Below are 72,089 nucleotides of genomic sequence, written 5' to 3'. Positions count from 1 at the left end.
GTAGCTCCGTTATAGATGAATTCAATTGCGTCGGATTCGTATCAAAGTAATCTTTCCGTTTGTATCATTAGTTTTAACTTTTCAACTTATAATTTTGATCAAATCAGATTTATCTAATAGTTTCCAAAAGTGTTCACATCGTTCTAAGCCGATTCAATGTTATATTGACGTATTTGTATCTTTTGATCCGCTCGTTCAAATCTAGTAATTCTTTTTTCTACATGCTCATATTGATCTCCTATATCCAGTAGCATCATTAGTTTCGACCTTTGAACCTTACAAATTTGAGCGATTCAAATTTGTATTCGAACATTCATTTGATCTTATCTTGCAAATCGTACCACCTTTTCAACTGATTCCTTTTACCCCTAAACACTCATGTCATATATTTTTGTACGTAACCATCGTACTTCAGTTCAACTTCTCTTGACCTTTTGAATGCAAATTCAATTCATACTTCAATTCGCTATAAATTGTGTTGTAGTTGTAGTGCTCCATTTCAAGAAATTCTTTCTACAAATAAATTCTTATGTCTTATACTATTTGTCAAACAACATTCATGTTGTTCTCCCAATATTTTTGATCATCTCCCATAGTGTATGCAAGTCGAGCTTAGATAGCAATACTTCATCGTCCATTAACTCTTTTGATCTCATTCATGCACCTTCACTTTACAACACACTTAGGACCTTTTTATTAAACCTTAGTACGTTGTTATTTTGCACCAAGACATGTTTTGTTCTTATGTTCTTTTGGTTCTTCCTTTTGGCATGGATGTTTATTGAATGCTATTCGTTTACGATAGATTGCTTGGAGTGCGACGAGTAGAATTATCAGGATTTTGAGAGCGACTATCTTCATCAACCTCACCAGGCAAGTCATTTGATCATGTATCACCTATGTTTTATGCATCGTAGTTCTACCATCCTATGCCCAATTTGCATGCTGACTAGGTACTTGGAAATTATGGTTACATATTGTAGTATCATGTGGTAGGCACCCAACAACCCCGTTACTTTGTCCGAGACGACAAATTTCATATTGCTATGCTTGAGTAGACGGGATTCTGGTTGAGAGTTTATCACGAGTGATGCGAGAATAATTTAATAACCAAGACCGGTTAAGTCAAGACTTTTCAAGACCTCGTGATGCAATGCAACTCTGGGCGAAGGACGGTTGATCGGCTCCCTGGAGAAACCAGTGGATGACCCGGGATGCTGCAGACGGCCATGACATCTTGCGGAAAGCTTCACCCAGGCTCAAAAAGACGGACGGATATTTTCAAGACCCAAGGCTTACCTGCACAGCCACAAGTCATTATGGGCTCTGGCTTGGTTGGACAACGCGGCGACTCTGGACAGACGGTGCTAGCAGATGCAGAAGAACGGTAGGATTGGATGGGCACCGACAGGGATTCAGAGGGACCCGTTGAAAGACCATGTTTTGATCATCCGGTCTTCAAACACCCTGAAGTGCGAGGACATACGCGAAGGCGATCAAATCTTGTGGGGAACGTGTGCAAAACTCTGCAGAGTACTCAAACCTAATCGATTAGTCGTGTCCACAGTCATGGAGAACTTGAGCCAAAGGAACTGAAGTTATCTGAAATTCTCAACACAAATAATAATATTGATGTGGGAATTATTGACAACTCGGTACGAGAATTGGTTGGCGGAACCATCTCGTTAACAACCAACAATGTAGTAACATTTTGCTTTTAGCCCTCTCTTGATGTAGGAGAAAACTTGCTTTTCGCTAAAAACTTATAGCCCCACCTGCCATATATGCATATAGTATAGATGATTAATTTTCACCCCTCTCTTATGTGACTTGCCGGCATATTCAATATGCTGACCTACACGGCTGCAACGTCTTATGTTGCAGATATTTTTCTTCGATGATTAAGAGTACGATTCAGGGTTACGGTCTACACTCAACTTGTCGTTGGTGTTTATTGGGACTCCACTCCCTTGACTACTTTCGCTGACATATTTAAGGTATATATCAGTTTTACGCTATTTACATGTGATTGCACTTTGATATATACATTGATGTATTGTGTGTGCCAGCATACTGATCCAGGGATGGCACAGATACACAGAGGCTTGACTCGTCTTGAGTCGGGCCGCTACAGAAATGGTATCAGAGCACATGTTGACTATAGGACGCGACCCTAGAAACTGGAAATTTCTTAGGAAAGGATCTCTAAAAAAACTTTATTTTCAAGAACACATTTTACTTCTCATCTCTTCTGATTTCATCAAACGTTCTCTCTCACCTCCAATAGTTATACAATACCCTTACCCCTTCGACCTCATGAAGAATCAACGGAGTTCTACTTCAAAGTAAAGAGGATTTCACCACGTGTTTGAAGAATTGAAGCTACACCAACAGAGGACTCTGAAGACCCGAAGAACTCGAAGACCCTGAAGTGTTCGAATAATTATATGACCATTAGAAGTCCAATCCCCTTTTATGTACCCACGTTAGATATGATGATTTGTGAGCCGTCATTGGTGTGTGTTTTTCGACAACCACAAATAAAACCAATTCTCAAAAATATTGTTTGTATTGTGTGTATCTCCTTCCCTCTCTTACCCGTCTCATCCCCAAAACCTCAACCCTACCACATGGAGTATGAAGCTGGACTTGTAGTCTCTGGACCAATGACCCAGCTGGAGGCCGAAATATGGATTCAGAACATGGAGAACCACTTCGGGAACAATTTGATTTCAAGGAAATATGAAGTGGCACACGCTCTTCAGTACTTTACCCAAGGTGCTGCTATCTGGTGGAAAATGCGTCATGCCATACAAGGATTTAGTGGAGCAGAAACTTGGGACGAATTCAAGAACACTGTGTTAAGATCCCGACTTATTCAGAAGTGCTATGATAAGCCCGATGAAGAAGCCTTGTGCATGCAAGATCTATGGAGAAATAGGACACACCCAGGAAGAACAGAAGGATGGATGCCCTCATTGTGAAGAAAATCACCCAGCTGAGGAATGCCCAACTAGTCAGGTGACTTGTTTCTTGTGTGAAGGAACCACCCACTACCCAGCGGCGTGTCACATTTACCCCAAGTATGACTGAAACCCACAGACCCTGGGACTAACAAGGATCAAGTACTATCTTTTTGGAGAAGGAAACTTGTATCAGCAAACATTTTCTTAGGAGCATACGACAACCTGAGAGTGGTGAAGAAACGATAGATGTTTTGTTCAGCTTGCAGAACCAATGGTTTATCCGAACTTCATTCGTGGACAAGAGAAACTCTGCAACGCTTGTGAGGATACCCAAGTGTTAGTATACGAGATTCACTAAACCTTATACAAGGTAATGATTTCAGTGCGACATGGCTTGGCCACCATGATGACTTACTCTTATCATTATCTTGCTATTCGGAATGGTAAATCTGAGAGACTTACCCATAGAGAGAGACGACGTTCTTTGAAGCTTTTTGTTTAAGCCTTAGAATGGTATATTGGAAGCCCATGTACATGGCAGTCGTTGTCACGCGTCGGACATTTTACGGTGAGGGTGAAGCCAAGACCCTTCTCTGTGCAGGATAACCACAAATGGTAGACCACCATGAGAATCATCGATAGGTTATTTAGAATGGTCACGAGACTTGTCAGTTAAGAAGACCCAGTGACGGAAGAATCTTATATCAACAGAAGAACCCTCGATTTTGATGGAAACATTATGGAAGAACTTCACCAAAGAAGTTACCATGAAGAATGTGACGAGCGAGATGCCAAGACCCCAGAGGATTGTTAAAAAATTGAGCGACCAGTAACTCTCATTTTAAGTGTGGTAGCACCCCACTTTGCAGGAGATTGGATTTGTTAGAAGACCTCCAAAATCTAAACCTTTTCTTTCTAGCCTCTTCGAATCTCGAGGACGAGATTCATTTTAAGTAACATCCCAAAATTATAAATTTTGGAATGTTAATATAATTATTAGGTTGATTGTTTGTTTGTTTGAGTGATTGAAACTTGAGTGAAATTTATAACTTTTTAAAACTTTTGAATGAGAGGGAATTAAATGACTTTCCCATTTTCCTTTTGAATTCAAATTCATCCATTTAAAATCAGTGAGAGAAGATAACATGACTTCTTCAACTATAAAGAATTTGGATGAATGTGGCACTTGAATTTTCCTTTGGTTTTTGATTTGAATTTTTATTTTATTCTTGGCACAAGATTTCAACCACAAAATATTTCGTGACAATATACTTGCCAAGCAAGAAAGAGAGGAGGTAACATGACACCCTCCAAAAAATAAAAGTCAGAAGAAAAATAGTGCCAAAAAAAATTAAAGACAAAATTTGGATTTTATTGGATTTAAAAAAAAATATAAAGTTTTTATTTTGTGAAAAATAAAATGTTCATGTTGTAGGAAATTTTATTCTGAAATTTTGATATATAATATGTCTATATAAAATGTTCTCTTTTTTTCATTTATACGTTTTTCTTCTTTGTTTTAAAAAAATATGTTCGTTCGCAAAAAAAAAAAAACAAGGCCACGGCTGGCCGGAACGGCTCATGCGGCTGGTCGAAGTCTTTCAGCCCATGCGGCACTTCTTCTCTCTTTTTTTCTAATTTGTCTATCTTACGTATATGTTTAGTACCACATTGCCTAGCTATGGACCATTAGACCTTCTTTCCACCTATAAATATAGACCCATAGGAGCATCAAAAAAAATTGTCTATTTCGGGTTAAATCAATCTTTTGTTTTGACTAGGTTTATTAAATAAAAAAATATTTTTCTTTTCTTCGGCGGGATTTCTCGAAGTCGTCTCCTCATTGGAATTAATTCTTACTCTGCATTCTAAAGGTATTTTTCTTCGTATTTTTTTTATACTCTCATAGTTTATTATTTCTAGACTAGTATTCCTACACTAGTATACGGTAGAGTAATTAGATATATTAATTAGTCTTCGTATTTACACATTAGTACTAGAATTCTTTTAGACATAGCACTTTTCTTCCGTAAAACAGCTTGGCCCTGATTTTTCAAATAGCCATAATTTTTTACTTCGACGAGTAAGAGTACGATTCAGGGTTACGGTCTACACTCAACTTGCCGTTGGTGTTTATTGGGACTCCACTCCCTTGACTGCTTCCGCTGACATATTTAAGGTATATAATCAGTTTTACGCTATTTACATGTGATTGCACTTTGATATATACATTGATGTACTGTGTGTGCCAGCATACTGATCCAGGGATGGCACAGATACACAGAGGCTTGACTCGTCTTGAGTCGGGCCGCTACATCCCTGTACCCGTAGCTCCTCCGGAGGTGGATGGACGGCGTCACCCATCTTTCTCCGTCGGGTGGAGGCTACGGTGGTCGTGGGCCGCGACGGTTCCGGCAGGGATTCAACTCACTGACGGCTCGAGGAGCACGAGAGGAACCCAAGGAACACACTGGTGGCCTTGGATTGGACTGGGGAGGGGCGGAGGAGGCTGGCGACAGAGGGGATTTGGCGGCGGAGTAACTCGTCGGAGTTGAGGGAGACGAGCTCCCGGATCTTGCTGGGGGGCTCTAGGGCTAATCCAGAGGTGGAGGAGAGGGGTGGGAGCTAGGAGGGGTTCGGATAGCACCTTAAATAGGCCAGCGACGAGCGCTACCGAGCTTTCTCGAAGTGGCGAGGCTCGGGCTCGCCACTGGAGCAAGGACAGGAGCTGGCTGTTGCGGCGCGGTGGTGAGGTGATGGAGGAGGTCAGGGGAGAGACAGGACGGGTCCGGAGCCATTAATGGCGTGCGGACGACCAAAGTGGCTGAAGCCCACTGTGTTGCCCGTGGCGGAGCTTGGCCGGGAGCGCCGATGGCCTTCCCCGGCGAAACAGAGGGTTCGGGAAGTGCCATGCGGCTACCAGGGACCTCGTTGGCTCTTCGGACAAGGGGCGCAGCGATTGACGGCTCGGGACGGCTTGGCTGTCTCTGGAACTGCGTAGAGCACGCTCTCTGGCATGCCAGCTCCGTGGTCACCACGGTTGCGGCCACCCTGGTGCCACGCAAGCCTTGACACCTTGTCCATTGCGTCGACCAGCCTTCCATCAGTCACCATCTACTACTTGCCTGAGCATACAAGCTCTGGTGCGACTAGGAAAATCATCAACAGGTTCTGCCAGCAGACTTTGGGTTGATCTGGAGCTCAACAGGGTTGGGATAATAGCAAACTAAGATGTCTAATGGAATCATCATAGAAAAGACTCTAAACTGGCAAAATTTGGCAAGGTTTGAAGATCAAATGAATATAGTTCCTTTGTAAACCACCTTTCTTGTCCAGAACACAAATGAGCTCCTAGCACTCAATGACAAGCTTTGCTACCAGTGGCTTTTGGTGGGGAAGTGTCATTTGGTGGTGCACACATGCCCAAAATTTTGCAGCTCCATTGTGCACTCCTATCTCGCACTTCGTTCACAAAGGTCCTATTTTAGCAGAAACTTAGCAGATTGTTTTTGCTCAAAATTTCTACTAGACCATGGGATGTTTTTACATATTGGAACCATATAGGATCCCTAGTAACTACAGAAATTTATTGGGAATTTTTCAAAACAGGAATCACACGGTTGCTTCACAAAGGGATAATTTTGGTCAGATAATAAAATAATTATTCTGGCCATAATTATACATTGGACACAGAAATATTTTTGCATATTTTGAAATCATATAGCATTGAGAAGATGTTGCAAAAGTTTTGGGTCTTAAAGCTCATCCAAGCTATAGGTTGCTTCACAACCCATAGTGATGGCATAATTCCCAAAATAGAAAAAGAGAATTAATTGATGAAAGAAAATATTGCAAATAAATCTCAGAAGGGTTTAGTATGAGGCAAATGGTTTTGGGTTGTTTGAGACAAGAATTCAAAGATTTCTTAATCCAACTTGCTTTGAGAACTTGAAAATCCACCAAATTGCAAGTGCTTTTCAAAAATATTTTGAAAAGAAATGTTTTGAAAAATCAGGGTGTTACAAATTTCCTGTGTTTACGTTTCGAGCCTATTTTCTGCCGCAGATTTAGAGCAAGTATGTCGTCTCAGGAATTTGTCGGGGAGAACAATTTCCCTCGAGTCTATGAAGAAGTAGTTGCTGATCTGAAAAGATTGGAAGTCACGGAAGCCAAGGGCAAAACTAAGGAGAAGAATCACGCGTGGGATGAAGTGCAAAACAAGGAAGAAGTTGAAGAAGTGGATTTCCTTCAACCCTACCTCCACCTACTGTCTCCATCCTTGATTGAACTCTTGAGGTTTTTTGAAACAACTCGTGTTCGCAATACTTATCTCACTTGTGAAGTTGTTTTGCTGGAGAAACATATCACACAGCTCCAAGGTATAAATCGAAGATTGATGGCCCTCTTGGAATTGAAAGACAAAACAACTCCACCACCATCACCTCCAAAGGAAGACAACTAAGCATGGGTATGGGCAATCCCCTTGCCTTGTGCCAAGCTTGGGGGAGTTGCCCCGGTAACGTATCACCATCACATCTTTTGCCTTTACCTTTCTTAGTTTATTCCTTTTCAGTTTTCTCTTTCTCTAGTAGAATAAAGGTCTTAGTGTTTTAGGATTGAGTTTTGCTTTGTGGCACCCCCTATGTATTCGAGCTCGTGATCCATATAATAAAGAGTGTCTTAGTTGAGGGCCTTGCCTCATGCCATGATCAAGAGAATGATAAAAGAACAAAAGCATGAAAGATCATGTAATGATCTTATGGGAAGTGATGGCTTCACATATAAAAAGAATGTTGATTGAAACTTGCTCAGGGTAGACAGACGTAGACCTTGGTCATTGCTGCAATTAATACGAAGTGATAAAGAAGGAGAGGTTCACATATAAATATATCATCTTGGACACCATCTATGATTGTGAACACTCACTACACTATTACATGCTTAGAAGTAGATGTTGGACAAGGAAGACAACATAATGAATTGTGTTTGCTTGGTTCCGAACAATGTTATATGACCAGATATCCCTTAGCATGTGACGATTGCTTCCACCTCATATTAGCCATAACTCCCGCACTAAGTAGAGATACTACTTGTGCATCCATAAACCTTCAACCCGGTTTTGCCATGAGAGTCCACCATACCTACCTATGGATTGAATAAGATCCCTCAAGTAAGTTGTCATCGGTGCAAGCAATAAAAATTACTCCCTAATTACGTATGATCTATTAGTGTGTGGAAAATAAGCTTTGTACGAACCTCTGATGAGGAAGACATAAAAGCGACGGACTGCATAATAAAGTTCTTTATCACAGGAGGCAATATAAAGTGACGTTCCTTCACACTAAGAGGACACACATCCAAACCTCAAAAGTGCATGAAAACCTCTGCTTCCCTCTGCGAAGTGCCTATCTTGTACCTTTACTTTTTCCCCTTGAAACAGTCATGGTGATCTACACCAATTCCTTATTTCGCCATTATCTTGGCTAACATCATATGCTAGGGAAAGATCTATGTTCATATGTCAACTTGGAAGTAAGTATTCATGAACTATTATTGTTGACATTACCCGTGAGGTAAATAGTTGGGAGGTGAAACTATAAGCCCCTATCTTTCTCTGTGTCCGATTGAAACTTTGATCTCATGAGTACCACGTGAGTTGTAGCAATTGTAGAAGACAAAAGGATGATTGAGTATGTGGATTTGCTTTACAAGCTCTTATTTGACTCTTTCCGATGTTATGATAAATTGCAATTGCTTCAATGACTAAAGGCCATCGGTTGTTAATTCTCGGTAAGGCTCTTGACCCATACTTTACTCTGTGAAGGAATTATCACTTTAGCATGAGAGATTATATGTTGGTATTGTTGTTCTAACTATGATCATAATGCCTGCATGTTCGTATCTTGTTTTGTCGACACCTCTCTCTCTAAACATGTGGGCATGTTTATTGATCTCGGCTTTCACTTGAGGACAAGCAAGGTCTAAGCTTGGAGGAGTTAATACGTCCATTTTGCATCATGCTTTCATGTTTATATGTATCGCTTTATGGGTTGTTATTACACTTCACGGTACAATACTTATGCCTTTTCTCTCTTATTTTGCAAGGTTTACATGAAGAGGGAGAATGCCGACAGCTGGAATTCTGGCCTGAAAAGGGAGCAAGTTTGAGATACCTATTCTGCGCAACTCCAAAAGCCGTGAAAATCAACGAGGATTTATTTTGGAATTTATAAAAAATACTAGGCCGAAGAAGTAACAGAGGGGAGCCAGCAGGAGGCCACAAGCATGCTAGGCACGACCTCCCCCTTGGCCACGCCTAGGGGGCTTGTGGGCTCCCTGGTGGCCCTCTTCCCCCCCCTCTTTTGCTACAAGAAGGGTTTCGTTCCAGAAAAATTAGGAGGAGGCTTTTCGGAGGATTTGCCACCGCCACGAGGAGGAACTTGGTATTCGTTCGATATTTTGATGTGTTGTTTGTTGTTTTTCCTCTAGTGGTGTTATGTGAACGTCGACTACATAACACTTCACCATTATTTGGGCCTAGAGGAAGGCATTGGGAAGTAGTAAGTAGATGATGGGTGGCTAGAGTGACAGAAGCTTAAACCCTAGTTTATGCGTTGCTTCGTAAGGGGCTGATTTGGATCCACTAGTTTAATGCTATGGTTAGACTTTGTCTTAATTCTTCTTTCATAGTTGCGGATGCTTGCGAAAGGGGTTAATCATAAGTGGGATGCTTGTCCAAGTAAGCGCAGTACCCAAGCGCCGTTCCACCCACATAACAAACTATCAAAGTAGCGAACGCGAATCATATGAACATGATGAAAACTAGCTTGACAGAATTTCCCATGTGTCCTCGGGAGCGCTTTACCTCATGTAAGACTTTCTCCAGGCTTGTCCCTTGCTACAAAAGGGATTGCGCCACTTTTCTGCACCGTTGTTACTTTTGTTACTTGCTACTTGCTACGAATCATCTTGTCACACAACTACTTGTTACCGATAATTTCAGTGCTTGCAGAGATTACCTTGCTGAAAACCACTTGTCAGATCCTTCTGCTCCTCGTTGGGTTCGACACTCTTACTTATCGAAAGGACTACGATAGATCCCCTATACTTGTGGGTCATCATACAACATGCCGGTAATGGTGATGATCTATTCCTGCAGGGCTCCGCCCTAGCTCCGCAGAAAACCGATCTAGAGGAAGAACTACGGAGTAGAGGTTTAGGGTTGCACGTGGCAAAAGTTGTGTCTCAAAAACCGTAAAACCTCTATTATATATAGGAAGAGGGGAGGGGCTAGCCTTGGGGCTCAAGGGAGCCACTAGGGTGTCGGCCGAAGTGGGAGAGGAGGGACTCCAACTGCAATTCGGTTTGGGGAAGGAGGAGTCCCTTCCTTCCTTCCCACCTCCCTCTTTTTTTTCTCCTTGATTTTTCCCCTTAGCCGAAATAGAACACTTGGGCTGGCCTCACCATCCCACTAAGGGGTGGTGCGTCACCGATGGGCTATTAGGTTCACTCCCGGGTGGGTGGGCCCCTCTCGGTAAAAACCCGAAACCCATTCATCACTCCGGTACACTCCGGTAATGCCCTGAAATCTTTCCGGAGGCCAAATGAAACAATCATATATATCAATCTTCGTTTTCGTACCATTCCGGAAACCCTCGTGACATCCATGATCTCATCCGGGACTCCTAACAAACCTTCGGTCACCAACACCTACAACTCAGCTATACCGAAACGTCACTGAACCTTAAGTGTACAGACCCTGCGGGTTCGAGAACTATGCACACATGACCTGAGACACTCCCCGATCAATATCCAACACCGGGACCTGGATGTCCATATTAGATCCTACATATTCTACGAAGATCTTATCGGTTGAACCTCTGTGCCAAGGATTCATATAATCCCGTATATAATTCCCTTTGTCCTTCGGTATGTTACCTGCCCGAGATTTGATCGTCGGTATCCCTATACCTATTTCAATCTCGTTACCGGCAAGTCTCTTTACTCGCTCCATAATACAAGATTCTATGACTAACAATTAAGTCATATAGCTTGCAAGGCTTATATGTGATGTTGTATTACCAAGTGGGCCCCTAGATACCTCTCTGTCACACGGAGTGACAAATCCCAGTCTTGATCCATACTAACTCAACGGACACCTTCGGAGATTGCTACTGCAACAAAAGACCTTCCAATGGCGCCAGAAATAGGAGTGTTGCTTGATACTCCCGCGCCAGAAATACTTCTGTTGTGGCTACGCCTTAAGGGACTTCCTAGGCAAGTATGCAAAGGATTTCGCCCGTGGCCTTGGAGCCTTGCGTTGGTGTTACCTCGAAGCGAAAAGGGTGATGTAGCGTAGCGGTGGTAAGTATTTCCCTCAGTTTGAGAACCAAGGTATCGATCCAGTGGAGGAGTATCACAAGAGTCTGCACAAACACAAAAAGATTGCTCCCAACGCTATGAAGGGGTTGTCAATCCCTTATAGATTGTTTGCCAGTTGAGAACAGAAAGCAAAAAGTAACAAAGCAAAGTATAAGCGGAGGTGTAAACGATGGATGTGAATAGACCCGGGGGCCGTAGTGTTTACTAGTGGCTTCTCTCATGAAAGCAAGTAGACGGTGGATGAACAAATTACTGTCGAGCAATTGATAGAACCGCGCAAAGTCGTGACGATATCTATGGCAATGATTATATCTATAGGCATCACGTCCAAAACAAGTAGACCGATACTTTCTGCATCTACTACTATTACTCCACACATCGACCGCTATCCAGCATGCATCTAGTGTATTAAGTCCAAAAGATCAGAGTAACGCCTTAAGCAAGATGACATGATGTAGACGGACAATCTCATGTCAACGACACAGCCCATCTTGTTACCCTTGATGGCAACTACTCAATGTCTTCCTTGCTGCCCCTACTGTCACTGGGAAAGGTCACCACATGGTAGAACCCAAAACCAAGCACTTCTCCCATTGCAAGAATCATAGATCTAGTTGGCCAAACAAAACCCAAGACTCGGAGAGACTTCCAAGGATATCAAATCATGCATATAAGAAATCAGCAAAGACTCAAATAAATATCATAGATAATCTGATTACAAATCCACAATTCATCGGATCTCGACAAACGCACCGCCAAAGAAGATTACATCGGATAGATCTCCATGAAGATCATGGAGACCTTTGTATTTAAGATCCAAGAGAGAGAAGAAGCCATCTAACTACTAACTACGGACCCGTATGTCTGAAGTGAACTACTCACGAGTCATTGGAGGGGCGATGATGATGATGAAGAAGCCCTCCAACTCCAAAGTCCCCTCCGGCAGGGCGCCGGGAAGGGTCTCCAGATGAGATCTCGCCGAAACGGAAGCTTGCGGCGGCGGAAAAGTATTTTCGAGGCTCCCCTAATCTTCTTCCTTTCGGGAAAAAATCATTTCGGAGTTTTTATTCCGTTTGGACTCCGTTCCAAAATTAGATCTGAAAAGAGTCAAAAACACAGAAAAACTGGAACTGGCACTTGGCACTGAATTAATAAATTAGTCCCAAAAAAAGATATAAAGGTACATAAAACATCCAAAGATGACAAGATAACAGCGTGAAACCATCAAAAATTATAGATACATTTGAGACGTATCAAGCATCCCCAAGCTTAACTCCTGCTCGTCCTCGAGTAGGGAAGTGATAAAGAATGAATTTTTGATGCTTTCATGCTACCTAGCATAGGTGTCCTTTGTAATTCCTCTTATGTGACGTGAATGTTAAGATCCATTATATTCAAAACAATAGTTTGCTATTGACGTGGAAACAATAATAATTCAAGCAAACTAGCAAGGTAATCATGAACTTTCAAAATAACAAGGCCAAAAGAAAGTTATCCCTACAAAAGCATATAGTCTGGCTATGCTCTATCATCATTGCACAATGAATTTAAATCATGCACAACCCCGGTATTGGCCAAGTAATTGTTTCACACCTTTACTTTCTCAAACTAGGCATATCAATGAGCTGTGGAGATGCTCATCAATATATATCAATGTGAATGAGTAGGGATTGCCATACAAATGATGCACTAGAGCTACGAGTATGTGAAAGCTCTTAAAGAAAACTAGTGGGTGTGCATCCAACTTGCTTGCTCACGAAGACCTAAGGCAATTTTGAGGAAGCATATCATTGGAATATACAAGCCAAGTTATATAATGAAAATTTCCCACTAGGTATATGGTGGTGACAAAATGAGAGACTCTCAGTCATGAAGATCATGGTGCTTAATATGCACAAGGGTGGAAAAAGTGGTAGCATTGTCCCTTCTCTCTTTTTCTCTCATTTTTTTTTGGTGGGCTCTTTGGCCTCTTTTTTTTGGTGGCCTTCTTTGGCCTCTTTTATTTCCTCACATGGGACAATGCTCCATTAATAATGATCATCATGCTTTCAACTCAAAAATTATAGCAACTATGACTCTATATGGAATGCCTTCGGTAGTGTACCAAGGCAAAGATCTAGCATGGCATAGACATCAATGGAAACATCATGCTAGCTATCTTACGATCATGCAATGGCAATGTAGACATGGTGGCACATGTCATGGTGGTAGTTGCATGGCAATATATCTCGGAATGACTTTGAAAAAGCCATAGTAGGTAGGTATGGTGGCTATTTTGAGGGAGGCTAATGGTGGGTTTTGTGCACCGGCGAAAGTTGCACGGCACTAGGAAGATAGTGATGGTGGAAGGTGAAAGTGCATCTAAACCATAGACTCAACATTAGTCATGAAGAACTCATATACTTGTTGCAAAAAATTTGTTAGTAATCGAAACAAAGCATTCAATGCATACTCCTAGGGGAAGGGTTTGTAGGTATAAACCATCGCGCGATCCCAACCGCCACGCAAAGGATGACAATCAATATACTAATCATGCTCAGATTTCATCACATAGCGGTTCACCATACGTGCATGCTACGGGAATCACTAACTTCAACACAAGTATTTCTAGATCCACAACACCTTACTAGCATGACTTCAATATTACCATAACCACAACTCAAAACTAATTGAGATGAATCAAACTTCTCTAACTATTCAATGCACATGAACGTGGAAGTTTTCGTATCCCTTTGGATAACTACCCCTTTTGAGGCTACTTTCAAAGCATAGATCAACTACCAAGCCATGCACTGTTGTGCTCTAAAATATATAAGTGAAGCACATAGAGCAAAAGTATCTAGCTCAAAATATATAAGTGAAGCACATGTGAGCTGAATTGTCTACCAAAAGATATAAGTGAAGCTCGACAAAATCACGGTGAGTGCATGTCTCTCTCTCTAGGTGTGCAGCAAGGATGATTGTGACACAACAAAAATAAAAGACTCCTACGATACAAGACGCTCCAAGCAAAAACACATAACATGTGGTGAATAAGAATATAGCCCCAAGTAACGTTACCGATGGATTGAAGACGAGAGAGGGGTTGCCTTCCCGGGGCATCCCCAAGCTTAGAATTTTAAGGAATCCTTGAATCTCTTGGGGTGCCTTGGGCATCCCCAAGCTTGATCTCTTGCCACTCTTTATCTTTTTGTCCATAAGAACTTCACCCAAAACTTGAAAACTTCACAACACGAAACTTAAACAGAAACTCGTGATAACATTAGTATGAGAAAGCAAACCACCACTTCCTTTGGTACTGTATCAAACTTAAATTCTACTTGTGCTGATGTTGGGTTACTGTATTTTCAATATTTCATGGCTAATACCCCCCCGATACTATCCATAGTTTCATCAAATAAGCAACCAACACAACAAAAACAGAATCTGTTAACAACAGACCAGTCTGTAGCAATCTGTATATTTCATATACCTCTGGTACTCCGAAAATTCGAAACAATTACGAAAGTCTAAAGAATTTGCGTAGTGATCAGCAGCAAAAAGAATCAACTCAAAAGCTCTTACAGAAAAAATATGAAAATTCTTTTGGTGATCAGAAAGTTTCTGTCTTTTCCAGCATGACTAAACGATCATCCCCAAGACTAATCATAACGGTTTTGCTTGGCACAAACGCAAAAAGAAACACAAAAAACACAATCATAAAAGAATTATGAAAGTGTGGAAAACACAAAACAGAAAGAAAAAGGATAGATTCGTTGGGTTGTCTCCCAACAAGCACTTTTGTTTAACGCCCTTAGCTAGGCGAAAGGTGATGAAATCACGTATAGTCATCTTTGGTGCTCAAACCATAGGTAGTGTGATCATTTATCATCTTAAGATTTTCATATTTATTGGATGACTCACCACTAGCTTTAGGAACAAAAACAGGCTTGACAGTCTTTTTGAGAGTAAGATTTGGAGTATTTTGCACAGCGGCAAAAGCGGAACCCAAGTTGGTTATGACATCTTCTAATTTGCCAATTCTAGAAGAATCATTAACTATAAGTTCCTTCTCCTTTAAATTTTTCAAAAAAATTCCCACTTTGGATCTGTACTGAGTAATTTGATTGTGGATCTTTCTATCCAAACCCTCAATAAGTTCAACTGTGGCAATTTTGTTTTCAATAGCGTCAAGCCTTTGCATCACGTGTTCCAAGGTCACTATAGTTCCATTAACCATGAGCAGGGGTGAGCCTACCAAATTCATGATAGCTCTATAGGAGTCAACAGTATGGCTCCCCAAAAAGTTCCCGCCTACAATGGTATCAAGGATATACCTATTCCAAGGAGAAATTCCTACATAGAAACTGCGAAGGAGGACGGTAGTGGATTGCTTACGAGTAGATCTACTTTGAGCATTGCAAATCCTGTACCAAGCGTCCTTCAAATTTTCTTCCTCATTTTGCCTGAAATTGAGAACTCCATTTTCAGGGGTGTCATTTGGAGTGGTGGGTCTAGCCATTGATGGACTATCTCACACACAAACGAGGAGGAAGAGAGAGTGAAACGGGCAAAAGAAAACGGTAAAAGAGAAAGGCAAATGAAAACGGAGAATGTGAAGTGGGGGAGAGGAAAACGAGAGGCAACTGGCAACAAAAGTAAATGCAGGAGATGAGTTTGTGAGACCTGCTTGGATATATCTTGATCTCTCCTCCCCGACAACGGCGCCAGAAATACTTCTGCTACTGCAACAAAATACCTTCCAATGGCGCCAGAAATAGGAGTGTTGCTTGATACTCCCGCGCCAGAAATACTTCTGCTGCGGCTACGCCTTAAGGGACTTCCTAGGCAAGTATGCAAAGGATTTCCCCCGTGGCCTTGGAGCCTTGCGTTGGTGTTCCCTCGAAGCAGAAAGGGTGATGTAGCGTAGCGGTGGTAAGTATTTCCCTCAGTTTGAGAACCAAGGTATCGATCCAGTGGAGGAGTATCACAAGAGCCTGCACAAACACAAAAAGCTTGCTCCCAACGCTATGAAGGGGTTGTCAATCCCTTATAGATTGTTTGCCAGTTGAGAACAGAAAGCAAAAAGTAACAAAGCAAAGTAAAAGCGGAGGTGTAAACGATGGATGTGAATAGACCCGGGGGCCGTACTGTTTGCTAGTGGCTTCTCTCATGAAAGCAGGTAGACGGTGGGTGAACAAATTACTGTCGAGCAATTGATAGAACCACGCAAAGTCGTGACGATATCTGTGGCAATGATTATATCTATAGGCATCACGTCCAAAACAAGTAGACCGATACTTTCTGCATCTACTACTATTACTACACACGTCGACCGCTATCCAGCATGCATCTAGTGTATTAAGTCCAAAAGAATAGAGTAACGCCTTAAGCAAGATGACATGATGTAGACGGACAATCTCATATCAACGACAAAGCCCATCTTGTTATCCTTGATGGCAACTACTTAATGTCTGCCTTGCTGCCCCTACTGTCACTGGGAAAGGTCACCACATGGTAGAACCCAAAACCAAGCACTTCTCCCATTGCAAGAATCATAGATCTAGTTGGCCAAACAAAACCCAAGACTCGGAGAGACTTACAAGGATATCAAATCATGCATATAAGAAATCAGCAAAGACTCAAATAAATATCATAGATAATCTGATCACAAATCCACAATTCATCGGATCTCGACAAACACACCGCCAAAGAAGATTACATCGGATAGATCTCCATGAAGATCATGGAGAACTTTGTATTGAAGATCCAAGAGAGAGAAGAAGCCATCTAGCTACTAACTACGGACCCGTAGGTGTGAAGTGAACTACTCACGAGTCATTGGAGGGCATATGATGATGATGAAGAAGCCCTCCAACTCCAAAGTCCCCTCCGGCAGGGCGCCGGGAAGGGTCTCCAGATGAGATCTCGCCGAAACGGAAGCTTGCGGCGGCGGAAAAGTATTTTCGAGGCTCCCCTGATATTCTTCCGTTCGGGAAAAAATAATTTCGGGGTTTTTATTCCGTTTGGACTCCGTTCCAAAATCAGATCTGAAAACAGTCAAAAACAGAGAAAAAATAGGAACTGGCACTTGGCACTGAATTAATAAGTTAGTCCCAAAAAAAGATATAAAAGGTACATAAAACATCCAAAGATGACAAGATAACAGCGTGAAACCATCAAAAATTATAGATACGTTTGAGACGTATTAGAGATACCTGTAGAGCACCTTTATTGTCACCCAGTAATGTTGCGACGTTTGATACACACAAGGTATTCCTGCGGTGTCACTGAGTTACATGATCTCATGGTCAAAGGAATGAATACTTGACACGTAGAAAACAATAGCAACAAAATGACATGATCACGTGCTATGTTTATAGTTTTGGTCTAGTCCATCACATCATTCTCCCAATGACGTGATCCAGTCATCAAGTGACAACACTTGCATATGGTCAGAAAACCTTAACCATCATTGATCAATTGGCTAGTCAACTAGAGGCTTACTAGGGACATTGTTTTGTCTATATATCCACACATTTATTTATGTTTTCATTCAATCCAATTATAGCATGGATAATAAACGATTATCTTGAAACAAGAAATATAATAATAACTATTTTATCATTGCCTCTAGGGCATATTTCCAACACGAAGTTGGGCCAGAGGGGGCCAGGGGCCGTCCACGCGACCTGCTGGTGCGGCCTACCCCCTGGCCGCGCCAGGAGGCCGCCTAGGTGGGCCCCACCTCCTCCGGTGCCCTCCTTTGGCCTATATTTAGTCCTCCGAGAGGAAACCCTTTGACAACTTCCAGAATCGTGAATTTCTCCCTCATTCCGCCGCCGCAACGCTTCCGAGATCGAGACATCAGGAGACCTCTTCTCGGCACCCTGCCAGGGGGAGGATTGACCTCCGGGAGCTTCTCCACCGCCATGGACGCTTCCCGCCATGGAAATGCAATAATAGGTACGTATGGTGGCTGATTTTAGGAGGATGTAATAAGGGTTACGTGCAACATAGCGTATCATGTCACGGGGTTTGGATGCACTGGCGAAAGTCGCACCAATCCTCGAGGTGAGAATGGGCTATGCTCGGTACTAGAGAGGCTAGCAAGTATGAGGAAGTGAGATTTCGTATGTCCATTGTGTCACATTAGTCATAAAGAACTCATATACTTATTGCTCAGTTTATTAGTTTTATCACAAATCAAAGTACTACTCGCATGCCCTGAGGGAGAGGGTTGAGGGAGAGGGTTGAGGGAGAGGGTTGGTAGGAATTAACCATCATGCGACTCCGAGTTGAAACAACACTAGGTTTTCAATGAGGAATAGAAATGCTCCCACATCATCACCATGCCCTTTTAATTTTTCAGATGTTCAAGAAGTTTAAACATATCTTAATATCAACAGCTCTCTGAATTAATAGTTATGCACTCGCACCTTTTCATATCACCACATCAATATCATTAACCACAATTTCTCTATATGTGCTACATGATGCTTTTAATCATCACTTATTGAACACTCATTATTTTTTATCTAGCCTTACGACCCATGCAAATTACCATCACTATTTTTCCAGATCTCAAACAAATATAAGTGAAGAATGACAGCATATTATTTGTACAAAATCTACACGCCACCATGCTCAAAAAGAGATAAGTGAAGCACATAGAGTATTCTAACAAATCATGATGATGGTTTCTCTCTCTCGGATAGGTGTGTCCAGCAAACAATGATTGTGGAAACTAAAAGTAAAATTAAACAAAACAAAACGACGCTCCAAGCAAAACTCATATCATGTGATCAATAAAAATGTAGCTCCAAGTAACATACGATGGATAGAGTCGAAAGAGGGGATGCCTTCTGAGTCATCCCCAAGATTAGAAACTTGACTATTCCTAAAATATTACCTTGTGGTTCCATGGGCATCCCCAAGCTTAGGCTCTTGCCACTTCTCATTCCTTTGTCCATTGAAATGATACCCAAAACTTGGAAACTTCAATCACACAAAACTCAACAAAACTTCGTGAGATCCCTTAGTATAGGAAAAATAATAAACACTTTTAATTATTGTTATAAATTGAATATTATTTTATTTTAGCATAAGGTACTGTATTCTTACTTCTCCCTGGCTCATACCCCCGATATAATCCATAACATAATCAAAACAAGCAAATTATGAATGCAAAAAACAGAATTTGTTTAAAACAGAACAGTCTGTAGGAATATATTTAATCGTCATACTTATGTAACTCCAAAAATTCGAAAACATTAGGATAATTGGGGAATTTGTATATTGGTACTGTGTAAAAAATTCAACTTAAAAATACGTTCCAGTAAAATCAGAGAAATTCTGCACTGGGCGTCAAAGTTTCTGTTTTTGCACCGCGTCAATTCTACTCATCATGCAAATCATGCCAAAGGCTTTACTTGGCACAAACACTAACTAGAACATAAAAACACAACCATTATAGCATAAATAATCATGTTATCACACACTAACATAAAAATAAAGCAAAAAATTAAGATTACTATTGGCTTGCCTCCCAACAAGCGCTATTGTTTTATGCCCCTAGCTAGGCATAATGCATAGTTTCAAGTGTTGTCATATTTGTTTGCAAGGGAAGTAGTTTAATTTTTAATTCCATTTCCTCTAGCACAAAGAACATAAAGATTTTGTTCTATGATATCAAGCCTTCTATTTCATAGCATGACATTCCCGTGAATCTTAGAGCTAGAGTTGACCACTCCCCTAAAATTGGACTCCATACTAGTTCGAGACTCTTTAACTAAATCAGTTTGATGGTGGCACTAGTATGGACGGTTCAATGGTTCCTATTTTGACTCAGCCAAATACACTTTTAAGCTTATCATAGGTGTCAAAATAATTATTTCCAAGGAAATATTTTTCAAACATGGAGTCCAAGACACGTCTATGGGAACGAGACAAGCCAACATAAAAACTTCGAAGAAGCAAATTGATATTACTCTTAGGATTAGCTCTAGCTTGTATTGTTAGTATTCTATCCCAAGATTCCTTGAGTGACTCATCACCTACTTGCTTAAATTCCAAGAGTGGGGAATCCTCTCAAAAGTAAGGAGGGAGAGGCATATCCGGAGCGAAGCTAGCCATGACGTAAATTTCTCAAACTATGAAGAGAAATGTAAACTAGTGACAAGCTAAGCAAGCAAAGATAATTTTATTTTTTATTAGGCAAACTAAATATACTAGAAAATAAAAAGAGGAACTAGTGAATGAAATTTTGTGCAGAGTTACTTGATAGTTGGTGATGATATTCCTGGGCAACAGCGCCAGAAATCCTTCCTGATAGTAGTGAGGAGGAACGGGTAATCGCAGCACAAAGTGAGTAAGTATTTCCCTCAGCTATGAAACCAAGGTTTATCAAACCAATAGGAATATCAATCCACAACTATCTTCAACGGATGCACACTAAAGAACAAACAACTTGCACCCAACGCGGGCAAGAGGGTTGTCAATCCTCTTAGTCTCCTTATTTGCAAGCGACTGAGGTGTGTCGATAATTGTTAAGTACAAAATAAAATAAAAGCAAATAAATGGAAGCAAGGTATTGGAGATTTTATCAATATGTTGTGAATAGACCCCGGGGCCATAGATTTCCCTAGTGGCATCTCTCATGAAAATAAGCATGCGGTTGGTAAACAAATTACTGTTGGGCAATTAATAGAAGAGCGGATAGTTATGTGATTTTCATGGCAATGACCATGTAAATTGTGGCATCACATCCATAAACAAATAGGCCGACTCCTTCTTGCATCTATTACTATTACTTCACTTCAAGAGCGCTTCTATACTTGCCTCTCCATGTATTAAGTTCATGACAAACGAAGTAATGCTTGGAGTAAGATGACATGATGTAGACAAAGTGAACTCAACTAATATGAATAAACCCCATTGTTTTACCCTTAGTAGCAGCAACACAAAGATGCAACTTGTCGTGGTATTTTTGCGGCAGATGCCACGGGGTGGCTTAGATCGTGGTTTGGGGCCGACGGGCGCCGACGGCGTGTGGGAACGGGTGTAGGCGCAACACACATGACCTCGATCTTTCCAGGTTCAGGGCCCACCAATGAGGTAAAATCCCTAGTCCTACCTGTGTGACTATATGAGATCATAGTACAAATGGTGATCCTTGAATTGTTCGTGAGAAGGGAGACGGAGCTCTAGGTGACGGCCTCGCTACCTCGGTGGTGTATGGTTCTTTCCCTAGGTGGGTCGCGTGTGAATCTGAGAATCGGCTCCTCCCTCTCTGGGGCTGAGGTGAGGCCTTATTGTGTAGCCTGAGATGTACACTGGTGGGGATAAGACAGGAGGTGGGACCCGGCTGTCAGCTTCTTCGGCTAGATGTGGGTCCCGTCGGCTGTCAGGTCTTGTATGATGCGGGGCCCGCCGGTCGTGTGTCTCAGCGGCCAACGCGCCGGTTGTCAGGGAGCAAGTAGGGGTGAACGTGGCTACAATGTCGTCTCGCCAGATCAGCCTTGGTGGTGACTCGTTCCCTATAGCCTCGCTGACCCCACATCATTGCGCCCATGGCCACGCCGAGCTTGTCAGCGCATACTACTGCCACTAGCGCCCATCTCCCATGTGTCGGGTCTTGTCACTGTACGGGAGTACTGTTGGATGGGACGTGAGCCGTCCAGCTGGTGACGGGCTAGCCGGCCGGGCCGAATCCTGTCGGTTGGCCTAGTGCATTTTGCCCACGCGAGCCGACTGCTACCAGCCGGCTCGGGGTGGCCAGTTTGCCCCAAATGTCTTGGAGACAGATTATCTCCACTTGAGTATACCCAGGGGTAGTATCCCCATGAGTAGCCCCCAAAACCGTTGGGATCCGGAGGGCTCTAAACAAGGGGGGCCAGCACTCCACCCCCCCCCCCCCCCCCACACACACACGCCAGAAGTTGTTGTCGAAGTTCATACACCGGCCAGAGCCGACAAGCGGTGACGCGAGTCTCTTGGCCTGCTGTGACATCCCCGGATTAAGATACAATAACCCCTATAATTAAGCTGTAGTAACCATCGGGATTAAGCCAAACCATTTTTTCCTAAACCATGCTTGATCACATTGGAGTCATAAGTCATTTGAATTCCCTAATGATTTTTAAAATGCTTTTAAAAGTGGATTAAATAGTTTTGCAAACCTGAAAACCAAAATCATGTTTGGGTTGCAAATAATGCACTAGTATTTATAAAATTATTAACCAACATTTTTGTGAGTAGTTAAAGGCCTTAAAACAATTAAAACACAGGTCAAACAGTTAATTAAATGCCTTTTTGCTTTATGAAAAAATCTGAATTGTTCAATTGGTCCTAAAAAATTGTGGCAGTGTCAAAAATGCAATGTTAATTTTGGGCCAAGTTTTATATTTTATAAAACTAATTTGTTTGTAAAATAAAATGCAAAATAGAGTTAATAAATAAAACTAAAAACGGAAACAAAACAAAGGCCCCTCCCCGATTTCCCCGTGGGCCTTAGCCTCATCAGTTCCCCTGCGGCCCCACCTCTCCTCCCCCATCCCTAACCTTGTTACACGAGGCGGAGGGGATCATGGCGGTCATCGGCTGGCCGTGGCTGTGCCAGACCGCCATGGCGGCCATTCCCCGGTCGACTCCCTCCTTTAAAACACCGACGAGCCCCGCGGCCTAACCCTAGACGCTCTCCCCTCTCGCCCTTGTTCACTCCCCACGTTCCCCCCTCGTGTCTTTGCTCTCTACCGATGTAATGGCCGCTACGGTCATCGCCATTGCCAGCTAGCCCACGTAGCCTCCTCTCGCCATATGTCGCGATGACGAGTCCGAGAGGACCACGGTCGACCACTCCGTCTGCCACGCCCACGAGATCGATGTCGCCACCCCTACATCGACCACCGCACTCCGTCTCCCTCTCAGATCACCGTTGTAAATTCGCCCTCTCCGGCGCCTCTCTCAGCAATCTGAGAACCACTACACGGCCATTGTAAGCCCCCGGCCCTCCTGAACCCCTCCTTGCCCCTTTCCTACTCCGTATTCGTCGTCCCTGCACGAGCTCGAGCTCGGCGACGCCATGACCGACGCCTTTCTCAACATCGAGCCGCTCGGTCCTTTCCACGCTAGGCGTCGTTCTCTGGGTGGGCCGTAGCTACCACCCACCCCCCTTAGTGGCTCGCTAACAACTTGCAGCCGCCCTCCCGCGCTTGCCCCAACCTATCATTGCCCCTTTTCGCTGACGGCGTTGTTCTGGTTCACCCGGGCTCCTCCTGCTCGCTGGAATGGTCCTGCACGGGGCCCCGCGTCCTAACACGCCTCTCCGCCGCCCGTTTGGTGGCTGGCGGGCGAATCCCAAGCCCATCCTGAGCCCTGTGCCGCGTCTTACCTCGTCGGCGATGAGCCGCCGGCCACTGCCAGCATGGCCTGACCGGGGCCACTCCGAGTGTCACTCGCTAGTGTGCCAGGGCGCCCTAGTTGACCAGTTAACTTGGTCAACTTGCTGACTAGGCACAACCCGGTCACTAACAAGTGGGCCAGCCCCTAGGCCTATGACATGTGGGCCCAGTTCATTATGGCTAATCTTGCAACTAGTTTAAATAAAAATATTTAAGTTAGGTTAATGTGACACTGACATGTGGACCCAGTCTGTTATTTAACTAATTTAAATTAGTTATAAACTCTGTTAACCCCACTACCAATGACAAATGGGCCCCACTAAGTCCAGTTGCCCCCGCTTTATCACCAAGTCTCGATCATCTGATCGACGAGCCAAGACCCATCACATCACTCACACCCCCTTAGTTGTACGATGCTGCAGAGCTACTATCGAGTATCGAGGGTGACACCTTGATACATACTCCTGATGCTAGCTCTGTAGTGTAGTTAACCGGTGGTGATTTACGGAGGGTGATTCCTCCTTCACCATCTCCGATAACAGCTTTGTCGTACAACCCCTCAAGCGTGGACCATCGAGGGTGATTCCTCCCTGGTTGCCTTGACGGTTACATCGATCGGAATCCATCAAGGGTGATACCTCGGATCCCTGTGATGCTATAACCACACAGTTACTCGACCTTGATACTCAAAACATGATGAGGTGTGTTGCAGGTGGATTCCTCTGTGGTTTTGACGGGGCGTGGCTGGGCATTCTAGGCCCTTGCCACACATCCTCGAGATGGGGCGATGGGACCAAATATCGTCGATTGCTGATTGTCGCTGCAGTGTTAGTTAAAATGCTAATGGGATTTGGGTATTTGATCTGAGTTGGTCGGGAGACCTTTTCGCACTAACCTTCACGTGGGAGAAGTTATGGGTACTCGACGTCGTGGTATCAGCCGAAACTTTTCAGACATTAGCAATGGAGCGGCGCGCACCTGAGTGGTCCGCGTAAGCATTGTACTTGTATAAGATGTTCCAGGATTGACCTCGGCCACCCTTGCATCATGTGCAGGAGCACAAAGGGTGATGGGACCATGACCCCTGCACGCTTAGGATTTAGACCGGCGGGCTGGCCTCTCTGTTGAGCCTAGGTAGGGGCTGCGACGTGTTGATGTTCCGAGGCTGGGATGACCCAGGAAAGTGTGTCCGACCAGAGTTTATCAAGCGTGTTGGTTACAGGACGACTTGGAGTTGTACCCCGTTCTAATACAACTAGAACTGTTAGTTAACTAGAATGTTTTCTCCAGGATTGCTTTCTCGCAGGGAGTCGAGGAAGAATCTCTGGGTGTGACCTTAGTTAAAAGTGCTGCAACAATATGACTATATATTTGTGTTACTTGCTCTACTCACTTCTATTGCTGCAAGACCCTGAAGATGCTAGTATTCTATAGGACTAGTCCCTGCTCTCTATTCTCGCATTGCTGCAGTCAGTCCACATATAACCCCTTTCCTTTGATATCGATGCCTAACTTAGCATAGTTCTGATGTCAGTCTTGTGAGTACTTTGGATGAGTACTCACCGTTGCTTTGCTCCCCTTTTCCCCTTGATACTATTGTTGCGACCAAATGATGGAGCCTAGGAGATGGAATATCCCACCAACGATGTCTACTACCCCAATGGTGCCTACTACTACGTGGAGGCCGCTGGCGACCAGGAGTAGTTTAGGAGGTTCCCACGCAGGAGGCCTCGCCTCGTTCGATCTATGTTTTCTTATGTGCTAGCCTTCTCTAAGGCATCCCATTGTTTTATGTCTATACCAAGATATTTGTTGCTTCCACTCACTCCTGTGTTTCTCGAGCTTCTGTATTCTATCCCTCGAGGCCCCTGGCTTGTAATATGAAGCTTGTATGTTCTTATTTGTGTCTAGAGTTGTGTTGTGATATCTTCCAGTGAGTCCTTGAGCTTGGTCGTACACATTTGCGTGTATGATTAGCGTACGGTCAAATCGAGGGCGTCACACAGGTCGTGGCCCAGTCGGACGCCACGACACCTCGAGCCCCGTGGTGACGCTTCGGGCTTGACGCCGCCTGGCGCACACCACGTGTGGGCTGGTGGTGGATGGCGGCCCCGCTACTACGGGCGCGGGACGTTGCCGCACGCAAGACCTGACACGCCTCGGCCCATGCACGATATTTATTGTGACCGCGGGGCACCCATTTGGGTTCCCCGCGCGGTTTAATGCATGTGGGGATCGCGGGTTAGTGGGGGATGTGGGTGTAACTGATCCCACGCCCCCAGGTCTCCCTCGGGCTTTAAAAGGCGGAGTGGGAGGCCGGTTCGCCATTGCCTCCCCTCGCTCCCACCTCCATCTTCCCCTTGCTCTGGTGCTCGCCACCGTCGCCCTTCCTCCTCGAGCTCGCAGCGCTCGTTGCTGCCGTCGCCCCCTCATCGCGCCCGCAACACTCATCTTTGCCTTCCCTCACTCCATCGCGCGTAGCGCCTCCCTCGGGTCGATCCGCTTGGGAGCCTCATCTCCCTCTTCCTCTTCTCCATTTCATCGCCGGCAACCGACGAGATGCCCGGGCCACCCGCCGGCTCGTGTGAGGGCTCCATCAGGATGGAGGATCACATTGATTATCTCTGGCAGATAAGGAAGCTTTTGTAAGTGGAGCACATCGAGGCTCGCGCGCCCGGCGATGAGCGCGCGTCGGAGCCTCATGCCGACGAGCATGTCATCTTCGACACGCACTTCCTTGTCGGCTTAGGGCTGCTGGCGAGCCGCTTTCTGCGATAGTTCCTCGAGTTCTACAGGATCCAGATGCATCATGTGGGGCCTAACTCGGTGCTTTACCATGCATGCTTCGCCACCCTATGCGAGGTGTACTTCGGCTTCTTGACCTTTTCCTCCTTCTTTCGCTTCTCCTTCCATTTCCGCAACCAGGCATATGACAATGTGCCTTACTCCTGCGGTGGTACATAGGCGGCGGCGGTGGGCCATTTCCAAAGATGAAGTGGATTGAGTCTTTCAAAAAATGGGAGTGCACGTGCTTCTACGTCCGCGAGATCAGCCTAGGGCAGGACTGGGTTAACCTCACACCGATTGCTGATGAGCCGACGACTGGGGAGAACTAGAGCCTCGAGTTGCACACTGACGAGCTGGTGGTGATCGGCGGCTAACTGTAGGAGCTCAAGGATTCTCAAGGGCTGGTGGCCTCGGACCTGGTGGCGACCCTTATTTCCCATCGAGTATTGTCGCTGCAGGCGTGGCCGCATCGGATGTGTGACCTGAGCGGCCGCAAGGACCCATGCCTGCTATGGACGGTGGAACTACTACCGAGCAAGATTACCGCCAGGCTGAACAACATCACCAGCTTACAGCTAGACATGGATGAGTGGGGATTCGGCATGGAATTGTTCCATCGTGCAACCGTGCACCAGCGATGAGTTTTCGTCCGACTAAAGTCATCCCCTTTTTTCTTTTTCTTTCTCACAGTATCTGACGCGTGGTCGCGCCTTTCCTCAGCTTTTTGTTTGGCAAAACACGGTGGACAGTCTGAATCCTGAGAACTTCGTCCCGGACCGGGAGGATTCTGACACTAAGGATTATGAGTCGGACAGGGATGGCGCTGCCGGCCTCGAGGATCCGGACACGCCGGAGGCAGTGGAAGAGGAGGAGGATTACGAGGACGAGGAGGAGCCTGCTGGCGGCGCGGCCGGTGGGGCGGGGACATTGAATAACGCTCCCAACGGGTCCGTGAAGGATTGGACCAACGACGACGACTATGTGTAGGTGCTAGAGGTGCCGTCGGCTGCGACGGGGCCGCCTTTGGGTCGCCGTCGACGGAGGAGCATGGAGCTGTCGGCTGGGGGGAAACCGGCTGCTAGTCAGCCGGAACATCGCCAGACAGCGAAGGAACGTTGTAGGGACAAACGGCCAGCCGAGGGTCCAGTCATCGGCCCGGCTGCCAATAGGGTTCAGTCGACGGCGCTGCAGCCGGGCACCCCTCCGCCGGCATGGAGGAGGCTTAGGAGGGGTAGCCGCAAGATTCCCCTTGGTGCTGGGTAAGGTTTCTGTGAAGCTCGTGCCTCTTCCTTTTCTTAATTTCTTTGTCATGTGGCGTTTGAGCTTGTGCTATCTTATTTCTTTAACAGCAAGGCCATCTAACTGTCGGCGCCGGAGGCGTCGGTCCTTGGGGCTGAAAGTGTCGTGCCTCTTGCTGCAGAGCATATGGGAACGGCGTGGCTTGAACGGGAGCACGCCGTCCAGCTTCGTGCGGCCAAGGAAAAGGCCACGTCGGCTGGGGCAACTGGCTCTAGTGGCCCCTTGGCCGGGGGGTGAGTGAAGCCATGTCGTCGATGGCCCCCGAGACTCTTGCCGTAGGGTCTCGCTGGTGCGCGTGGAGGGGCATCAGGAGCCGCCCTCGGAGGTGGTGGCGCTGCCGGTTGGGGAGCTGGTAGCCCAGGAGGTGCTGCATTTGCCATACGACCCGGGACGCCATGGTGAGTCCGAGGCCAGGAGTGGTGACGGCCCAACCTTGGTTGTTTCGGCGGCGCAGGCGAACCCAACTGTGTCGGCGGTGCCTCGTGTCGCTAGAGCCGACCGGGTGACCTGATCATTGTCCCGTGTTACGAAGGAGTGGGGGAAGCTGAGTCGTGCCCTGGCGGTGATCGGGGTGAGTTCTTCAACCAGCGGATAGCCCATGGTGCTACCGACGGCCGTCGATATAATGCCCCGGTACCAACACGGGATATCCATCTTCGCCCAGTTGGCGGTGAGCAACCTTGTGCTGGTGGAGAAGGCGGTTCAGGTAAGTTCTTCATGGAACCTTTCTTTCCGTCCATTCTGTGGTGGGTGCGCACCAGCGCAGCCACTAGGTGTAGTCCCCTATATTTGGGCTAGCTGCGTGGCTTCGTGGCAGCTGGGTCAAATCTTCCTCGCTTTTGATTTTTCTTTGTTGTTTCCTTAGGCCGACGAGGCAAAGCGCGATGCGCTCTTCTAGGAGGCAGTGGCACTGTGCCGCTACAGCAAGAGCTCCTACTTCAAGACCCGCAAGGAAATTGAGACTCGGACGGTCGAGCCAAAGAAGGTTAAGGGTAAGTTTTCGTTGTGGTGGGTGCGAGCGAGCGCACCCATTGGGTGTAGTCCTCGAGATTCGGGCCGGCTGCGCGGCTTCGTTTTAGCTGGGCCAAATCTTATCTGCTTTGTATTGTTGTTGTCAAGCCGGCTGCTGATGTGTTTTCCATGCAGCAACGGCCCTCCCCGTGGCCAAGGCACAGGAGCTGCGTCATGCACTTGTTGATGTTCAGGGTAAGTGCAATGATATCGTCGGGGTGACCGGCCGAGGAGGGAACTGGAGGCCGAACAAGCGGCCTCGGAGCGCTGCAGGACGAGAAGGAGGCGAAGGAGGCGGTGCTCCAGGCATTAGTCGCCAGCGAGGTGGTGGCACCGACTCTCCGGGCCAAGGTTACTCGGCTCAGGGAGGAGGCGTGCCAAGTGACAACGCTCAAGGCGAGATCGGAGCGGGAGATGACTAGGGCGCTCAATCTTTTCCCCGGGGTGGAGAACACGTTTGCCGGTAAGGGCCATCGCTTCTTGTTTGTTGTGTTTAGTCGACTCTTCTTCTTATCATTTTCTTTCGTCCAACTCGCTTCTCGGAAGTGCAGGCGCGGGCAAAGCGCGCCATGGAGGCCTGTCGGCAGGTGCAGCGCAGGGTGGGCTGTGAGCCGGCCATCGATGCTGACTGGACGATGAAGGAGATGGCCCACGCCTGTGAGACCCGGCTGGATTTCCTGTGGATTCTTTATAACCGGCTCCAGAAGGCGGGCCTGAACATCGTCAGGGCCCTTTGGCCCTAACGGGCAGAGTGGATTCTCGTGAGCCGGGTCACGGGATGGCTGGAGCATCATGTGGACTGCTTCGACGAGTGGAGGGCGTCGATGGCGAGGGGTGGAGCCAGGATCATGCTGACCTTCATCCTCTCCCGTCACTCGGGTATTCACCTGGACCAGCTAGCCACCATGCGAGCGGCATCACAGGTGGACCTCACAAAGCGTGACGAGGCCATCGGCTTCCGGGCCCACGAGCTTGTCAGCTACGCGGCGCTGGACACATAATACCCCGACCTCGGTGAGGACGGCGCACCCTGATACGTTTCCAAGGTATCTATAATTTTTGATAGTTCCATGCTATTATCTTGTCAAACTTTGGATGTTTTGTATGCCTTTTATATCTTTTTTAGGACTAACTTATTAACTCAGTGCCAAGTGCCAGTTCCTGTTTTTTCCGTGTTTTTGACCCTTTTCAGAGGAGGATTTTAAACGGAGTCCAAACAGAATAAAACTTCCGAAAAGATTTTTTTTCCGGAACAGAAAATACGCAGAAAGCTTGGGAACCAAGGCAGGGAATCCCGGGGGAGGCCACAAGCCCACATGGTGCGGCCAGGGGGGCGCGCCTCCCAGGCTTGTTGGCTCCCTGAGCCTGCCCTGCACTAGCTCCTTCGCCTATAAATTCCCTAAAATCCCTAAAAAATCGAGAGATCCACGAAAATACTTTTCCGCCGCCGCAAGCTTCTGTCTCCGCAAGATCCCGTGTGGGGCACGTTCTGGTGCCCTGCCGGAGGGGAGATTCGGATACGGAGGGCTTCTTCATCAAGGCCATGAGGTCTTGATAACGCACAAGTATAGGGGATCGCAACAGTTTTCAAGGGTAGCGAATTCAACCCAAATTTATTGATTCGACACAAGGGGAAGCCAAAGAATATTCTCAAGTATTAGCGGTTGAGTTGTCAATTCAACCACACCTGAAAGATTTAGTATCTGCAGCAAAGTATCAGTGGTAAAGTAGGGTGATAGCAGCAATAGCAATAGTAACCAGTAGCAGCAAAGTGACAGCAGTAGCATCAAAGTAATAGCAGCAGCAACAGAGTAACAGTAGCAGCACTGACAGCAGTAGCAGCAAAGTAACGTAGCAAGGACCAGTAGTAAAAGACTCGTAGGCATTGGATCGGTGATGGATGATTATGTCGGATGTTATTCATCATGCAACAGTTATAACATGGAGAGATATGTAACTAGCTCCAGTTCGTCAATGTAATGTAGGCATGTATTCCGTATGTAGTCATACGTGCTTAGGGAAAAGAACTTGCATGACATCTATTGTCCATCCCTCCCATGGCAGCGGGGTCCTAATGGAAACTACGGGATATTAAGGTTCTCCTTTTAATAAAGAACCGGACCAACGCATTAACACTTGGTGAATACATGAACTCCTCATACTATGGTCATCTTCGGGAGTGGTTCCGGCAATTGTCACTCCGGGGTTGCTGGGTCATAACACATAGTAGGTGACTACAACTTGCAAGATAGGATCAAGAACACACATATATTGGCGACAACATAATAGGTTCAGATCTTAAATCATGGCACTCGGGCCCTAGTGACAAGCATTAAGCATGGCAAAGTAGTAGCAACATCAATCTCAGAACATAGTGGATACTAGGGATCAATCCCCGTCAAAACTAACTCAATTACATGATAGATGTCATCCAACACATCACCGTCGAGCAAGCCTAAGATGAGATTACTCAAGAACGGTGAAGAGCATCATGGAATTGGCAATGAAGGAAGGTTGGTGATGACGATGGTGACGATCTCCCCTCTCCGGAGCCTAGAACGGACTCCAGATCTACCCTCCAGGGGAAGAACAAGTGGTGGCAGTGCCTCCGTATCGTAAAACGCGATGAACTCTTCTCCTTGATTTTTTCCGGACGAAAGGGACTAAATAGAGTTGAGATTGGAGGCGGTCGAGCAATGTGGACCCCACAAGCCTGCCATGCACGGCCACGGGGGCGCGCCTGGTGGGCTTGTGGGCTCTCAGCTCCACCCCTCCGGTTGATTCTTGCGCCAGTATTTTTTATATATTCCACAAAAATTCCCCGTAAATTTCCAGGTCATTCCGAGAACTTTTATTTCTACGCAAAAACAACACCATGGCAATTCTGCTGAAAACAGCATTACTCCGGGTTAGTTCCATTCAAATCATGCAAATTAGAGTCCAAAACAAGGGCAAAATAGATTGGATAAGTAGATACGATGGAGACGTATCAACTCCCCCAAGCTTAAAACCTTGCTTGTCCTCAAGCAATTCAGTTGACAAACTGAAAGAGACAAAAGAAAAACTTTTACGAACTATGTTTGATCTTTTTGTTGCAACTATGTCTAACTCATATCCAGAATTTCAGCAAGATCACAAACTAACCACAAAAGCAAAAGACATCTAGGTCTCACAGTAAACTAATATCAATGGCATAATCAACTAGCGAGCAATAATAATAAGTCTCAAACGTCAACACTTCAATCAAGACAATCATGAAGCAGTGCGAACAGATGGTATCTCGCTCGCTCTTTCTGAGACCGCAAAACATAAATGCAGAGCACCTTCAAAGACCAAGGGCTGAATAAACATTGTAATTCATGGCAAAGAAGATCCAGTCACAGTCATACTCAATATCATTCAAAAGAAAAGCATAAAAATGACATAGGTGCTCTCTAATTGGTGCTTTTATAAGAAGAGGATGACTCAACAGAAACATAAATAGATAGGCCCTTCGCAGAGGGAAGCATTGACTTGCAAAGGTGCCAGAGCTCAAGCTTTTCAAACACAGATAATAATTTTGGGTGCCATGCTTTCATTGTCAATGCAATGACCAAGAGTTTTCACCATCTTCCACGCTACACATGCTATAGGCGGTGCCCAAACACAAAAGTAAAATTTTGACTCCCCCACCACCGATCAATCACACGCCACGACTAGCCGAATACACGGGTGCTGTCCATACCAACATCAATCCAGGGGGAGTTTTGTTTGCAATTATCTTTTTGATTTGAGCATGGAACTGGGCATTCTAATTACCGGCCCCTTTCTCATGAATGATAGTGAATAAACACGTATCGAGGATAACACGCCTATCATGGAAGATACTGATCGCCCCTTGTCACCACATGAGCGGTTCGGGCATGCAAAACAGATTATTTCTTGAAGATTTAGAGAGTGGCACGTGCAAATTTACTTGGAACGACAGGTAGATACCGCATATAGGTAGGTATGGTGGACTCATATGGAACAACTTTGGGTTTATGGAAGTGGATGCACAAGCAGTATTCTCGCTTAGTACAAGTGAAGGCTAGCAAAAGACTGGGAAGCGACCAGCTAGAGAGCGACAAGAGTCATCAAAATGCATTGAGATTAACCAACATTGAGTGCAAGCATGAGTAGGACATAAATCACCATGAACATGAATATCATAGAGGCTATGTTGATTTTGTTTCAACTACATGCGTAAACATGCGCCAACTCAAGCCACTTGAATCATTCAAAGGAGGATACCATCCTATCATACTACGTCATAGTCATCTCAAGATTCATGTTGGCATCCAAGGCAAACCATTATAAGCTCCTAGCTAATTAAGCATGGCATCAGAAACTATGATCTCTAAGTTGTCATTGCGAACATGTTTCTCTCACAACAAAGCTGAACTAGGAACGATGAGCTAGTCATATTTAGAAAAACAAAATAGATCGAGTTCATACCAGCTTTTCCAGGCTCAACCACTTCATCATATATCATCATTATTGCCTTTCACTTGCACGACCGAATGATGTGAACAATAATAAGAGTGCTCGTGCATTGGGCTAAGCTAGAATCTGCAGGCAAACACAAAGGAGAAGAAAAAATAATATGGCTCTTTAACAGGTAAATAGATATGCATGCGAGAGCCACTAAACATTGTAACCATGGTCTTCTACCTTGACCCAAAGAAAAAGAAAACTATTTACACGGGAAAGCTCCCAACAAACAAAAGAAGAACGGAAAATCTTTTTGGGTTTTCTCAAACTAGACAAACACACGAAAAGAAAACGAGAAAAAGAAATAAACTAGCATGGATGATACACTGGCAAAGTGTGAACACCGACTAACAAAGTGAAAGCGTAAGCAAGAATATAAAGTCGGTGAGAAACACGTACTCCCCCAAGTTTAGGCTTTTGTCCTAAGTTGGTCTACTCCCAAGGATGGTCTGGGCGATACCCAAAATAATAATGGGGGTTGTACGGGAGCGCTGAAGCCATTGCCTGAATAGCTGCCTCGCGGAGACGAGCAGCCTTTGCCTCCCTCTCATACTCCTCTGCCTCTCCTCAGGTTATGTAATATCTCCATTTTACCTGAAAGTCAAAGAAGGCAGGAGCAGGAAGGGTAATATGGAAAACACGCTGTCGGTTAAATATTAACCGGTATAGGAGGGATTCATCATCCCTCTCACAGAACTGATAGCGTGTCAAAGCAACACGATCAAGGAAAGCTGTATGGAGCAGGGGATCTCCTTCGCGGATGGGTACTCCAAGAAAATTTGCTATGCGAGTGGCATAGATCCCACAAAAGAAATCCCCTTCATTAGCATTATTATTCAGCCTCCTTACTATTATAGCTCCCATGATAAAACTTCTATCACCCGTTATTGTGCTCTTAAGAATACTAAGGTCGAGTGCACAGAGGTGAAAATGCTCAATCTTGCCGTTAATGCATCTACCTATGAAGAGGGCAAAGTAGTGCAAGGCAGGAAAATGAATGCTCCCCATGGTAGCGTGCGTAATATCTCTAGTTTCTCCGACAGTTACACCAGAGAAAAAATATCTAACCGAAGATTTAGGAGGGTCATTGAGACTACCCCAAATAGGTATCTTGCAAATTCTATTGAAATCCTCTAAATCCATGGTATACGATTTTTCATAGAGATCAAACAGTACAGATGTATCACGGCCAGCTGAAAATTTGAATCTACAAACAAAAGAGGCAGTGAGAGTAACATATTGTTCACATTTATCGAAGATGAATTCTTCGAGTCCGACGTTGTGAATAAGTGTATCAAACTCGTCTTTGAAACCTGCCTCAATCATGAATTCATCAGAAGGCCATTCACATGGTTGTACCTGTGCGTTCCTTGGTTGGTAAGGATCGGGCTCCCAAATTGCGAGACGGGGACCTCTCTTGCTTGAGGAACCACCATGATAGTTTCTCCTGAACATCTCCCTTTTCTGAAATTTTCAGTGACCCAAAGAAAAGTGAACAAGGCCCAACGAAACTCGTAGCAACTACTCCCTCAAGTGCCTAGAAGCCATATCACGCATCAAAACTACTTGGGACTAGCTAAAATTAGCACGCAAAGCTCAAGAACAAGGTCATCGAGGCAGAAAAAATACGCGACGTATGAGGCACTAGAGCAAAAACTAATTGGACCAATGGAGGAGCCGCTTACCAAGGAGCAATTTCCCCAAAACAGCTTGGTGAATGGTGCTTTGCACAAGGAGATCGAAAATTCCAGCAAGAAGAGCACGGGTTTGAGTTGCAAAACGATATTTTCTGGAGGTAGGAGAAGCAGATGGGAGCTAGAATAAGTGGAGGGGGTACATGTGGGCCCCACAAGACTGGTAGGCGCAGCCCACTGGTGCAGCCCCCTGGTGCAACCCCCTGACTAGCTCTCCGTCTTAGTATTTTTCAAAAATTCCAGAAAAAATCATACTTGATTTTCAGGACGTTCGGAGAACTTTTATTTTCGGGGTACTTTTCTACGGGGCGCTAAAAGCAGGAAACGGGGAAAACTAAGCTAAATCTATCATTTTTCTTCTAAGCAACCGAAAGTGAAAGCTTGGAACAGAGGTTTGTGACTCCTCGATTGATCCATCTCATGGTCATCGAAGTAAATCCATCAATGAGGTTGATCAAGTCTCCTTGACAAACTTTTTTGAATCACAAAAGAAGACGGAGAATTTTCGAATAGTCACTAGGTTACCTCAATGGGGATGTGAATATCCCCAACAAGCAAATCATACTTCATCTTGACAGTAGGTATAGGGCATTCGAAGCTCCTAATAAGAATCAATAAACTTTTTCGATAGCATTGATGCAATGTACTCGATATTGTTTCTTCGGAAAGTGCACCGTATGCTCATTACCATTGACATGGAAAGTGACATTGCTTTTGTTGCAATCTATAACAGCCCCTGCAGTGTTTAAAAAGGGTATTCCAAGGATGGCCGCCATGGCATCATCCTCGGGAATATCCAGAATAACAAAGTCTGTTAAGATAGTGACGTTGGTAACCACAACAGGCACATCCTCGCAAATGCCGATAGGGAAAGCAGTTGATTTGTCGGCCATTTGCAAAGAGATTTCAGTGGGTGTCAACTTATCGAGTTCAAGCCTACGATAAAGAGAGAGAGGCATAACACTAACACCGGCTCCAAGGTCGCATAAAGCAGTTCTAACGTAGTTGCCTTTAATGGAGCAGGCTATAGTGGGCACTCCGGGATCACCTAGTTTTTTAGGAGTTCCACCCTTGAAGGTATAGTTAGCAAGCATGGTGGATATCTCAACCTCTGGTATCCTCCTCTTATTAGTCACAATATCCTTCATCTACTTAGCATACGGAGACATTTTGAGCATATCTGTCAAATGCATTTGCAGAAAGACAGGTCTAATCATTTCAACAAATCGCTCAAAATCCTCATCATCCTTTTTCTTGGATGGTTTGGGAGGAAAGGTCATGGGTTTCCGAACCCATGGTTCCCTTGCTTTACCATGCTTCCTAGCAGTGAAGTCGTTCTTATCGTATCTTCTATTATTAGGTTGTGGGTTATCAAGATCAACACTAGGTTCAATCTCCACATCCTTATCGTTGCTAGGTTGAGCATCAACATGAACATCACTATTGATATTATCATTAGGCTCATGTTCATCACCAGATTATGTTTCGGCATCAGAAACAGAGACATTGTTTGGACTCTCACGTGTAACAGTATCAGGGTTGCTAGCGTGCAAGTTCCTATCATCTTTCTTCTTCTTCCTAGGATGACTAGGTGCATCAGTGCTAACTCCTTGAGAATCTTGTTCAATTCTCTTAGGATGAGCCTCAGGATACAAAGGTTCCTCGGTCATTCTACCGCCTCTAGTGACGACTCTAATAGAATTGTCATTCAACTCATTGAGCAAGTCATTCTGAGCTTTAAGTACTTGTTCTACTTGAGTAGTAACCATAGAGGCATGTTTACTCAAAAGCTTAAGATCATTGACATTTCTGTCCACACAAGCACTTAAATGACTAAGCATACGAGCATTCTGGTCCAATTGTCTGCTAACATAATCATTGAAACTTTGTTGTTTGGCAACAAAGTTATCAAATTCATCCAGGCATAAGCTAGTAGGTTTATCAAAAGGAATATCACTCTCATTGAATCTACGAAGAGAATTTACTTCTACTACCTGTATCGGGTTATCAAGACCATAGATCTCTTCGATAGGTGGTAGACTTTTGACATCTTCAGATTTAGTGCCTTTCTCTTTCATAGATTTCTTAGCTTCTTGCATATCTTTAGGACTGAGGAATAGAATACCTCTTTTCTTAGGAGTTGGCTTCGGAGGTGGTTCGGGAATAGTCCAAGCATTCTCATTGCACAAGATATTATTCAATAGGATCTCAGCTTGTTCTACGGCTCGTTCCCTAAAAACACAACCGGCACAACTATCTAGGTGGTCTCTAGAAGCATTGGTAAGTCCATTATAGAAGATATCAAGTATTTCATTCTTCTCAAGAGGGTGATCAGGCAAAGCATTCAATAGCTGGACGAGCCTCCCCCAAGCTTGTGGGAGACTCTCTTCTTCAACTTGCGCAAAGTTGTATATTTCCTGCATGGCAGCTTGGTTCTTATGGGCAGGGAAATATTTTTCAGAGAAGTAGTAGAGCATATCCTGGGGGCTACGCACACAAGCAGGAGCAAGAGAAGTGAACCACGTCTTAGCATCATCCTTTAGTGAGAAAGGAAACAGCTTGAGGATATAGTAGTGGCGGATCTTTTCCTCACTAGTGAATAGGGTGGCTATATCATGCAGTTTGGTAAGATGGGCTACAACCGTTTCAGACTCATAACCGTGAAAAGGATCAGATTCGACCAGAGTGATTAACTCAGGGCCGACCGAGAATTCATAATCCTTATCGGTCACAAAGATAGGCGAAGTAGCAAACTTCGGGTCGTATTGCATCCTAGCGTTCAGAGATTTTTCTTTCCACTTGAGCAGTAATTTCTCAACATGATAACTATCCTTACAAGCAAGAAAGTCCTCAGCTATCTCTCCCTCCATAACATAACCCTTAGGCATATCGGGCAATTCATATCTAGGAGAGCTAATTCTAACAGGCAAAATAGCAGGTTCTCCTTCAATAGTATCAGCAGTTTCAGAAGTATCATCACATCTAGCAGCAACTCTAGCAATTTGTGCATCAAGGAATGCACCTAGTGGAAAAGCAGTATCAAGCATAGCATCATCACAAGCATCATGGACAGTAGAAGTAGCATCATCAAGCACAGGCGACATATCAAAATTTCTAACAGGAGGTGGTGTCGCAAACTTACTCATAACTGAAGGTGAATCAAGTGCAGAGCTAGATGGCAGTTCCTTGCCTGTCCTCGTAGTTGAGGGCAAGACTTTAGTTCTTGGATCTTTCGGATTCCTCATAGTGACCAGCAGACGTAAATCCCAAGTGACTCAGAGAATATAGTTGTGCTTCCCCAGCAACGGCGCCAGAAAAAGGCACGTTGACGGGAGGATATTCTTGACCTGGCTTCCCTGGCAACGGTGCCAGAAAAAGGTCTTGATAACCCACAAGTATAGGGGATCGCAACAGTTTTTGAGGGTAGAGTATTCAACCCAAGTTTATTGATTCGACACAAGGGGAAGCCAAAGAATATTCCCAAGTATTAGCAGTTGAGTTGTCAATTCAACCACACCTGAAAGATTTAATATCTGTAGCAAAGTATCAGTAGCAGAGTAGTGTGATAGCAATACTAGCAACGGTAACCAGTAGCAGCAAAGTGACAGCAGTGGCAGCAAAGTAACAACAGCAGCAACAGAGTAATAGTAGTAGCAGTGACAGCAGTAGCAGCAAAGTAACGTAGCAAGGACCAGTATTAAAAGACTCGTAGGCATTGGATCGGTGATGGATGATTATGCCGGATGTTATTCATCATGCAACAGTTATAACACGGAGATATAAGTAACTAGCTCCAGTTCGGCAATGTAATGTAGGCATGTATTCCGTACGTAGTCATACGTGCTTAGGGAAAAGAACTTGCATGACATCTATTGTCCATCCCTCCCGTGGCAGCGGGGTCCTAATGGAAACTACGGGATCTTAAAGTTCTCCTTTTAATAAAGAACCGGACCAATGCATTAACACTTGGTGAATACATGAACTCCTCATACTATGGTCATCTCCGGGAGTGGTTCCGGCTATTGTCACTCCGGGGTTGCCGGGTCATAACACATAGTAGGTGACTACAACTTGCAAGATAGGATCAAGAACACACATATATTGGCGACAACATAATAGGTTCAGATATGAAATCATGGCACTCGGGCCCTAGTGACAAGCATTAAGCATGGCAAAGTAGTAGCAACATCAATCTCAGAACATAGTGGATACTAGGGATCAATCCCCGTCAAAACTAACTCGATTACATGATAGATCTCATCCAACCCATCACCGTCCAGCAAGCCTACGATGAGATTACTCACGAACGGTGAAGAGCATCATGGAATTGGAGATGAAGGAAAGTTGGTGACGACGATGGCGACGATCTCCCCTCTCCGGAGCCCAGAACGGACTCCAGATCTGCCCTCTAGAGGAAGAACAGGAGGTGGCGGCGCCTCCGTATCGTAAAACTTGATGAACTCTTATCCTTCATTTTTCTCTGGACGAAAGGGACTAAATAGAGCTGAGATTGGAGGTGGTGAAGCAACGTGGGCCCCACAAGCCTGCCAGGCGCGGCCAGGGGGGCGCGCCTAGTGGGCTTGTGGGCTCTCAGCTCCACCCCTCCGGTTGATTCTTGCGCTAGAATTTTTTATATATTCCACAAAATTCTCCGTAAATTTCCAGGTCATTCCGAGAACTTTTATTTCTGTGCAAAAACAACACCATGACAATTCTGGTGAAAATTGCGTTAGTCCGGGTTAGTTCCATTCAAATCATGCAAATTAGAGTCCAAAACAAGGGCAAAAGAGTTTGGAAAAGTATATACCATTTCCTAGAAATAAAATAAGATTGCCTTATGAATCTATGATGAGGGTTACTTATGGTTTGAGCACCAAAGACGACGATACGTGATTCTATTGCTTTATGCCTAGCTAAGGGCGTTAAACAATAGTGCTTGTTGGGAGGCAACCCAATGAATTTATTCTTGCTTTTTTTCTTTATGTTTTGTTTTTTCCACACCATCATAATTCTGTTATGATTGTGCCTTTTGTGTTTCTTTTTGTGTTTGAGCCAAACAAAACCTTTATGACTAGTCTTGGTGATGGTTGTTTGATCCTGCTGGAAAAAGACAAAATCTTTTCGCTCACGAGATTATTTTTCATTTTTATTCAGAAAGAGATTTTGAGTTGATTCTTTTTGCTGCTGGTTGATATGCCTTTTTACCAGGCAGTCGTAATTGTTCAGAATTTTGGAGGTACCAGAAGTATACAAAGTATACAGATTGCTACAGACTGGTCTGTCTTTGACAGATTCTGTTTTTGTTGAGTTGGTTGCTTGTTTTGATGAAACTATGGATAGTATCGGGGGGTACTAGCCATGGAAATCTAACACCAATATAAATAGAAATCAAGATTGCTACAGTACCTAAAGAGGTGGTAGTTTGTTCTCTTGTGCTAATGATATCACGAGTTTCTGTTTAACTTTTGTGTTGTGAAGTTTTCAAGTTTTGGGTGATGTTCTCATGGACAAAGGGATAAAGAGTGGAAAGAGCTCAAGCTTGGGGATGCCCAAGGAATCCCAAGCCAAATTCAAGGACACCAAAAAGCCTAAGCTTGGGGATGCCCCGGGAAGGCATCCCCTCTTTCGTCTTCAATCCATCGGTAACATTACTTGGAGCTATATTTTTATTCACCACATGATATGTATTTTTCTTGGAGCGTCTTGTATCGTAGGATTCTTTTATTTTTGTTGTGTCAAAATCATACTTGCTTCACACCTTTTGAGAGAGACATGCACTCATTGTGATTCACTTATATCTTTTGAGCTAGATAATTTTGCTCTATGTGCTTCACTTAGATCTTATAGAGCACGGCGGTGCGTAACTTGGTAGTTGGCTTGTGCTATGAAAGTAGTCCCAAAGGTGATAGGTACCCGAAGAGGATACAAAAACTTCCATCTTCATGTGCATTGAGTAGAAATAGAAGTTTTATTTCTCTCAGTTAGTTTTGAGACGTGAATTTGGTAATATTAAGAGTTATGTTAGTAGGGTGTTGTGAATCTAGAAATACTTGTGTTGGAGTTAGTGATTCCCGTAACATGCACGTATGGTGAACCGCTATGTTAGGAATTCGGAGCATAATTGATCTATTGATTGTCATCCTTTGTGTTGCGGTCGGGATCCCGCGATGGTTTACACCTACCAACCGTTCCGCTAGGAGTATGCGTTTAGCACTTTGTTTTGATTACTAATAAAAACTTTCGAATAAGTATGTGAGTTCTTCATGAAAAATGTGAGTCCATGGTATAGATGCACTTTTCACCTTCCACCTTTTCTAGCCTCTCTAGTGCCGCGCAATTTTCGCTGGTGCACAAACCCACCATATGCCTTCCTCAAAACAGCCACCATACCTACCTACTATGGCATCTTCATAGCCATTCTGAAATATATTGCCATGCAACTCCCACCGTTCCGTCTCATGATTTGTGCCGTCACTCTCATATTGCCATTGCATGATCGTAAGATAGCTAGCGAGATGTTTCAACGTCATACGCCAAGCTAGATCGTTGCACATCCCGGTACACTGCCGGAGGCATTTCCTATAGAGTCATCATCGTTCTAAGCTTTGAGCTGTGAGTAACTAAAAGTGTGATGATCATCATTATTAGAGCATTGTCCCATGTGAGGAAATAAAAAAAAGGAGGCCAAAGAGCCCAAATAAAAAAAAGAGGCCCAAGAGCCCAAATAAAAAAAGAGAAGGGACAATGCTACTATCTTTTTCCACACTTGTGCTTCATAATAGCACCATGTTCTTCATGATTGAGAGCTTCTTGCTTTGTCACCACCATATATTAGTGGGAATCTTTATTATCTAACTTGGCTTGTATATTCCAAGGATGGGCTTCCTCAAATTGCCCTAGGTCTTCGTGAGCAAGCAAGTTGGGTGCACACCCACTAGTTCTCCTTTTGAGCTTTCACATACTTATAGCTCTCGTGCATCCTTTGTATGGCAATACCTACCCATTCACATTGATATCTATTAATGGGCATCTCCATAGTCCTTTTATACACCGAGTCAATGTGACCATCTCCTCCTTTTCTGTCTCACAACCACCACCACACTCTATTCCACCTATAGTGCTATATCCATGGCTCACGCTCATGTATTGCGTGATAGTTGAAAAAGGTTTGAGAAAGTAAGAGTGCGAAAACAATTACTTGGCCAATACCGGGGTTGTGCATGATTTACATTAGTTGTGTTAGGATGATGGAGCATAGCCAGACTATATGATTTTGTAGGGATAACTTTCTTTGGCCTTGCTATTTAGAAAGTTCATGATTACCTTGCTAGTTTGCTTGAAGTATTATTGTTTTCATGTCAATAGCAAACTATTGTTTTGAATCATACGGACCTGAACATTCATGTCACATGAAAGAAGTTACAAAGGACAACTATGCTAGGTAGCATTCCACATCAAAAATTCAATCTTCATCACTTCCCCACTCGAGGACGAGCAAGAGTTAAGCTTGGGGATGCTTGATACGTCTCCAACATATCTATAATTTTTTATAGTTCCATGCTATTATATTGTCAAACTTTGGATGTTTTGTATGACTTTTATATCTTTTTTGGGACTAACTTATTAACTCAGTGCCAAGTGCCAGTTCCTGTTTTTTCTGTGTTTTTGACCCTTTTCAGAGGAGGATTTTAAATGGATTACAAACGGAATAAAACTTCCGAAAAGATTTATTTCCGGAACAGAAGATACGCAGAAACCTTGGGAACCAAGGCACAGAGTCCCGGGGGAGGCAACAAGCCCCCATGGCGCGGCCAGGGGGCCCGCGCCTCCCAGGCTTGTGGGCTCCCTCGGCCTCCCCTGCCCTAGCTCCTTCGCCTATAAATTCCCTAAAATCCCTAAAAAATCGAGAGATCCACGAAAATACTTTTCCGCTGCCGCAAGCTTCTGTCTCCGCAAGATCCCATCTGGGGCACATTCTGTTGCCCTGCCGGAGGGGAGATTCGGATACGGAGGGCTTCTTCATCAACACCATGACCTCTCCGATGATGCGTGAGTAGTTCACCATAGACCTACGGGGTCGTAGCTAGTAGCTAGATGGCTTGTTCTCTCTCTTGGATCTTCAATACAAAGTTCTCCATGATCTTCATGGAGATCTATCCGATGTAATCTTCTTTTGCAGTGTGTTTGTCGATATCCGATGAATTGTGGATTTATGATCAGATTATCTATGAATCTTATTTGAGTTTCTTCTAATCTCTCTTATGCATGATTTCGTATCCTTGTAATTCTCTTCGAGTTGTGGGTTTTGTTTGGCCAACTTGATCTATGATTCTTGCAATGGGAGAAGTGCTTGGTTTTGGGTTCATACCGTGCGGTGACCTCAGCCAGTGACAGAAGGGGTAGCGAGGCACGTATTGTGTTGTTGCCATAAAGGGTAAAAAGATGGGGTTTTCATCATTGGTTTGAGTTTATCCCTCTACATCATGTCATCTTGCTTAAAGCGTTACTCTGTTAGTCATGAACTCAATACACTAGATGCATGCTGGATAGTGGCCGATGTGTGGAGTAATAGTAGTAGATGCAGAAAGTATCGGTCTACTTGTCTCGGACGTGATGCCTATACGTATGATCATTGCCTTAGATATCGTCATGACTTTGCGCGGTTCTATCAATTGCTCGACAGTAATTTGTTCACCCACCGTACTATTTGCTATTTTGAGAGAAGCCTCTAATGAACACTATGGCCCCCGGGTCTACTTCACACCATATTTTCAGCCTTACTCTTTTACTTCGTTGCACTTTCCGCCTTCAGATCTCACTTTGCCATCAATCTTGATGGGATTGACAACCCCTTTATAGCATTGGGTGCAAGCTATTTTGTGTTTGTGCAGGTACTCTGGACTTGACAAGTTTCTCCTACTTGATTGATACCTTGGTTCTCAAACTGAGGGAAATACTTACTACTCCTGTGTTGCATCACCCTTTCCTCTTCAAGGGAAAAACCAACGCAAGCCAAGTCTCCGTCAACGTGCCAATTTCTGGCGATGTTGTTTGAGAAGTAGCACACCCCTCCTGGAGGACGAGTATGGTGTCCACATCATCGCTAACAAGGAGGAAGTAGGGTCCAGCTCGGAGGAGCCTCAAGGCGATGGTGGGACCGGCGAGGCAGCCGCCATGGGTGCGACTGAATCTTCTGTGCAAGGGACGGAACCGCCTACAGGTGATGCCGAGGTAGTCCGGAGGATGCTGCCAACTAAAGACGTCGAGGTGCCGCCGAAAGGCGACGCGGAGGCCACTCGGGAGGCGCCGTCAGCCCCGACGCTTAGACGAGCCCGACGACCCCACCGGCTGGGATCAGGAGGTGGCACTGCTGGAGCCGCCCATTACTTGTATCTTCCTGCTTTTCTTACTCACACTTTGTTATGGACAAGTCCACCCACTAGGGGTGTAAGTTAATCGTAATGCACTCTCGGCCTTGCGCCGCTATCTTTTAATTATGCACTGTAGTTTTAGATTTACTAGTTGCCATATGTCAGTTTGTTCGGTACTTTTCCCTGCTTTAGTCGTTTTCCCATGTGCCCTGCTCTTTTTCCTTTTTTCCTGCCGGTCAACCGGCTTGCAAACTATAACCGGGCGAGGAGTGGGCTGCCGGAGGCGGGGTGTTAATACTTTTGGCTTTTGCAAGTTGGGTTTTTGAACGAACCGGGCAGCATGGCCCGCCCCTTGTCAACGTTTCCCATGTGCTCGCCCCTTTTGCGTGTGCACCCGCTAGACGGACAGCGAGGTTGTGGTCTATAGCCGACAAGGGTTAGGCCACCGGGGAGGAGGTATGGTACTTTGCCGAGCCGGGGTGGAACTTGGGTGGTCCGGCAATCCCCGAGCTGGCTGGGCTGACTCAGGGGCGCCCAGGGAAAGAAAGTAATTTGACCATAGGTAGGATGGAAAAGGCAGTCCCCAAGTCCTGCTCTAGGGTGCCGGTTTTTCATTGACTGAAAATAGGGAAGATATATACATACACTTTTTTAACTGTAAAATGGGCGGAGGAGTTGCGCGTTCAACGGTCGCTCCGTCTCGGAGCCGGAGGCGTCCTTCTTGTTTTTCTTGCCTTCTGAGCATCGATTAGATAGTAGGCGTTGTTTCTCAGAGATTTGCTGATGATGAATGGGCCCTCCCATGGGGTGGACAACTTGTGCTTGTCATATGTCTGTTGGATCAGCCTGAGCACTAGATCGCCTTCTCGGAATGAGAGAGACTTCACCCGCCAGCTGTGGTAGCGGCACAGGCCTTGCTGGGAGATGGCTGTTCTGGACAGCCTAACTCGCGTGCCTCCTCGAGGAGGTCGACGCCGTCTTTTGTGCCTGCTTTGGCGTCGACCTTGGTGTATAGGGTGACCCGTGGCAAGTCGAACTCGATGTCGGTAGGGATAATTGCCTTGGCCCCATACACCAAAAAGAATGGGATGAAACCTGTTGACCGGTTGGGCGCGGTTCGTAGGCTCCATAGCACAGCCAGCAGTTCCTCGACCCAGGCGCGTGCCGAGCGCTCGAGCGTCTTGACCAACCTTGGTTTTAGGCCGGCTAGGATAAGGTCGTTTGCCTGCTCCGCCTGGCCATGGGTGGGCCACGGACGCGAGGTCCAGCCAGATTCCTTGCTTGTTGTAGTAACGGGCAAGTGCAGGCTTGACGAAGTTGGTGCCTTTGTCGGTGATGATGCTGTTGGGGAGGCCGTAGCAGACGACGGTGTCCTTGATGAACGTGATGGCCGTCAGGCTGTCAAGCTTCTTGATTGTCCTGGCCTTGATCCATTTCATGAACTTCTTGACGACCACCAGGAGATGTGTCACTCCGTCTCGGGCAGTTTTGAACGGACCCTACATGTCCAGGCCCCACATGGTAAAAGGCCAAGTGAGGGGAATGGTTTTCACGGCCGCATGCGACTGGTGGTTGTGCGGTTTGAAGCGTTGGCAATTGTTGCACTTGTCGACCAGGTCCTTGGCGTCTTTTAGGGCAGACAACCAGTAAAACCCGTGGAGGAACACCTTGGCAACCAGGGAGCGCGAGGCAGTGTGGTGACCGCACTCGCCCTGGTAGATATCGAGGAGGATCTCGTGGCCCTTGTCCGCCTCGACGCAGCACAGGAAAATCCTAGACACGCTGCGCTTGACGAGCTCGTTGTTGATGATGGTGTAGGCGGTGGAGCGCCTTTGGATTTGTCGGGCCTCGACTTTGTTGGCCGGCAGGGTGCCATTCTACGGGTATTCGAGGAAAGGTTGTGCCCACGACGGGGTCGTGACCATCGTTAGCACGGCCTCCATGACTGGGCTTGTTGGGGTGGGGGCGGCACGTGGGTGGTCGGATGTCGCAGTCCTCGAGTCGGGTGGGTGGGACCCCGAGGGAGGGCCGGCAGCCCCCGTGCCGGCTGGAGCCGCAACCGGGAGGGTGGCGACAATGCCTGAGTCGGTGTCGGCAGCCCCTAGGACTGGCGGCGCAGCCCCCGGGTCTGTCGGGATGAAGATGGACTCAGATTCTGGAGAAGGCGTGATGGAGGGCTTGCGCACGTGCTTTAAGGATACGCCGGCTGGGATGGGCTGCCGAGTAGAGCCCATGTTAGCCAGTGTGTCGACCACCTCATTACTGGCTCGAAGGATGTAGTGGAACTCGCAGCCTTCGAAACCGCGAGTGAGCTGTTGGACGAGGAAACGGTAGCTGGCCATGTTTGCATCTCTGGCGTCCCATTCGCCAATGACTTGTTGCACCACTAGGCCGGAGTCACCAAAGTATAGGATGCGTCGGACACTGATTTTCCTGGCCAGGCGGAGGTCGTGGTTGAGCGCTTCGTACTCCGCCATGTTGTTCAACGCAGCGAAGTGGATCTGCAGGACATATTACAGGCGGTCCCCCTTGGGGGAGGAGAGAATGATGCCGGCTCCGAGGCCGGTGCGCATCTTCGAGCCATCGAAGTGCATGCGCTAATGGGTGGAGTCGTGAGGCGGCGGCAGGTACTCCGGTTTTGCCCGGTCGACAAGGAAGTCCGCCAAGGCTTGAGACTTGAAGGCGGTGCGGTATTTGTAGGCGATGTCGTGGTCGGCCAGCTAGAGGGGCCACTTGGCGATTCGGCCAGCCGCGTCCCGGTTGCCCAAGATCTCCCCAAGGGGAGCGATGCTTACCACCGTGACCGGGTGTTCCTGGAAGTAGGCTTTGAGCTTCCAGAATGCCAGGAACACGCCGTAGCACATCTTTTGGTAGTGCGGGTAGTTTTGCTTGGAGGCGGACAACACCATGCTCAGATAGTAGACCGATCGTTCGACCGACTGGGCTCGGCCCAGCTCCATGCACTCGGCGGCTATGACGATGCTCATGACGTGGCTGGTTGCTGTGACGTAGAGCAGCATCGGTTCTTTGTCTGCTAGTGCGGCCAACACAGGTGTGATGGTAAGTGCACGCTTGAGGTCGCGTAGGGCCTCGTCGGCATTGTCGCTCTAGATGAAGCAGTGTGCCTTCTTGAGCATGCGGTAGAGTGGGAGGGCCTTTTCTCCCAGTCGGCTGATTAAGCGGCTGAGTGAAGCGAGGCAGACGATGATCTTCTGGACACCGGCCAGGTCGGTCGGTCGGGCCGTCCGCTCGATGGCCCGAATCTTCTCCGGGTTGGCCTCGATCCCACATTCGGAAACGAGGAAACCGAGGAGCTGGCCGGCTACGACACCGAACACGCACTTTTCCGGGTTTAGCCGGATCTCGAACTCACGCAGGCTCGTGAATGCCTCATTTGGATCATCGAGGAGGATGCGGCTTTCTATAGCTTTGACCGCAATGTCGTCTACGTAGATGTGTACATTGCGTCCAAGCTGCCCGTAGAGGCATCACTGCATGCAGCGCTGGAACATGGCGTTGATACGTCTCCATCGTATCTACTTTTCCAAACTCGTTTGCCCTTATTTTGGACTATAATTTGCATGATTCGAATGGAACTAACCTGGACAGACGCTGTTTTCAGCAGAATTGCCTTGGTGTTATTTTTGTGCAGAAATCAAAGTTCTCCAAACATCCTGAAAATTTATGGGGAGCAGTCTTGGAAAATATAAAAAATATCAGCGCCAAGTTCCACCTGAGGGGGTGGGCCAGTGGGCTACAAGCCCTGGCTCCGCCACCACCCCCTGGTGGCGGTGGGCAGGCTTGTGGGGCCCACACAACTTTGCCGCCCCCAACCTCAGGTCTATAAGCCCCCTTTCGTCCCAAAAAAAATAAAAATAGAAGTTCTCGCCGCGTTTGCGATACTGAGGCGCCGCCACCACCTGTTCTTCATCTCGAGGGAAGATCTGGAGTCCGTCTTGGGCTCCGGAGAGGGGAAATCGTCGCCATCGTCTCATCAACCTTCTTCCCTCTCCAATTCCATGAAGCTCTTCGTCGTTCGTGAGTAATCTATTCATAGGCTCGTTGGGCGGTGATGAGTAGGATGAGATCTATTATGTAATCGAGTTAGTTTTGATGGGGATTGATCCCTAGTATCCACTATGTTCTGAGATTGATGTCGCTACTACTTTGCCATGCTTAATGCTTGTCACTAGGGCCCGAGTGCCATGATTTCATATCTGAAATTATTATGTTGTCACCAATATATGTGTGTTTTAGATCCGATCTTGCAAGTTGTAGTTACCTACTATGTGTTATGATCCAGCAACCCCGGAGTGACAATAACCGAAACCACTCCCGGTGATGACCATAGTTTGAGGAGTTCATGTGTTCACCAAGTGCTAATGCGTTGGTCCGGTTCTTTATTAAAAGGAGAACCTTAATATCCCGTAGTTTCCTTTTGGACCCCGCTGCCACGGGAGGGATGGACAATGGATGTCATGCAAGTTCTTTTCCCTAAGCACGTATGACGACACACGGAATGCATGCCTACAACACATTGACGAACAGGAGCTAGACACATATCTCTCCGTGTTATAGCTGTTGCATGATGAATATCATCCAAACAAATCACCGACCCATTGCCTACGAGTTTGTCTTACTACTACTGTTACTTGTCTTGCTCTGTTGCTGCTACTATTGTTGCTATTGTTGTTACTTGTTTTGCTCTGCTGCTGCTACTACTATTGCTACTGTTGTTACTTGTCTTGCTCTGCTGCTGCTACTACTGTTGCTACCGCTGTTACTTGTCTTGATCTGCTGCTACTGTTGCTACTACTGTCGCTTGCTACTGTTGCTACTTGCTACTGCTGTCACTACTGCTTTTCCTTGCCGCTGCTATTGCTCGTTACACTGCCATTACTCGCTACTTTGTTGTTACTACTTTGCTTGCAGATACTAATCTTTCAGGTGTGGTTGAATCTGACATATTCAGCTGCTAATACTTGAGAGTATTCTCTCACCTCCCGTCGTGCGAACCAACAAATTTGGGTTGAATACTCTACCCTCGAAAACTGCTACGATCCCATGCGCTTGTGGGCCATCAACAACATTCTTCTAGTTTTGATTGCCGGAGAGTGCTAACAGCATTCTTCTGGTGTCGTTGCAAAGGGGAAGAACAGTTGACATCAAGCATTTTTCTAGCGCCGTTGCCGGGGAGGTATTGCTATATTATTTGAGTCACTTGGGATTTATATCTGCTGATCACTATGAAGAATCTGAAGGATCCGAAGACCAAAGTCTTGCCCTCAACTACGAGGGAGGTAAGGAATTGCCATCTAGCTCTGCACTTGATTCACCTTCAGTTATGAGTAAGTTTGCGACCTCACCTCCTGCTAGAAAGCTTGATATGTCGCATGTGCTTGATGATGCTTATGATGCTACTGCTAGAGATGCTATGCTTGATACTATGCCTGATGATGCTATGCTTGATACTATGCCTGATGATGCTATGCTTGATACTGCTATAGATGCTATGCTTGATACTGCTTTGCCTGATGATGCTAGAGATGCTATTTTGCCTGATGATGCTATGCTTGATACTGCTAGAGATACTACTTTGCCCGATGTTCCACTAGGAGTGTTCCTTGATGCTCATATTGCTAGAGTTACTGCCAATTCTCGTGATGCTTCTGAAACTGCCGATACTATTGAGATAGAACCTGCTTTTGCTCCTGCTAGATCTAGCTCTCCTAGATATGAATTGCCTGATATATCTGAGGCTTACGTTATGGAGGGAGAGATAGCTGAGGATTGTCTTGCGTGTAAGGATGCCTATGACGCTGAGAAATTACTTCTCAAGTGGAAGGAAAAATCTCGGGAAGCTAGGATGAAATATGACCCAAAGTTTGCCACTTCACCTATCTTTATCACCGATAAGGATTATGAATTCTCTGTCGATCCTGAGATAATCTCTCTAGTCGAATCTGATCCTTTTCACGGATATGAGTCTGAGACGGTCATAGCCCATCTTGCCAAACTACATGATATAGCCAACCTTTTCACTAATGAGGAGAAGATCCGCCACTACTATATCCTTAAGTTGTTTCCTTTCTCTCTAAAGGATGACGCTAAAGCCTGGTTCACCTCTCTTGCTCCTGGATTTGTGCGTAGTCCCCAGGAGATGGTCTATTACTTCTGTGAGAAATATTTCCCTTCCCATAAGAAGCAAGTTGCCTTGTAGGAAATATACAACATTGCTCAACTCCAAGAAGAGAGTCTCCCACAAGCTTGGGGGAGGCTCGTCCAGCTACAAAATGCTTTGCCTGATCACCCTCTTAAGAAGAACGAGATACTTGATATCCTCTATAACGGACTTACCGATGCCTCTAGAGACCACCTAGATAGTTGTGTCGGTTGTGTTTTTAGGGAACGAACTGTAGAACAAGCTGAGACCCTACTGAATAACATCTTGATCAACGATAATGCTTGGACTATTTCGAACCACCTCCAAAGCCAACTCCAAAGAAAAGAGGTATTCTATTCCTCAGTCCAGAAGATATGCAAGAAGCCAAGAAATCCATGCAAGAGAAAGGCATTAGATCTGAAGATGTCAAAAATCTACCACCTATCGAAGAGATCCATGGTCTCGATAACCCGATACAGGTAGTAGAAGTGAATTCTCTGCGTAGGTTTGATGAGAGTGATATTCCTTTTGATAAACCTGCTAGCCTATGCTTTGATGAATTTGACAACTTTGTTGCCAAACAACAGAGTTTCAATGATTATGTTAGCAGACATTTGGAACAAAGTACTTGTATGCTTAGCCATTTAAGTGCTTGTGTAGACAGAAATGTCAACGATCTAAAGCTTCTGAGCAAACATGCCTCTATGATTACTACTCAGGTAGAACAAGTACTTAAAGCTCAGAATGACCTGCTCAATGAATTAAATGACAACTCTGTCAGAGCCATTACTAGAGGAGGCAAAATGACTCAGGAACCTTTGTATCCTGAAGGTCACCCTAAGAGAATTGATCAAGATTCTCAAGCAATCAATGCTGATACACCTAGTCATCCTAAGGAGAAGAAAAAGGATGATAGAAGCCTGCATGCCAGTTCACCAAATACTGTCACACCTGAAGAAACTAATGATATTTCTGCGTTTGATGCAGAAACACAATCTGGTGATGAACATGAACCTGGTGACAATATGGACAGTGATGTTCATAATAATGCTCAACCTAACAATGATGAGGATGTGGAGATTGAACCGACGGTTAATCCTGATAACCCACAACCTTAGAAATACGATAAGGATGACTTCACTGCTAGGAAGCATGGTAAAGAAAGGGAGCCATGGGTTCAGAGACCTATGCCCTTTCCTCCTAAGACATCCAAGAAAAAGGATGATGAGGATTTTGAGCGCTTCGTTGAGATGATAAGACCCGTCTTTCTGCAGATGCGGTTAACTGATATGCTCAAGATGTCCCCGTGTGCCAAGTACACGAAAGATATCGTGACTAAAAACGGAAGATACCAGATCTTGAGATCTCCACCATGCTTGCCAATTATACTTTCAAAGTTGGAACTCCTAAGAAACTTGATGATCTCGGAGGGCCCACTATACCTTGCTCCATTAAAGGAAACTACGTAAGAACTGCCTTATCTGACCTTGGAGCCGGTGTTAGTGTTATGCTGCTCTCTCTTTATCGTAGACTTGAATTGGATAAGTTGACACCCACTGAAATTTCTCTGCAAATGGCCGACAAATCAACTGCTTTCCCTATCAGCATTTGGGAGTGGTTGCTAACACCACTATCTTAACAGACTTTGTTATCTTGGATATTCCCGAGGACGATGCCATGGCTGTCATCCTTGGAAGAACCTTTTTAAACACTGCAGGGGATGTTATAGATTGCAACAAAGGCAATGTCACTTTCAATGTCAACGGTAATGAGCACACCCTGCACTTTCCGAAGAAACGATATCAAGTACATTGCACCAATGCTATCGAAAAGACTTCATCGATTCTTATTGGGAGCTTTGAATGCCCTATTCCTCGTGTCAAGAAGAAGTATGATTTTCTTGTTGGGGAGATACATATCCCTATTGAGGTGACTTAGTGGCTATTCGAAAATTCTCCGTTCTCTCTTGCGATTCGAGAAGGTTTTGTCATAAGAACTTCATCAACCCCATGACAGATTTCTTTCGATGACCATGGCACGGGTGAATCAAAGAGTCACATACCTCTGTTTTGAGTTTTCCTTTTCTTTTGCTTAGAAGAAAAATGATAGAATTAGTTTAGTTTTTCCTGTTTTCTGTTTTAGCGTCCCGGAGAAAAAATACCTCGAAAATAAAAGTTCTCTGATGGTCCTGAAAATTTAGTATGAATTTTTCTGGAATTTTTGAAAATTTCTGGGCCTGAGAGCTGTCCTGGGGGCCAGAACAGTGGGCCACAAGCCCTCCCACCACCACCTACCCCCTGGTGGCGGGGTGCAAGCTTGTGGGGCCCACAGGTACCACCTCCACTCATTCCAGCTCTCAGCCTCTTCTTCCACCTCCAGAAAAAATTGTTTCGTAGCTCAAACCCGTGTTCTTGCTCATTTGGCTGTGATTCTCGATCTCCTTGCTCAAAGCACCATTCTCCGAACCGTTTTGGGGAAATTACTCCTTGGTAAGTGATTCCTCTATTGGTCCAATTAGTTTTTGCTCTAATGCTTTATCCTTCGCGAATTCTTGCTACCTTGGTGACCCGGTTCTTGAGCTTGAAAAGTTGATTTTAGCTGGTCCCAAGTAGTTTTAGCGCGTGATACAGTCTCTAGTCACTGGTAGGAGTAGTTGCTACAAGTAGGGTTAATCTTTATTCGCTTTTCTTTCGAAGTCTCTAAAAATTTCAGAAATTTTCAGAGCTAGAAAAAGGAAAAGATGAGGAGGTTCTTGAGAGGCTCTTCAAGCCGTAACCCCAAGGAGGATGAGAAGAACCACCCCAAGTACGTAGTCCCTCGAGTCACAGAAGTTCGAGCGTGCGAGTGACCAAGTCATGAATTTTTGCGTGCCGCCAGACTTTATGAAAACTTTTATTACTTGGTGGAGAACGCAGGTCTTACTGCGTTCATTGAAGATAAGTGCCCACAATACCTCCTCCTCACCAATATTTTTGTTCAAAGCTTCAACTTTTATCCGAGGAAGAATCCTCCCATGGTTGAGTTCATGATATACGATGTCCCCCAGTGCATGACGCTGCGGGATTTTTGCAATGTATGCAAATTACCTTATGTTGGGGATATTTGTGACCCTCGTCCACGGGACTTGGAGGATTTCATTGGTTCTATTGCTGTTGGAGAGGAGAGAGGAGTGTCTCGCGCTGGAATTGCTAGCATACATTTTCCTGTGCTTCGGTACTTCTCACTATTTGTGGGAAAATGTTTGATTGGCCGTGGGGAGGCTGGATCACTTAGTTCTCCAGACCTTGCGTTTTGCGCGAAGGCCTTTATAACGATAAGACTTATAGCTTGGGTGCTATAGTATCTCAACGGTTGAACCTGAACCGTTCTAAAGGTGTTGTCTATGGAGGTATCTATGCTACCCGTCTTGCCTGACACTTTGAGATACCCATTAGACTGGGAGAGGAAGGAGAGATGCTTCTCCCTGAGAAATATCTGGATTATGACAACATGGTTCGCCATGATTTTCTGGATAGAGATGCTAGTAGACGGATGATTTATAACCTGGTATTTAGTCAGGGTACTCGAGAGACTATTACTTTGCCTCCTCCTTCTTTGTTCGATCTTCATGCAGGCAGGTACGCTATTATGCCCGCGGACATCTACGCATATTGGGGCTTGGCCCAACCACAGGCGCCCGTGCCCGAGCCGCCAGTCGAGTACCAGACGCCAGTTTATCAGTGGGAGCCAGAGGAGCTCACACAGCAGCGGCATCCACAGTCTGCTCCGGAGTATCCCGGAGCTGGTTATTTCCCACCATGGGAGTACACCAAGCTAGGCCAAAAGCCTAAGCTTGGCGGAGTACGTGTTCTCACCGACTTTACGTTCGTGCTTATGCTTTCACCTTGTTAGCCGGTGTTTACACTTTGCCACTATATTATCCATGCTAGTTTATTTTCGTTTTCTTGTTTTCTTGTTTTGTGTCCTTTTGAGAAAACCCAAAAATATTTTTCTTTCTTCTTTTGCTTGTTGGGAGCTTTCCCGTGTAAATAGTTTTCTTTTTCTTTGTGTCAAGGTAGAAGATATTGGTTACAATGTTTAGTGGTTCTTACATGCTTACCTATTTAGCTTTCAAAGAGCCATATTACTTTGTCTTCTCCTTTGTGTTTGCCTGCAGATTCAGCTTAGTCCAATGCGCTTATTATTGTTCACATCGTTCGATCGTGCAAATCAAAGGCAACAATGATGATATATGATGAACTGACTGAGACTGAAAAGCTGGTATGAACTCTATCTATTTTGTTTTTGTAAATATGACTAGCTTGTTGACCTAGATTTAGCTTTGTTGTGAGAGAACCATGTTTGCAATGACAACTTAGAGATCATAGTTTCTGATGCCATGCTTATTTAGCTAAGAGCTTATAATGGTTTGTCTTGAATTCCAACATAGATTTTGAGATGACTATGATGTAGTATGATAGGAAGGTATTCTCCTTTGAATGTTTCAAGTGGCTTGACTTGGCGCATGTTCATGCATGTAGTTGAAACAAAATCAACATAGCCTCTATGATGTTCGTGTTCATGGTGATTTATATCTTGTTCATGCTTGCATTCAATGTTAGTCAAACTCATTGCATCTTGATGACTGTTGTCGCTCTCTAGCTGGTCGCTTCCCAGTCTTTTGCTAGCCTTCACTTGTACTAAGCGGAATACTGCTTGTGCATCCACTTCCATAAACCCAAAAGTTTTTCCATGAGAGTCCACCATACCTACCTATTTGCGGTATCTACCTGTCGTTCCAAGTAAATTTGCATGTGCCACTCTCTAAACCTTCAAGAAATAATCTGCTTTGCATGCCCGAACCGCCAATGTGGTGACAGGGGGCTATTGGTATCTTCCATGCTAGGATTGTTATCCTCGACATGTGTTTATTCACAGTCACTCACGAGAAAGGGGTCGGTAATTGGAATGCCCAGTTCCACGCTTAAATCGAAAACATAACTGTAAAACAAGACTCCCCCCAGATTGATGTTAGTATGGACGGTACCCGAGGATTCGGCTAGCCGTGGAGTGTGATTGATTGGTGGTGGGGGAGTTAATACTTTAGTTTTCTGTTTGAAACAGCCTATAGCATGAGTAGCATGGAAGATATTGAGAACTCTTGGTCATTGCATTGACAATTAAAGCATGCCACCCAAAATTATTATCTCTGTTTTCAAAGCTTGAACTCTGGCACCTCTGCAAATCAATGCTTCCCTCTGCGAAGGGCCTGTCTATTTATTTTCCTGTTGAGTCATCCTCCTCTTATATAAGCACCAATTAGAGAGAACCTCTGTCATTTTTATGCTTTGATTTTGATTGATATTGAGTATGACTATGACTGGATCTTCGTTGCTATGAATTACAATGTTTAGTCAGCCCTTGATCTTTGAAAGTGCTCTGCATTTATGTTTCGCGGTCTCAGAAAGAGCTAGCGAGATACCACCTATTCATATTGCTTCATACTTGTTTTGATTGAAGTGTTGGTATTTGAAACTCATTATTATTTGCTCGTTAGCTGATTATGCCATTGATATTAGTTTACCGTGAGACCTTTGTGTCATTTGCTTATGTGGTTAACTTGTGATCTTGCTGAAATTCTGGTTATGAGTTAGACATAGTTGCAACAACAAGATCAAACAGAGTTTGTCAAAGTTTTTATTTCTCTCTCACTTTGTTAACTGAGTTGCTTGAGGACAAGCAAGGTTTTAAGCTTGGGGGAGTTGATACGTCTCCATCGTATCTACTTTTCCAAACTCTTTTGCCCTTGTTTTGGACTATAATTTGCATGATTTGAATGGAACTAACCTGGACTGGCGCTGTTTTTAGCAGAATTGCCTTGGTGTTATTTTTTGCAGAAACCAAAGTTCTCCAAACGTCCTGGAAATTTATGGGGAGCAGTTTTGGAAGATATAAAAAATATATGTGCCAAGTTCCACCTGAGGGGGTGGGCTAGTGGGCCACAAGCCCTGGCTCTGCCACCACCACCCCTGGTGGCGGTGGGCAGGCTTGTGGGGCCCACACGGCTCTGCCGCCCCCAACCTGAGGTCTATAAGTCCCCTTTCGTCCCAGAAAAAAATAAAAATAGAAGTTTTCGCCGCGTTTGCGATACGGAAGCGCCGCCACCACCTGTTCTTCATCTGGAGGGCAGATCTGGAGTCCGTCTTGGGCTCCGGAGAGGGGAAATCGTCGCCATCGTCATCATCAACCTTCTTCCCTCTCCAATTCCATGAAGCTCTTCGTGGTTCGTGAGTAATCTATTCGTAGGCTCGCTGGGCAGTGATGAGTAGGATGAGATCTATCATGTAATCGAGTTAGTTTTGATGGGGATTGATCCCTAGTATCCACTATGTTCTGAGATTGATGTTGCTACTACTTTTCCATGCTTAATGCTTGTCACTAGGGCCCGAGTGTGATGATTTCAGATCTGAAATTATTATGTTGTCACCAATATATGTGTGTTTTTGATCCGATCTTGCAAGTTGTAGTTACCTACTATGTGTTATGATCCGGAACCCCGGAGTGACAATAACCGGAACCACTCCCGGTGATGACCATAGTTTGAGGAGTTCATGTGTTCACCATGTGCTAATGCGTTGGTCTGGTTCTTTATTAAAAGGAGAACCTTAATATCCCGTAGTTTCCTTTTGGACCCCGCTGCCACGGGAGGGATGGACAATAGATGTCATGCAAGTTCTTTTCCCTAAGCACGTATGACGACACACGGAATGCATGCCTACATCACATTGACGAACGGGAGCTAGCCACATATCTCTCCGTGTTATAGTTGTTGCATGATGAATATCATCCAAACAAATCACCGACCCATTGCCTACGAGTTTGTCTTACTACTGCTGTTACTTGTCTTGCTCTGCTGCTGCTACTACGGTTGCTACTGTTGTTACTTGTTTTGCTCTACTGCTACTACTACTGTTGCTACTGATGTTACTTGTCTTGCTCTGCTACTGCTACTACTGTTGCTACCGTTGTTACTTGCCTTGATCTGCTGCTAATGTTGCTACTAGTGTCGCTTGCTACTGTTGCTACTTGCTACTGCTGTCACTACTGCTTTTCCTTGCCGCTGCTATTGCTCGTTACACTGCCGTTACTCGCTACTTTGTTGTTACTACTTTGCTTGAAGATACTAATCTTTCAGGTGTGGTTGAATATGACATAATCAGCTGCTAATGCTTGAGAGTATTCTCTCACCTCCCATTGTGCGAACCAACAAATTTGGGTTGAATACTCTACCCTCGAAAACTGCTATGATCCCATGCGCTTGTGGGCCGTCAACAACATTCTTCTAGTTTCGGTTGCCGGAGAGTGCTAACAGCATTCTTCTAGTGCTGTTGCAAAGGGGAAGAACAGTTAACATCAGGCGTCGACGTTTTTCAGCTCGAACGCCATCGTGCTATAGCAAAACGCCCCGAATGGTGTTATGAAAGTTGTCTTGATCCGGTCGGCCGGATTGAGCTTGCTCTGGCGATAGCCTGAATAGGCATCCAAGAAGGACAATAGCTCGTTGACGGACGTCGAGTCGATCACTTGATCGATACAGGGCAGAGCAAATGGATCCTTGGGGCATGCCTTGTATAGGCTCGTGTAGTCGATACACATGCGCTAAGTCTTGTTTTTCTTCAGCACCAGGACGGGGTTCGCCAACCAGTCCGGGTGGAAGACTTCCATGATGAAGCCGACTGCTAGGAGCCGGGCGATCTATTCACCAACGGTCTTCCGCTTGTCCTTGGAGAAGTGACGCAGTGGTTGCTTGAGCTGTTTTGCGTCCGGCCAGGTGTGTATGAAGTGCTCGGCGAACTTCCTTGGGACTCATGGCATGTCCTTTGGGATCCATGCAAAGATGTCCCAATTCTCACGGAGGAAGTCGACCAGCTTGCTTTCCTATTTGTCACTGAGGCCGGTCCCCACCACAACGTACTTGCCGGTGGGGTCACCCGGGTCCAGGGGACCCTCTTAATGTCCTTGCAGGTGGCCGGCTAGAACTGGGCCTCCGCAGCCGGCTACTTTAGCTTGGGCTCGGTCATGGCCACCGTCTCGCGGCTGAGAGCCACGAGTCGGTCGATTTGCCGCCGCTCCTCGATGATGACAAGAGACTCGGCCAGCTTAGAGCCGGACAGAGCGCACTCGAAGGATTTCTTGTAGTTGCCAGCGATGGTGATGATCCCGTGTGGACCCGGCAGCTTCATCTTCACGTAGGCATAGTATGGGGCCACCATGAACTTGGTCAGGGCCGGTCAGCCCAAGATGGCCTGGTAGGAGATGGAGAGGTTGACGACCTCGAACCAGATCGGCTCGCCGCGGAAGTTCCTGGGCGAGGCGAACAGCACATCCTACCGGATCTTGCAAATAGGGAGCAAGAATGGCCGGGGACGATGTCGTGGAACACCGTACGAGTCGGCTGGAGCTCGGACTCCAGAATGCCGAGTTTCTCCATGGTGTCGTGGTAGAGGATGTTGATGTTTCTACCACCATCGATGAGCACCCGCGTAAAGCGGCATGTGCACCTTCGCGAGATGAAGCTGGGGTCGAGGACCAGCACGTAGCCGCCTGGTGTCGGCATCACGGCCGGGTGATCCTTGCGGGCCCAATAGATCGACTTGTCCGACCAGTGCATGTACCGGGGACCGGTGGGACGATGGCGTTGACTTGCAGCGCACGCTTGTGTTGTCTATGCTTGTCATCATCATCGGTGGTGAATATGACGTAGGTCACATCCTTCTGGGGCTAGTCGTCGTGGGCACCGCCGTCTCCCGGAGCGGGAGGCGGTGGTGGCTGCGGCCCGGGCGGCACAGCGTTGCCACGCGCGATCTTGGTGAACCAGCTACACTAGCGGGTCACGTGCGTTGCTGGCTTGGCCCCACTGTGGAATTCACATGGACCATTGAGCATGGCCTCGAAGGTGTACTTGGCTTGTCACATCTGTTTGTAGTCGTTGGTGTGCTCGCGCCGGCTGGAGCCTTAGCCGTCGGCCATCCGGCCGTCCTCGACGGTCGCGCCCTACCGGGCGCCCTGGCGGGCGACCGACTAGTCGACCTTGTGCTTTCCTTGATCTCCCTGGGATCCTCCGGCTGCCGGGACGGCAGCCGGCTTGGCCACGGTTTGCTTGTCGACAGCGTCGATGAGCCCGGGAGCTTCATGGAAGACTCGGCCACAGCGTACTCATAGACGACGGCCATCAGTTACACTAGGGTTGACGGTTCCCGATGCATGATATTGTACTTGAGCAGGGTGATGTCTTGACATCCGTTGATGAAGTACTGAATTGCATGCACTTCATAGACGCACTCGCAGGAGTTGCGGAGCTCGGTCCACCACGTGAGGTATTTGCGAAGTAGCTCGGTCGGGCCCTGTATGCACACGACGAGTTGTCGGGGCCGGCGAGGGCGCTTGTACGTGTCGATGAAGTTGCGCACAAACGCTTCCTGGAAGTCCAGCCAGCTATTGATGCTGCCAGCCGGCATGCTGTTAAGCCAAACCTAGGCCGAGCCGAGTGGCATAAGGGGTGCGTAGCGTACTGCTACACGCTTGTTGCCGCCGGTGATGCCGGCGGCGGTGGTGTAGTCGGTCAACCAATCCTCGGGCTTGGTTGAGCCATTGTACTTGGGGGGGTTGCACGCCAAGGTGAAGCCCTTGGAAAAGGCTCTTTGAGGATGCGCAACGCGAAGCACGATGGGCCGGCATTGCTCTCCTCCTGAGCGGCTCGGGATTTCGCGAGGCGCTCCAGGCAAAAACGAGCGTCATGGTCGTCAAACTAACGCGTGCCGACACGTTCGGACACTGGTGGACAAGGTGGCGGTGGTGCGACCGTACGATCGTCCTCCTCGCGCCAGCTGCTTCGTGCCGGCTAGCAGCCGCCTTGGCCAGCCGGCACCCTTGCTCGGCTATTGACTACCGATGGGCTACGGTCTCGTCGGCCGCGGCTGCCCGCTTGTTGGCTGTCGCGGCAATGGTGTGCATCAGCAGGCGTAGATGCCTGATTTGTCTCACACCCACCAGTCGTGGGCCGACGAGGGTCATCGTAGGTCTTCGAACAGGAGCTAGCTGAGTCACGGTACGTCTGTGCCGGCTGGCCCTGCTGCGCGTGGGCAGCCTCTACGAGGATGCACATGCGCTCTTACTGCACATTGCGGGCTGACCCTTTGAGCCCTTCCAGCTCGCTGAGGGCAGCCTGTGTAGCTCTCATGTTCTTGACGGGGGTGTCATAGTTGGGACGACCGCCAGCCAGCTCCTGGTCGATGGCGCCGCCCTGACGTCGCACGTCCACCAGCTGGCTGGGCCTTGGGGCAGCCGACGTGAGGTTGTGGGCCGTGTTGAACTCACGTCGAGTGGCCTCGAACTTGCGCTGGGTTGCCTCTAGCGCGCCTCATGGAGCAGCTGTTCACGGTGGTTGTCGAGCTCTTGGGTGGCGACGCAGGGTCGGCCACTGTAGGGATGGGCGTGTGAAGCGTGTCCACCGCCGCACGAAGTGGGGTCCGGTATCTGGACACACTGCCTAGCAAGATGGCGATGAGGACCTCCACACGATCGCAGAAGTCATTGATGTCTCTGGAGAGGTTGTTGTTGCCGGATGGCGGCAGCTCATCGCAACTGAGCACCTCGTCAAGGTACTTGTCGGTGATGACCGTGATGTTGATGCGGTGCGAGCCAAAAGAGACGATGGAGCCGTCGACGTGGAAGTCCGCATCCTCGAGACGGTGGGCATTGTCGTTGATGCAGTCGAGCATGCCATAGTGCACGATCAAGACGTGCGCCACGCGCTCGTCAGATGGGGTGAAGGGTCCCGGCCGAAACATTACTCCGGCCGGCATTGCTGTCAGGCCCACGGTGGCCGCCAATTGTCGTAGTATTTTCGTGGCAAATGTGAGGGGTGGCTTAGATCGTGGTTTGGGGCCGACGGGCACCGGCAGCGTCTGGGAAAGGGTGTAGGCACAACACACATGACGCCGATCTACCTAGGTTCAGAGCCCTCCGATGAGGTAAAACCCCTAGTCCTGCCTGTGTGACTATATGAGATCACATTACAAATGGTGCTCATTGAGCTGTTCGTGTGGAGGGAGATGGAGTTCTAGCTGTCGGCCTCGCTACCTCGGTGGTGTATGGTTCTTTCTCTAGGTGGGTCGCATGTGAATCTGAGAATCGACTCCTACCTATCTAGGGCTAAGGTGAGGCCTGAGATGTACAGTGGTGGGGATAAGACACGAGGTGGGACCAGACTGCCAGCCTCTCTCACTGGCTGTAGGGCTCGTTGGCTGGCGGGTCTTGTCTTGCGCGGGGCATGCTGGTTGTATGTCTCAGCGACCAACGCGTCGATCGTGAGGGAGCAGGTAGGGGTGAACGTGGCTACAGTGTCGTCTCGTCCGGTTAGCCTTGGTGGTGACTCGAGTCGTGCAGCCTTGCTGACCCCCACATCATTGTGCATGTGGCCACGCCGAGCTTGTTAGCGCATACTGCTGCCACTAGCGCATGTGCGCCATGCATCGGGTCTTGTCACCGTACGGGAGTACGGTCGGATGGGACGGGGGCCGGCCGTACGGATGGCGACAGGCCAGCCGGCTAGGCCGAATCCCATCGATTGTCCTGGTGCATGTCGGCCAGGCGGGCCGGCTTTCGCTAGCCGGCCCGGGGGGCAGGGCACTTGGCCCAAATGTCTTGGAGACGGACTATCTCCGCTTGAGTATACCCAGGGGTAGTTTCCCCATCACAACTTGTCCCCTTCTGTCACTGGGATATATAAACTCGCTAGGTTGAAACTACTACAATGAACTTCCCTCACTACAGAAATATCAATCTAGTTGCCCGAACTATTTCAATATGTCGGAGAGAATTATGAAGCTATCATAATCATGCACATAAGAATCATATTATATATCAGAGGAGACCCAAATATTTATCATGGATAATCTGAACATAAACCCATGAGTCATCGGATTCCAACAAATGCACCGTATAAAACAGTTACATCATATGGATCAAAGCGAAGATGTGATGATCATTGTATTAAAGATCAAAGAGAGAGAGATGCCATCTAGGTACTGCCATGCACCCATAGGTCTGTGGTGAAGTTTTCACACATCATCATGATGGCAGGAAGGTTGATGAAGAAGCCCTCCATGATCGACCCCCCTTTGGCAAAGTGACGAAACGGAGCTCTAGATGGCCTCCCATCAGAAAGGAGACGTGCAGTAGCGTAAAAAGTGTTTCGGGGCCTCCTGTGGAGTCTTTAGGGTAAATAGGAATTTATAAGCCACAGAACGGGGTCGGGAGAGCGACGAGGTGGTCACAAGCCATCAGGCCGCACCCCCAGGTTGCGGTCTGATGGCTTGTGGTGGCCTAGTGCACCTCCCGGCCTTCTTTTGATGCTCCACGATCTTCTTTTGATCCAGAAAAAAGTTCACAAAAATTTTAGGTCAATTGGGCTTTGTTTGGTATTGGAACCTGAAAAGTGGAAAAACATGGAGAAAACAACAACTTTCACTGGGCACTGGGTCAATAGGTTAGTGCTTCAAAAATATAAATTGGTAGATAAGTGCCTAAGAAGTGTTCTAAAATGGTAACATAATAGCATGGAACAATAAAAAATTGTATATACATTGGAGACGTATCAACACGACGGTTGTCATCGCGGGCATCGTTGCCTTGGTTGCCATCCTGTCGGCCACCTCCGTAGCCATTGTTGTGGCCCCTGCCGCACTCCTAGCGGCCGCTATGACAGCCAGTGTGACCCTCTCGAAGCTGCGAGAGCTTGTAGCAGTCCTCGATGTTGTGGGATTTCGCGTTGTAGTAGGCGCAGTCGGGACGGTCATCCTTCTTAGCTTTGCCGCAGTCGTGACCGTGCTTGTAGTCTGGTACCGCCGCAAGTATGGCGGGCCCTTGCACTTGGGGTCCTTTTCCCTTGGAGTTCACTATGCCATCCTCGGCGTCATGATAGTTGTGGAGGAACATGCATCCCTCTTCGGCCTTGGCGCCGCGGTCGGCAAGGATGAAAAGCTCCGCTGCGGAGTCCGGCTTGTCCCTTACGGAGTGCTTCTCTCGCATCTTTACGTCGGCGACGCAGCTTGTAACAACCCAAGACCGACGCTCTAGATGCCTTCCATTTATTTTGAGTTTTTCCATGTGATTCGTTTATTTTTCACATTCATCATCGCATCATTCGCATACGCATTTCATTAGCACTTCATTGTCGCCATTTTTTCAAAACTTGCATCCATCATGGTCGTCGGTTCTCCCCATTCTTGTAGTTGACCATTTCATGACCAAACACACATGCCCGCGCCCACGACATTGTTAAAATATTGTTTCTAAAAGTGCGTTTAAAATATTATAGGAATGAGTCAAAAGTTGGCATGCGGTCTCAATATAGTGTAGCTAGACCGCGTGCCAAATTTCGACGCATTTGGAGGTCGTTTGATACCCGAACGGATAAACCTATAGCGGCACTATAGCCGGTCAAATGTGAGACGTTTTCGGTATTTCTAAAACCTATGCCAGGCCACAAAACCTTCCCTCTCATCCCCACCTATCCCAACTACACAACCCACAAACCCAGCTAGCCTACCCCTTCATTCGTGGCCATCGAATCATGGTTAGTCGGACAACATCCATCGCACCATAGTCCATCCTCTATATAAAAGCCACCCCATGAAGAGAGCCTCTCACTCCACTAGGGATTTCCCCTTGCCAAATTTGCAGCCACCCCAAAGAAAATCCCACCTTCTAGCCCCACATCCCTAAAATCCTGAAATCCACTCCTTCCCCGTCATTTTTCAGATCTCAAATCCAAATTTAGGGGTCCAGATTCGTCCGTGCAGCCCCACCTGCACATTGTCCATGGCCGCCGGACAATGTCCAGGCGACCACACAGCCCCGCATCCGCCCCGTCATTGCTGAGCTCCAGCGAGGAGCTGCCCTGCACGGCAGCCCGAGCGCCAACCTGCACAAGTCGCCCGTGCCCCGCTCGCGTGTCGCACGAGAGCTCCCGCCCGATCCATGCCGCCCCACGGGACCGCGTCGCTGCTGCTCCGCTCACCGCCGTTGTTGCTTCTCCGCTCGCTTCCGCCGTTGTTGCTTCTCAGCTCGTTGTCGCCGCTCAAGGACCTTCCGCAGCTGCGCCTGCTTGCTGCTTCTCTCACGAGCGGCCCCAAGGCACCTAAGCCCCCACCGTTGCTCGCCCTAGCGACGCCTTCGCCCGCGAGATGCACCGCCGGCCCGGGTCTCCGTTGCCCCGCCGCCTAGCCAGATCTGGCAAGACCTACCCCGCGTTGCCGTCCACATCCCCTCCGGTGACCGCCGGCATCATCACCGCCCTCGGCCGACAACCCCCCTCCGCCTTGCCGCTGATCTGGACGCCATTGTCCGGGGATCGGTCTAGCCCCCAATCCAAACGGCGGCATGCACCGTGTCATCCCGCGCCATCCCCATACAACTTTGTACCGAGGTTCTTTTTTTTCACTAAGTCACTGTAGCGTGTTAATTTTATTTCATACATGCATTTTGTGATGATGATATATCGTAAACCGTGCACCCGATGGAGATGAATTATATATGTATAATGATCTATGTTTCATGCTCTACATGATGGTGCCATTTGCATACATATTAGGAATCATCTACATGCACAAATCTGTGTTGCAAAAGTGCATCACGTTGTAGCTATAGAAACTGATATTTTATTCAAACTTGCGTGGATGATTGCATGTCATCCGTAGGTCTTTTGCATGTGGTTCCTTCATGAGTATTGCTCTAAGATATGTCCACTTTGATGCCATGCCTCTGTTTGCCATGTAAATCGTCATTAGCATGTTCATTTGTTGCTCCCAATTTGCTTTCGTGTTAAAACTGTTTGATGTCAACGATAAGTTCCGTTTCACGAGCATCATATTAAGCAAACCATGCCTCCTATGAACTTGTGCCCATAGAGTAATTTGTAGTATGCCATGTCTACTTGCTATTAGTATGTTTTCCATGACATGAGATCCATGTGTAGTTGTTGTTTTCTTGCTGCCAACATGCTCACTCAATGCTGCTGTTTTGAGATGCTAAAATAATTCCAAGTCTGAAACTGTTATATTTTGTTGTTGTTTTACCGTGTGAATTGCCATTGATCTACACCTCCTTTGGTGTTGCTCCCATGGAGTGTTTTGTTAAGCATGTTATGGTCTTTCATGTTGTGCCATTAGTTTCCGTATATAGGATTTTCATCATAGATATTTCTGTTGTCAAATATGCCAATCTATTAAAAATTGTTGCTCTTGCACCCTATTTTCATCAAGTCTGAGAATCTATTTTCTTCAAATTGCCATGTTGTGTTGATGCTAGCCATGTTTCTATGCATATTTTGATGATGCTCATGTGGAGTTATTTATAGTGCATCATGTCCACTATCGTGTTGTAGATTTTCATGCCTTTATAAGTCATAGAGCATATATTTTTCTTGCCGCCAATATGCCTTCAGAATAAAACTATGTTCAAGTAGCCAACTTGTGAGTTCATTTCCTATTGATCCATGCTTCTAAACAATTTTATTATGTGATATGAATTATTGTGCATCATGTAAACTACTGCCTCATGTCTTTTTTGTGCATTTTAGATTCCCGTAGCTTGTGGTTTTGATGTGTGCCACATGTCATGTTGTTTTGGACAAATTATCATCATAACTTATGTTGGTTGTAGTTGACGAACCATTGCTATGTTTTGAACATGCCATATATGAAACTTCCCTAGAATCTCATGTAGTTTCATAATATTATGTTGCATCCATGATTTAAAATGTTTGTGTTTGTTGTTTGAATGCATTTTTCATTCATGTCATATTTACCTTGAGTTGGTCATATGTTTTAGACGATAGATCCGTTTTAAATTATCTATATATGTAAATCTCCTGGAAGGACGTGTAGAATCACATGGTGCATTTTGTTTACCTATTTAACAAATATAAAATATGTTTTTGGACGATCTGGAACAATTTATAAATTAACATATGGGTTCGTTTCAGAAATACTATAAGTTTTTTCCGACATCACTTAAAATGCCTAGATAGTGTAGTTTCATTATGCTTCACCTCTTTCCATGTTTAACAACATTTATACTTGTTGAGTAAATAAACGGGAGGAATTAAATATTTAAATATGGAGTTTTGTCAATATGCAACTTGTTGCATATTGATCTTCACTTAATGTGTAGAAGTTGATTGTTGTGCTTTGCCATGTCATGCATAATTAAATGGACATGCATAATATTTGATTGTGCATCATGTTATGAATATGTTGTGGTGTTTATTGTGTGTTGATTATTTTTCCAGATTTCTTCTTCTCGATAGAGTTCCGAACCAATTCGGAGTGTGAGGTTTCGTTTGACTACGCCTGTTCGTCTACTTCACAGACTCGTTCTTCTTCCAAGTGGGATCTCAGGCAAGATGCCATTTCCCTCGATACCACTACTATCATTGCTATGCTAGTTGTCTCGCTTCTATCGTTATGTCTCGTTACCTACCACTTGAACGTCAAGCCTCCCAAAATTCCATCATAAGCATCTAACCTTCCACATCCCAGCAAACCATTGTTTGGCTATGTTACCGCTCGCTCATCCCTTTTTATAGCATTGCTAGTTGCAGGTGCACGTTGTTTACATGTGACAACATGGGTATCTCTAGCACTTGGGCTTACTGTACCACCACCACCCCCCTTCAACGTTCTCCTTTTCTTGCATGTCCGCGTATTGTGTCGCCCTTCATCGCAAACCCTACAGTTGATATTATCAAGAGCCTCCATGGAATGCCCGCTACCAAATTGATTCATGCGAGTGTATCCAGCAAGGTCATCCATATCACCCCTGGACCTCTTAGTTCTCCTTCTACCCTTGGTCTCCACCTTCAAGGCAGGGTCTGGCTTAATATGGATGCCATGATACTCAGGCCATTGTGATTGGTCTAAGAAAGGGTGAAACCGAGGCGCCCATGTCAACCTAGTAGCTTCCACATGGAACTCTTGCATCCGCATGGTTTTTCCAATCGCAAACTGATATGTTTGCCGCCTTCGCTGCTGTTATCAAATGTGAGCATGGCCAATGATACTTACTAGGCCTCTCGCATTGGCACCACCGTGTCTGGAGGTGCACCTCAAATGCGGTACCACCATATGAATGATCGTCTCGTGTTGTGCCACCTGGCTCGTCGATTTGATATTTCATTTTATATTTGTCGAATGTGATAATTTGTTGTTGCGAAGACTTGATTGCTTGTAACTGAAGCCATTCATCAACCTTCGCTGGATAATCCATTTTCACACCTATCCAGTTTGCAGTCTCTTCTGATGACTCTAAAAGTACTCATTAAGCTTGAAGAAACCCTTCCTCTACCTCATCGAAATCACCATCAACATCATTTTGAATTACTTCCTCACTAGCAATCACATCAACTTCATTTGCTTGGCTGGTTGGTGGTGGGCTACAAGCATTAGGGGCATGCAATTCAACCTCACTTTCTTTGCTAGTTGGTGGTTGGCTATAAGCATTGGAGGCATCAATCATAATCCTTTGCTGAGGGAAAGGCACACTTGTCCTCTCGGTCATTGGGGAAGAGACAAGCCGGTTCAAGTCAATTTCAGCCCGAGGAGGTTCAACCTTGGTGGCAAACAATTCAAGTGACTTGTCTTCTGATTGGTCAATTGTTTCCTTGTACACATCCCAATGCAAGTCAGAGGTGATAGGCATACTTTTCAAGCGAGATTTGACTCGGACTCCAACATTGTACCTTCCTATTAACTTAACACCATCATTGAGGTTCATCCACTTTAAGACATGTCTCACTTCTGCAACAAGCTCATCATAGCTAGGACTTGTATAAAAAACAATGGCTTCCTCATCCCCAGCGGCATTGTTAGTCAAGAATGCCTCCTTATCCATATAATGAACATTACCAAGTCTCCCCATCTAAAAACAACAATAATGAATTAAGCACATCAATGATAATTTTTGGTTGCCTAAAATCAATCCATTATACCCACATCATATCAACACTAAATTATTAAACAAAAACTACAACACATCATATGCTAACATATTCAACAAAATGCCCCAAAGGCCAAAATAATATACCAACACATTGAACAAACCTATATAATCTAACAACTACAAAGAAATCCCTAAAACTAAGAAATAATCTACTTATCTAACATCACCCATTCTTCACAAATACTCTGAAAATAAGATGTTAAAACAAAAAAATTGAAGGGATTGGGGGAGATTACCTCAAGGATGATGGGGGGGGCTTGGATCCACACACTTTGGTGGAGGGAGTAAATCAGGGGAGATGGAGTGTGAGGGCAAAGAGGGGGTGAGAGCGAGATGCGTTTCTGGGTTGGAGAGGAACAAGATGCATCGGGTGGGGCGGGCACGCGCGGCTGGCTGACTTAACTGGACCTGACGTCATGGTGTGTGGCGTTTGGGCCTGGCGACCAGGCGCGAGGGTGCCTGGCGTCTGACCCTTTACCACATCAGCGGGTCAACAACGGGGGGATCGAGCGGGCCCTGCCCAAACATCAGGGTCCCTGGCATCTCCCGTACAACCCGAACGTCAGGGATGTCGGCGTCAGCCAAAAAAGTTAGATTAAAAAAATTGAATCTCAGGTCAAATCTGCATTTTCATAGCCTTTGGAGGTTAGAACCAAAAAATTGTTCTCATCGACCTATCGCCAAACAGGGGACAGGTTGCTTCCCTCGGCTCGTCGGGCAAACACTATGCGTCAAGCAATGGTGAAACTACGTCATCACCTCGTTGCTTTAAGCAACAGATTTCCAAGCAATACAAGATTGATAGATGGAGAAAAGGAAATCATGTGTTATAACAGTTGAACCAGGCACAGGGGTACATCCAACCCAACGGTGCATCTCACTATTCGTGGTACTCTTATCACATCATATCAGTGTTATGACAGGACACCGCTGCCACAGGATATCCAAAACAATTCGATGAACGGCCCAATGATTAATACCAGTACTAGTACTAGTGTGCCCCGCAGAAAATAATTACTAGTGACATCACAAACCACTAGCCACCACGCAGAAAAAATTAAAACCACTAGTCAAAAGGCAAGGGGGAAAAAACGTGAGTGCCACTCAAATGATAATAGTTAAACCAGGAAATGATAGAATCTTTGCAGACCAGGGAATTGTTTTTGCAAGTACTAGTACTAATTTGAATAATTAAAGCTAGAGTCGCATCATGCATTATTGCAAAATAACAAATCTCGGCCAACGGTCACAAAAGGTGGGACCTATGCAACATCAAGACATGCAACAGGAAGAGATAACATGTCCTGTGAAGAAGAGTTCATTATAAATATAGTAATAGTGGACAGCAACTATTCTTTTTTTGACAGCAACTACTGATGAATGGAGATAAACAATAATATATGCACCCGGAATCCAGACAAAGCAAGTTTTCCAGAGATGCTTGGCTTTATATATGCAAGCAACTGCGGGCGAGGCAACACAAAGCAAAGCAAACCAGTCCAGTGAAGAAAAAGCCATAGATAGTTCAGAAGCCAAGCGGAGATCAACCAACAATGCTGATACTTCTTGAATTGGGGATCTGGATCCTCCCGGTGGCGTGCATCTTCACACCATGCAGGCGCCTAGTTCTTCTACTTGCCAACCTCCAGCAGCTGAAGGCGAGCATCATGCGCACAAGATCATCATCTCCAGCCCTTTGGAGTCGCCTGGAGAGGCTGCAGACGATAACCGTCACATTGTGAAGGAAACTTGGAACTAGATCCGCAGCTGGAGACGTCCGAACACCAATTTCATCAGGTGGGCAGCCCCTTGCTAGCATTTCCTTGCCTCTGGGGTGGGATGAACAACTCCCCTTGTCCATAGATACTCTGTTTTTTAGCTTTCTCTTGAAACCAAATGTATTGTCCCTCGCTGAATGTAAGATGGAGATAAATAAAGAAGCAAGTGACACTCCTCTCTTGTGCATTTACACTCTCTGCCCAACTACCCCAAGCAAATAGCTTATCTGCAGGTCAAATTCACAACGCAAAATGATCAATATCCATCGGTGGAAATCCAGACTGTGCTCGTTTTAGCCCTTGTAATATACTTTTTGCAGTCTCCTTTTCCTGCAAATATCCAACACAAGACAATTGTAGCAAATCAGAATCACCAGGAAAACACAGCAAACATATAATGGTGATATATGATGATAATCCATTTTTTACTACTCCCTCCGTTCGTAAATATAAGTCTTTTAAGAGATTTCACTAGGAGTCTACATACGGAGCAAAATGAGTGAATCTACACTTTAAAGTATGTCTATATACATCCGTATGTAGTCCACTAGTGAAACCTCTAGAAAGACTTATATTTAGGAATGGAGGGAGTAGCAAACGATGCACTCACGTGTGATCTGAGCAAATATGCGCTGGGTTACCAAAACAAACCAAAGTGCGTGCAAGTTAATTAGATTGAAGTTGGTTTGAACTGCATATTTGCACACTAAAATGATCCTTCGGTAACTCATTTTGCTAACACTAGTCTGTTATTCTTTTCAATTAGACTGCTAAGCAAAGTGTATAAATAACTTACGGGACCAGTGTAATCCAAGAGTCTTGTGCAATAGTGTTCTGCTTCCTCAAACCTGCCCATGTTCTTGCAATGCCTCGCAAGGAAAAGCAACGCTTCAACAAAATTCTGGCCCTGCCTTTCCTCAACTTCCATTCTCTCTAAATCCTTCTTGTAGTAAAATGCAGCCTCCTCAGCTTGCCCAAGCATACTGTGCAACTTTGCCAATTGGTGAAGTGCTATTCCTTCAGTGTCATTAGTATTTGCAGCCCTCTCATAGCACTTGATGGCTTCTTCAATCATTTGAAGCGGATCACTCTCATAGCACTGAGCCATAGCAATCCAAAGGCGTGCATCGTTAGGTTGCAGGTGGGATGATTTTCGAAAATAGTATAGTGCATAAAATGGCATTCCCATCATCTCATAGATCTGACCAAGACCGTACCAAGCACGGTAATCTCTAGGATTTATATCAACAGCTCTTCTGTAGGCATCAATTGCAGCAGGCGTATTTTTTAGCTCAACAAACTCATGTCCCATGAGAGTCCAAGCTGAGAGGTACTTCCGGTTAAGCTTCAGCGCCCTTTGGAAATACAAAACTGACTTCTCATGCTGTCCCTTCAAACTGTAATAATTTGCAATTATGCAGCAAGATTCAGGGCGATATTTATCTGTCAGAAACACCCTGTGAGCAAGGAAGCTCAAAGCAGTCAAGCTTTCTTTTGCATACAATAAATTCGAGTAAATATCCATAGAATCCACACGAAAAGGGTCAGTTCTGAGGAGTTCTTCAAAAATCATGTCAGCTTCATCCAGGTCCCTCATACTATACTGAACGGTTGCTATTTGAGCCTGAATGTAGTCGCTGCAATGGAAGACCCCCATCAAGCGCTCATATCTTTTCAAAGCTTCTTCGTGCATCTTTAATTCCA

At 45.9% G+C, this 72,089-nt stretch overlaps 1 protein-coding gene across 1 annotated transcript in view; it reads right to left on the bottom strand.

The window, feature by feature from the left end:
- Positions 1–69,909: 69,909 nt before the first annotated feature.
- LOC123401917 (anaphase-promoting complex subunit 8) overlaps positions 69,910–72,089 on the bottom strand; it is a 4,202-nt gene continuing 2,022 nt past the window's right edge. Inside the window, exons 3-4 of the mRNA XM_045095781.1 lie at positions 71,182–72,089; positions 69,910–70,715 (exon numbers count right to left, since the gene is read on the bottom strand). The exon at positions 71,182–72,089 is cut by the window's right edge and continues 343 nt beyond it. Of these exons, the coding sequence (XP_044951716.1) occupies positions 70,626–70,715; positions 71,182–72,089 (998 nt within the window). The 3' untranslated portion in view covers positions 69,910–70,625. The remainder of the gene's footprint in view (positions 70,716–71,181) is intronic.

The sequence above is a fragment of the Hordeum vulgare genome, chromosome 6H (assembly GCF_904849725.1).
Source record: "Hordeum vulgare subsp. vulgare chromosome 6H, MorexV3_pseudomolecules_assembly, whole genome shotgun sequence".
Taxonomy (NCBI): domain Eukaryota; kingdom Viridiplantae; phylum Streptophyta; class Magnoliopsida; order Poales; family Poaceae; genus Hordeum; species Hordeum vulgare.
Note: the sequence above shows the minus strand (reverse complement) of the source record. Positions and strands in the feature narration are given on the sequence as shown.